A 72,089-nucleotide genomic window follows, 5' to 3' on the forward strand; every position below is an offset into this window, starting at 1 on the left:
GGTGTCAATGCTGCATAGGCGCATCCCTTAAGGAGTATGATTTACAAAGCCACCCCTTAGCTGTGCTTTCTTCTTATTGTTAAAAATAGCTTTGGCCTTTGGCTCTTGCTCCCGGGTCTCCAAGCTTAAATTCATATTGCCTTTCTTACTGTTCCTTATCCCGGGGGATGACCCAGCAGAATGTATGCACGTGGTTTGCAACACACACACACCCATCAGATTTATATGTCATACAAAGGAAGATGAGGAAGAAGAAGTGACTATTTAGATATGTGAGGATAGAAATGGGGGAATCAGAGGCTACTGCTGCCTTCCTTCAATATCAGATTATGTATTTTTTAAAGTATAGAGAGTGTTCTTTTCACCATAAAAGCCTGTGGCAGGATGTGTGATTTCCAAGATAGTACATAGCACCAGAAGAGCTCCAAATAATGTGCCCAGCTTCAATCTCAGCGTTGCTCATTAGAACAACAATGCAAACCAGCTGTCCCCTGGTGTTTGGAGAAAAAAGATCCAATTAACTGGCCATTTTCCACCTGGTTCCAGATTTAGCCTTCTCCTTATGAGCCTGTAAGAGCAACCAGTTTGCATGAATTTTAGTCATTAAATGCAAACCAGGGGGTGAGGGGACATAGTGAGGACCAGTATTCTCTGAACTGCATAGGGGGTATAAAGTGAGATGCCCTCTAGAGCTTGGACATCTGGAAAGGTAGCTATTTAGCAAGATATTGACCTTAAAACTGTTCCTTATTGTGAGTATGTTGATGCAAAGACCAGAAATACACTGTTTCTATAAATGTAAATACGAAGCATTTTGAGATGTATTTGTTTGGATTTTTCTCCTTAGTAATAGTGACATTTAAAGTGTGAATAGACAAACTCTAGTTAGGGCAAAGGGGTGGGAGGGGAAGGGATGGGGAGCGGGGGTAGGAAAGATGGTGGAATGAGATGGACATCATTACCCTAAGTACACGTATGACGACACAAATGGTGTGAATATACTTTGTATACAACCAGAGATATGAAAAACTGTGCTATATATGTGTAATATGAACTGCAATGCATTCTGCTGTCATATAACAAATTAAAATTAAAAAAAAATAAAGTGTGATTTTGGGGGGCTGGGACTTTAGCTCCTTGGCAGAGCACTTGCCTATCATGTGTGAGGCACTGGGTTCGGATCCTCAAAACTGCATAAAAATAAACAAATTAAATAAAGGCATACTGTTCATCTACAACTACAAAATAAAAAATTTTAAAAATTTATAAGTGTGAAAATAAAGGGGAAATACTGGGGAATAATATCAGCCACATTGTATTGTTATATTGTGTGCATGTATGAATATGTAACAATAGATCCCACCATATGTACAACTACACTGTACTAGTAAAAATATGGAAAAAAACCCCACACCATGTTAATTGATAAAAGATTAAAGTGTAAATCACTTAATTGTATTATAATTAATCATATGCCTATATTGGAATATTCAAATTTCACTGGAACTAGTAACTAAAGCTTTCCCTTTGTGAATTTGTCAAAAATATCACGATTAACTCAGAAACAAAAGCAATGACTAGAGCCCTTCAGACATCATTATTCCATCTTTTAGAGTCAAGCACATAATTGGTATCTAACCATTTAGGCCCTGAAATAAAACATCTTGTGATATGGCTCTTGGAGATGTTACAGGCCTATGCATTTCTGGAGTAATATCACATTCTCAGTAGAGCCATCAATAAAACAATAATTTCTCAGCACTGAAGACTGAAAAATCTGTTGTATTACACTTTCCAATCTCTTCAAAATCACATTTTAAAAATCCATTTTGTTGCAAGATGACCAATCTCATCTGATTTATAAGCTATGGCCTCAGAGGAAATATGGAAGGCTTGGAGTTGAAGCCAGGAAACAAATGTGCCTGTTGGAAACAGACACTTCATGCATTTCGAGTAGTTTCCAGGACATGCTTTGGAATGTGTCTGTTAGCAATTTTTAAGTCATACAGCAAATAATTATTTATTAGGCAGCCTGAGTGTGAAGTCTGTATTTCATTACATGTACCTACACTTTCTATATGGCTAATGACAGCATGCAAGTGGCTGATTATTTTCTAGAAATTTTCCTCCTTATCCTTCTAATTTTGAAAGAACTTTGTGAGTTTTCACTTCTTCGACTATCAGATGTCCTTAAAATAAGCAGATTTTTTTTCCGTGCTCTCTTCTCGCTCTAAGTAATGTTGCAATATATATCAGAAAAATTAAGATCCCTCTGTTGTAGTTTGCTGCAATCTGCAGTATACAAGAGCCAGAGCTCTTCATGTGGTATATTCAATAGAATTTCCTCAGATCACTTGGGGTGTATATATTTTAATTTTCTTAATTTTTCAAAGTTAGATATTTACTCCTACCCACAACCTAAAACAAATAAACAACTTATTTACCTTGGATTTCTATGACCTTGACTAAAAGAAGTAAACAAAGAAAATGAAACACTCCAAACTACAATCCAGTCTTTAATGTTTAACAATTATTCTTTTAGGAGAAGTTGTTTATTTGCCTTTGTGAATTGATTTTGAGTACATCAGATCAACATCTTAAATACTTTTTGGTAATTTTCAAGTCCTTTTTCCCCTCTGTCTTTATCATTTAACCCTCCTGATCTTGAAGATATGCTCATCATGTGACTCAATATTTTTCTGAAAGTTGTCCCTTTCATCCTTCTATCCTCTTCTTTGGTCCCAACTTGTATTAAGTCAACCCTTTTTGACTTAACCCAAGGTGAGCAGGCAGGTATTTAGCTGGAACTCCCCAAATAGATTCAAGATCCCCTGAGAATACAGTAGGTAAATGAAATTCATGGAAGAATCCCAACCAGGGCCTGGTGCTGGAGGCTTTGTTGGGGACTCTTGGTCATGTTTCCCTCCCAACACCTGGTCACTATGTACCCTGTTCTGTGTATAGATGATTTCTTTCCTCCACATAAATAGACTTACATCTTTTCCTGTGTTGGATGATGTCCTTCTGTCATTCCCTGAATCCTGTATCAATTGCATAAAAAATACACAAGGATATTGATCATTTTTGTATATGAGGTCAGTCAGTATCTGAGAGGGATCTCTCATGTATTGTAATGGGAGTATAAATTGGTACAACCTTTAGGAAAACTGGCAAAACCTACGAAGGCTGAAGATATGCATTTCTAGGAATCTGCATTTCTACACTTAGCTTTATACTGAATAAAAGCATGTATGTATGTCAACTAAATGACACATACTAGAATAGTTGTAGCAGTCTTGTACACTATGGCCCCAAACAAGAAACTATCCAAATGCCCATCAATAGGCGATCTGATAGACCAGAATACAACAACGAAAATGAACAAATTATAACAAAATCTCCAATGTGGATGACTGTCACATGCTTGAAATATAAGAACAGGCAAAACAAAGCCCTGTCTTCTTAAATTGGATGCCAGTTCATTTTTGAAAACTTATTGTGCTTTACTGTGACTTATGCATTTATTTATAGGTGAGGCTCTATTTCAGTATGAAGCTTAAAAAGGGTTGGTTCTATTGTGTTCTTGTAAAATTTTTCAGTTTGTTATTTTTAGATATATATGACAGTACAGTGCATTTTGGCATATTAGACATACAGGGAGGATAACTTATTCTAATTCTTGTGGTTGTATATGATGTGGAGTTTCACTTGTTTTGTATTATATTCTTCCTATTGAACTGAGGACTCCTAAAGATAGTTTGAGTTACAGGAGTAAAGTACAGAAAGTTACCATGTAGGAAAAGAGTTGTCTTGTTACACATTTCAAATTGGTACTCTGTTTGAAAAGGAATCATCAAGTTAGCAGGGGGTCTTTGAATGAACATTACACAGATAACAATGCTTGTACCAGTAATTGCAGAACTCTTGGATGAGCTGATTGAGAGTTTGCTTCCCTATTTTACTCTTAGTTGCTAGTTTTCTTTTCACATGGATCTGATAACCTTAAATAAGAAGCATTTCACTTTTACTATGTAAATCGCTCTTAAAAAATGATAGGTTAGCCACAGAATTAGTATTCTGGTAGAAAACTGCTGACTTTTCCTTGAAAATGAGACACTGGAGAATGAATAAACTTTTATGTTGTTGCCCTTTCACATTCTCAGGGAATGGAATATTTAGAAAATCTATGTAAAATTAGGAAATATCAGGTATGGAAGATGGCTTTTAAAAATGAATACAGTCACAGTTTTGTTTTTTTCCCTTGTGGTGCTGGGGATCAAAACCAGGGCCTGATGCATGCTGAGAAAATACTCTACCAATGAGGTACACCTCCGCCCTGTAGTGATTTTTTAAATTACACACATCCTTGGCTGTTTACCTGAATAAATTTCTTAAAACCTCTCCTGATCACCATTTCTATCAACTTTCACAATCTGATGAATCTGAACTCTGAACCACAGTCTTAGAGAGGATCTTTGTATTTAGACCAGTACTCAGTTCTTGGCAAAAAAGTCTCTGGTGGGCTCTAATCTGGTTCACCTCTGGCTACATTTCTGTCTAGATGATAAAGAATCTATGGGGCTAAGTCTCCCTATTCTGGAGCCTTTACTGCTCTTCTCAGTCCATTCTTCTGGATTGAGACTGTCACTGGGCTTCTAGACCCAAAGGTTAGTCTTAGTCATCTTTCCATTGCTGTGACAAAATATCTGAGATAATAAACTTATAAAGTGAAAAGGTTTATTTTTCACCCAGGGTTTCAGGGATTTCAGCCCATGGTTGCTTGGCCCATTGCCTTTGGACCTGTGTTGAGAAAGTTCATCATGATAGGCATATGTAGTGGAGGAAGCTGCTCATCTCCTGGCAGTCTGGAAGCAATGCAAGAGAGAAAGAAAGTGGTCACAATATTTACTTCCAGTAAACTGACTTCCTTCTATTAGGACCCACTTTTTTTTTTTTGGTCCTGGGGATTGGATCCAGGGGCACTTAACCACTGAGCCACATCCCCAACCCTTTTTTATTTTTAATTTTGAGACAGAGTCCAGCTAAGTTGCTGAGGCTGGCTTTGAATTTGCAATCTTCTTGCCTCAGCCTCCTGAGCTGCTGGGAACACAGGTGTCCACCACCATGCCCAGTTTAGGCCCCACCTCTTAAAGGTTCCACAGCCTCCCAACAACACTATGAGCTTGGGACCAAGATTCAACACATGGGTCTTAGGGAATATTCAAAATCCAAATTATAGCAGATGGTCAGGAGCGCGGGTTCTCGTGGACTGAGCTTGGATGTTTATACTGGAACATATATACTTGGATGTTTATTCATGGCCTCTTAAGGACAAAGTCTGAAGTGAGAAGAGAAGGGAGGAAGGCCTGATGATGGGCTGTCTTGAGGGCCAAGGCCTGGGCTGTCATTAAACCCCCACTTGCTATTGAAGAACTCGAAGAGACTGGAGAACTCTGGCCTTCAGAGGTGTTGTGAAGATTTGTTTGCTAAGGTAGGAGGATATTTAGGTTGGCTGGCTTGATTCTTGACATACACGTACTCTACAGATGTTATATGGACTTGCATTTGTACTGTTGTCCTGGACTCTCTGAGCACTAAGGATGAGCCTGCCTTGGACAGCAATGACTCATGAAGTAAAGGAGATACATTTTCAAAGTCCACTCTCAGTTGTGACTTTTCACAACAAATGTCTAATTTCTTTTAGTAACTCATAGGCACGGTAATGATTCTAAAATGTGTGCCGGTATTAATCTGGTCAATTGAGGTTCAATCTTTGACTGCAGAACTTAGTATAATTAACTGACTCACTATATGCATAACCAGCTTTGTTGACATAGTTGGAAAATGGTAAATGGAACTGTTCTGCTAGTTAGTTCTGACCAAACAGAACTACCTACTGGCAATAGATCTTCATTAGGATAAGATTAACTAAAAATATTCTGGTGGAGATTTTGGGGTCTTATAGGTATAGAATCATGTCAGCAAATAGGGGATAGAGTGAGTTCTTGTTTTCCTATTTATATCCCTTTAATTTCTTTCTTATTTTGACATCTCTTGATATCAAGGCTTCCCTGTCCTTTTCCAGGTTTTAGAGGGAATGCTTTCAATTTTTTTCCATTTAGGATGATGTTGGTCTTTTAGGATGATGAGTTTAACAGATATAGCTTTTACAATGTTGAGTATGTTCCTTCTATCCCTAGTTTTTCTATGTATTGAACATGAAGGTGTGCTATACTTTGTCAAATACTTTTTCTGTATCTATTGAGATGATCATGTGGTTCTTGCCTTCAAGTCTATTGATGTGATGAATTACATTTATTAATTTCTGTATGTTGAACCAACCTTGCATTCCTGGGATGAACCCCACTTGATCATGGTGCACTATCTTTTAAATATGTTGTTTTTATATGCGATTTGCCAGAATTTTATTAAGCATTTTTGCATCTATGTTCATCAGGGATATTGGTCTGAAGTTTTCTTTCCTTGATGTGTCTTTGTCTGGTTTTGGTATCAGGGTGACATTGGCCTCACAGAATGACTTTGGAAGGGTTCCCTCCTTTTCTATTTCATGGAATAATTTGAGGAGGATTAGTGTTAGTTCTTCTTTGAAAGTCTGATAGAACTTGTCTGAGAATCAATCTGGTCCTGGGCTTTTCTTTGTTGGTAGGGTTTTGAGGGTGTCTTCAATTTGATTGCTTGAAATTGATCTGTTTAAATTTTCTATGTCCTCCTGATTCAATTTGGGTTAGGTCATATGTGTCTAGAAATTTGTCAATGTCTTGAAGATTTTCTATTTTATTGAATATAAGTTTTCTTTTTTTTGGTACTGGGAATTAAACCCAGGGGTACTCAACCACTGAGCCATATCCCCACACCTTTTAAAAATATTTCACTTAGAGACAGGGTCTTGCTGAGTTGCTTAGGGCCTAGCTAAATTGCTGAGGCTGGCTTTGAACTCTTGATCCTCCTGCCTCAGCCTCCCAAGCTGTTGGGATTACAGGCCACCATGTCTGGCTGGAATATAAATTTTCAAAATAGATTCGTATTATCGTCTGTATTTCAGTAGTGCCCGTTGTGATATTTCCTTTTTCATCACAAATTTTGAGTTTTCTCTTTCTCCTCTTTAGCTTGGCTAACTAGAACCTTACTCACACCAAGACCTTTTTTCAATTTAGAGCTGGAAGGCTCTGTCATTCATTGATCTCACTTTATTTGTGTGGTCACGATTTAGCAATACATTGAGTACCTACTCTAGAGGTACTAGTCCTTGGAATCTAGTGTTGAATAGGACCTTGGGCCACAAAATACTCATGAAGGAGGCTGTCCAGGGAACAGCAGACTAACTGCTGTGATAAAGATGGACACACCAGGGCTGGGGGTTGTAGCTCAGTGGTAGAGTGCTTACCTAGCATGTATGAGACACTGGGTTTGATTCTTAGTACTGCATACAAATAAATAAAATAAAAGTCTGCTGACACCTAAAATAAATATTAAAAAAAGATGGCCACAGAAGGTCAGGAATATATTCACTGATTATGTGCTTGGTATGTCTCTGGAATGTTATGTTCTATATATAATTCACAAGACTGAGGGCACTGTACCAGAACTGTGTGAACAACTTGTGAGAGCATCAGTTTTAATTTAAAATCTACATACTGTTTCTGTACTTGGAAACCTCTCATTCTGCATCAATTAGACCTTGCATTTGAGTTTGTCTGTTTCACCAAAAGCACATAATGGGTAATTGTTTCCATTTATCTATCAATTTCACCTTGTGGTTAGGATATGTGAATGTTCAAAATAGAGTGGTTCAAAAGAACACTTTTAACTTGTTGATACTTAAGTTAATTTCTTACTCTGGAATAATATTATGCATATTCCTACCTTATACAAATGTACCTTGACCAGATAAGCAACTGGGTCTTGGATAAATTCAGAAGGCGTATGAAAAATCCATTATATTCCTCAAATTTAGAGCTCTTAGAATGTTATAACCATAACAATTAATAAAAACTCCCCCCTTTTAATTGTTCCCATTTTTTTCTGTAGAGAAGGAGTGAATAGGCACATTTTGCTTCTCATGAATTTGAAGGCTCTGAACTCTCACCAAGTAGTGATAGATTTCCAACGAGGATGTGTGTCCTCTGAATACAATAAGGACACAGGTCTTCTGAGTAGAGGACTACTGATGAGAAATGGGTGCATTCTGTATTTGAAAAGACTTAGAACTGTTTTGAGAATATTGAGTATACACATCCTGCAGTTCTAGAGGTAAGTAGGAAGCGGGATAGCAACATCAACACCCACCACCCTCCCAACTGCAAGAATTGATTGCAATACTTATTTGACTTGATTTAAAGTTTTCAGAGTGAAGACTAACAAAGTTTAATAATCATTAGTGCCTTGAGTGTTTTAGCACAATGTATGGATTCAGGGTGGGTGATTATCCAGTTTATTTGAAAAAGGAACTCTCTTGAGGAGAATACATATTGGAAATCATACTGGGTATATCAAACTGAATCCTGCCATTTTGCTTGTCATTTACAATTGATATCTCCCTATCCCATTAAAACCTCTTTTTGAAATAGTCACAGGTATGTCATCATTTGATCACTCTTTTATTATTGCACATGTAAACGGCTTGCAATTGAAAAACACTTTCTGTGGCTTTCTATGTATATTTGAATGAATCTTTTTTTTTTCCTTTTAAGATACCATTCTAAAGGATAAATTACTGGATCAAAAAATATAGTATTTTAAAGACATGATATCTGTTACTAAATAATCCTCAGTAATTATAACAATTATATTCCTACTAACAATGTACAGAGATATCTATTTTTGAAATCTACTTCTGCTTTGAGTGCTATCAGTAAGATTTTTTTCAGTATTTTGATAGGTAAAAAAAATATATTTTTAGTATTGATTTTATTTTTTTAAATACACAACAGCAGAATGCATTACAATTCTTATTACACATATAGAGCAGATTATCTTTGTATATAAAGTATAATATTTTGCCATGTGATTTTGTGTTTCCTCAGTTACTGATGAGACTGCATGATTTTTTTTTATATTTATTTATTCCTATGGTCTGTTTTGTGAGTTGCTTTTGGCCATGCTCTCTGTGCCCCTTGTTTTGGTTTCAAGATCGTTTTTTTAAAATCAGTTTTTGTGAGTCCTTAATATATTATATATTGCATGTATAGCATTTTCTTTTAAAAACCAATTCTATTGAGGTAAAATTTACATGCAGTGGACCATGTCCATTTTAGGTGTACAGGACAATGAATTGGACAGGTGTCCTTATATAACTGTCACCATCATGAAGATATGGATTTTGATCATGTTGAAACGTTCCCTCTAATTCCTTCACAGTATCGTTACAAATCAGTTTTGTTTGTGATAGAATCAGAAAGTATATTTGATTTCAATTTTGGTTTGTTGCTCAGCATAATGATCTCGTGACTCACTCATGTTGTAGAATTCAGTGATCTTTTCCGTTTCATTGCTGTATGACTATACCACAGAGTGTTTATCCATGCACTTTTTGAGTTGTTTCCACTTTTTGGTTATTGTGAATGAAGCTACTATGAATAAGTCTTTGTGTGGACTTATATTTACATTTCTTTAAGGTAAATACCTAGGAGAGAAATTATTGGGCCATATAGTAAGTGTATGTTTAGCTTTTCTAAGAAAATGCTAGACGTTTTCCCCAAAGTGTTTTACAATTTCATCAGCAATGGTTGAGGGTTTCAAATGTCACATCTTTGCCCACACTGGTTATATCCAGTCTTTTAAATTTCAGTTATTTCAGTAGTGTGTTGTTGTTTCTCATTCTGATTTTAATTTATTTACATTTCTCTGAAGACTATGGTGTTGTCTTTTCACTTGCTGATTGCCCTTTATGGCAATTTCTTTAGTCTTTAGCAATTATTGATTTAATTTAGTTATGATGTACTAAAAAAATTAAATTAGGTAATTTGTAAAAATGGTAACATTTATATAACTCCTTTTGTGGCGCAAATACTTTTAATACTTAAAGACTCTATGATATTACGAAAATATCTAGGCAATATATTTTTACATTTCACTTGGACATAATGTATAGAAAAGCACACATATTTAAGTATACAGCTTGAAAAATTTTTACTAACTGAGCTCATCCATATGGATGGAATCCAAATGGAATATCCCCAGTGCCTGGTATTTCGTTCTAGACATTAGTCATCACTTTTTCAAGGGTAATTACCATCTTGATTTTAACAGTATAAATTAATTTCATGTTTTAATACTTTATAGAGTCACCATACACACTTTCTAGTGTTTGGCTTCTTTCACTCAATATTTTGATTGTGTGACTCAACCATATTTTTGAGTGTTCATTCCCATTGCCATTTTGTATTGCAATGTAAGGACATACCACTGCTTATTAGTTCATTTTATTGCTGGTGGACATTAACCTATGATTAAAGATGCCCCTCACATATGTTACTATGTATTCTTTGGTGAACATTGTATGTGTGTTGTATGCTGTTGGGTGTACATCCAGCATTTGAATTTCTGGGTGATAGTTAATGTGTTTGCTCAACTTTATTGGATACTGCCAAACAGTTTTCCACAGACATTGTTTCCCCCTACAGAGGTCTGGTTAATCTCTGTTTTCAATGATCTCAAGGTATTTTCTGTTTAAATTTTTTGTCAGTGTTAACTCATTCCACACTTTTAGTTTCTTGTGTTTTCTCACTATAAATTTAATTAGCATTTCCTTCATGACTAATTATCCTGGGAATATTGTTATATCCTTTTAGGCCATGTGTATCTGTCTTTGGTGAAGTGGCTATTCACGTCTTATGCCCACTTTGTGTATTAAATTGTGTGTATTTTTATTGATTTGTAGAATTTCTCTCTCTCTTCTGGACAAGTGTTGTGTTACTTGTATACATTGTGAATAGTCAGTCTATTCTAGAGTCTATTTCTACTCTTAACAGTGCTTTTCCATGAATAGAGATTCTCAATTTTCATCTTTCTCATATATAATGTTTTTTAAATTTGTTTTAATTAGTTACACATGACAGTACAATGACCTTGACATATCATACATTTGAATCAGATGGAATATAACTTCTCATTTTTCTGAGTGTACAGGTTGCAGAATCATATAATCATACAATGTTTTCATTATATCTTCTTTATGTATTTCCTCCAAGGTTATTATAATCTAAGTTTTCTTCTGATAGCTTATTTTTATTTTTAACTTTCGTATTGAGAACTGCAATTTTTCTTTTCAAATTTTGAATTGATGTTTTGTTAAATACATAGAAGTAAGTAGAAATTGTTCCTTATTCTATGGAAAGAAAGTTTCTATTCTTTGAAAGGATTTTTTGCTAAATTGGTATTTTCTCTCCTTATGTGTTTGGCTGATTTCATTGGTAAAAACCATTTGTGTCTAGGTATTGTGTTTGTGCTCCTGAAAGTTTAAATAATGGATTTAGTTTTGTTAATGAATATCACAATGTTTAGATTTTTTTTTCTTTCTTCTTTGGACAACCTTGATAAATTGTAATTTTTGAGGAATTTTCCTGTCACCCAAGTTGTAAGATTTGTTGATCCCTAAGTTTTAAGTGCTGTCATATCTTCTTCATGTGTTTAGAATCTGTAGTGTTGCTTTTTTTTTTAGTCCTAATACTGGTATTTTTTATTTTTAAATTGCCTTTCTTGGTCATTCTTAGAGGTTTTCAATATTACTAATGTTTTAGATCACTAAGGTTTGATTGATTTCATTATTTTATTCTCTTACCTTTCTCATTTCTTCACTTCAGATTTCTTAGATTTAATTTGTTGTACAATTATATTTTTGATTTGTCTCTTTGCATAAACATTTACAATATATTTTATATATGAAACATATGAATATAAGTCTCTCTATATGATATCTCTATCTTCCTTCCTTCCTTTCTTCCTCTCCTCTCCTTTTCTTTCCAGTGAATTTTTTTTCAGAATCCAAGTATAAATGTGAGAGATGAACAAAATGCATTTAGTTTTGAGATGTCTAGCTCCTGGCAAAAAACCCTATGTGTAAATTTTCAGACCCAATCATAGGATAATTACAAAGACATCATGTGACACACCTCTTGGGGAAAGTCACCTTCTTCTTCTTCTTCTTTTTTTTTTTTTTTACATTTTTAAAATTTCATTCTAATTTGTTATATATGACAGCAGAATGAATTACAATTTTTTTAAGGGTACAATTTTTCATGTCTCTGGTTGTATACAAAGTAGAGTTGTACCACTCATATCTTCATACATGTATGTAGGGTAATGATGTCCATCTCATTCCACTGTCTTTCTTACCCCTATGTTCCCTCCCTTCCTCTCCTACCCCTTTGCCCTATCTAGTGTTTGTCTAATCCTCCAATGCCTCCCCCCCTGCAACCCCATCATAAATCAACATCCTTATATGAGAGGAAACACTTAGCATTTGTTTTTTTGGAATTGGCTAACTTCACTTAACATGATATTCTCCAACTCCATCCATTTGCCTGCAAATGTCATGATTTTATTCTCTTTTATTGCTGAATGATATTACATTGTGTGTGTATATATATACCATATTTTCTTTATCCATTCATCTACTGAAGGGCATCTAGGTTGGTTCCACAGTTTAGCTATTGTGAATTGTGCTGCTATGAACATTGATGTGGTTGTGTCCCTGTAGTATACTGTTTTTAAGTCCTTTGGATATAGACTGAGTAGTGGGAGAGCTGGGTCAAATGGTGGCTCCATTTCCAGTTTTCTAAGGAATCTCCATACTGCTTTCCATATTGGCTGCACCAATTTCAGTTCTACCAGAAAGCTGGCTTCTTTACCCTGGGCTAGGTGCAGAGTCAGTATACTGCAGTCTGTAGCAGGAGTTATGGTCAGCCGTGCTCTCATACAGAGCTGCATCCCCAGTCCAAATGCCTCCATTCAGAAGCCTCTTTATCTGAGACTATCAGCAGAGACTCTTACTAGAGGGGGTGAGTGGGAAGAGACCTATGACACATTTGCATCTCTCTGATTCAGTACTTAGCACTTTTCTACCCTACCATTCTCTGTCTGCCTTCCTATATTGCCCTCCTTCTGTTCTGCTGGAACTTTTTGTTTAGGGGTCCCTTGGTAGTGAAGTGATTTCTATGTCTGTGCTGATCCCTCTTGACCCTGGACTGGTGCTGTTCTCTTTGGGGAGACAATTAAATAGGGGGAGTCAACAGTTTTTTCTGTGGTTTAGCCTCGTGCTTTAGACTATGGCAAAATGTGCTAAAGCCTTGCTTGTTACTTTCATTTGAACCTGTTGTCTCAATCAGCTGCTTTGACACTTGACAGCTCAGCCCTTTCTATCTCAGGTCAACCCTTAACAGCTAGACCAATCATCTTGGAATTTTAAAGAATTTTTTATAGCAGACAATCTGAGATCCTATTTTTCCTGCTAAAAAGTAAGAAGCTGAATAAAACATAATTTGGTAGAGATTGACCATATTAATCTTGTTCCTTTGGTGCAAATAGCAAATTTCCCTCCAGAGGATTTTCCTTCCTCAAATCAAAATATCTCCAAACTTTTCTTTGTTTTTTTTTTTTTTTTTTTGTATGCAGGCAACGAATTAAGAATTTTCATTAACTTCTCTCTTTCCCTAAGGAATGGGAAAGTTAAAAAATTTTTTTTCCCCAGCTTATTGATTTAGAGTTTTGCTTTACATAGAAAAACATGCTGGTTTTCAAACTACTTAAGATTTAGGTAAAAGAATTTTGAAGCCAAACAGAGTTCTGAAGGATAGCAGACCCCAAGATGAGAAATATTTGTTCCTTGAGGGTACTAATCTCTTTCATATTGTTTGGGCATTTACACTTTGTAAAGTATTTGACTTTGAAAAGCATTTGACTTTGAAAAGCATCAAAAAATAGATTGACTGATGGATGGGCAGATGGGGTAGCAAAATAACAATGTAGAATTGAGTCAGTGAATATATGTGTGTTCACTGTAAATTTCTCTCATTGTCTCAGTGTATTCGAATTTTTTAAAAATAAAATATTGGGAGGAAGAGAATGTACTGAAGGAGAAGTTGAATGAATCTCAGACACAATAAGTAAAAGAAGCCATGTTTGTGTAGTTTAAGAGATGCATCTCTGGTATAGTTGGATCCTGAATGTCCCCCAGAGGCCTATGTGTTAAAAAAGGCTTGGTCCTCAGCCTCGGCATTAGTAGGTAGAGGGAGAAACTTTAGAAAGAGATGGGACCTAAATTGGACACGATGCTACAGGCCTGTAATCCTAGCTACTTGGGAGACAGAGGCAGGAGGATTGCAAATTTGAGGTCAGCCTAGACAACTTAGTGAAGCCCCGTCTCAAAAAACAAAAAGATGGGGTGTGGATCAGTGGCAGAGCACTTGCCTAGCATGTATTAGGCTCTAGTTTTAATCCCTAAATTCTGGAAAAGAGAGGAGGGGGTGAGGAGTGGGATTAGAGAGAGAGAGAGAGAGAGAGAGAGAGAGAGAGAGAGGTTTTAATGGGAGATTTCAGGTCTTTGGGGGACATGCCCTTGAAGAGGATGACAGGAAGCCAGTGTCTGTCTATTTCTCTTTCACACCTGGCAGCAAGGGAACAGTCTTTCTCTGGCATGTGATCCCTCTGCGATGTACTGTGTCATTCTGGGACCACAGCAATGCAGCCCAAGGTCAGGGATTGAGATCTCTAAAACTATGAGCCAAAATAACCTTTTTCTTTTTTTTTTTTAAGATTTATTTTTTAGTTGTAGTTGGACATACTACCTTTATTTTACTTATTTATTTTTATGTGGTGCTGAGGATTGAACCCAGGGCTTCGCACATGCTAGGCAAGTGCTCTTCCGCTGAGCCACAACCCCAGCCCCAACCTTTTTCTTTTTATAAATTGATCCTCTCACATGTTTGTTTCAGTACTGGAAAGCTGACTGACACAACCTCTGAGCTGGCTGGTAATGTCACGTGCGGTTTTCTGGCACACTTTGGTTTGTTTCTACCTTTGTTTTGCTGTCATCACAGATGTTCAGCATGGCGTATCTGTAGAAAGTGACCTGATTTGCCTATCAGTTAGGATGTGCATCGGATTGTTATAATTTTTAGATGAAAAATACTGGTGGAACTGGAGCTCCTCTGTCACCCACCTCTGCATTTCAACTTCACCGTTCAGAGCCTTGTCTTGATGAATGAGTTCATCATGTTGCCTCAGCCTGTTCCATCCAACCTCACCAGGGAGGAGCTGGGGAGGCATTAAGGTGACAGATGGAGAAAATAACAATACGGCTGATTGTTCCCTCTGCATATGGGCTCAAGGAAGAGTAGCACGACAGAATGAAAAGCCCTGATTGGAACTGTGATTGTGGCTGACACTGTGTTTATTTCTTCTTTCATCTTCTCGCTCCTCTTTTCCTGCATGGAGACTTTCTAAATGGGGGGGGGGGGTCACCTTCAACTTTGGACTTATCTTTTGTAGAACTGTTGTTTGAAAAAAAGTTTTCATGTCTCCAGAGGCTGCAGTTTGGCATCACCTTAGGAGAGCAGGAGGGAAGTCAAGTGAACCTGGAGGAGTCTTGCTCCTATGTGTGGGCAAGAGGCTCTTTGTTTTGTAGTTCAAGGAAATACCACATGAATTATACCAAGTTATCGAAAGAATACAGAAAAGTTGTATGACTACTTTTTCTTAGAAAATTATTAAAAGACTTGTTATAAAAGACCGCACAGATTTGAAGAGTACAGCTGCATGAATTTTTACATCTCTCTCTGTTTATCTACCTTCAGATCTATCTGTTCTTCAGGTATCAAGAAAGAGAATAATAAATAAACCAAGATGTAGAACATTTCCAGCACTGTAAAAGATTTTCTCATGCTCTTTCTCAATTAATATTTTCTCATCCTGAGGTTTCCACTATTCAGGTTTCTGTTTTCATAGATTATTTCACTCTTCTTGACCTTTCTATTAACAGAATCATAAAGTATGATTTGGCTTCTTTTCACTTACTGTGTTTGAAATTCATTCAACTTGTCCTTCAGTACTTTCTCTTCCTCCTAATATTTTATTAAAATTTTTTTGAATACACTGAGACAATGAGAGAATTGTACAGTGAGCACACACATACTCACTGACTCAATTCTACATTGTTATTTTTCTACCCCATCTGCCCATCAGTCAATCTATTTTTTGATGCATTTCAAAGTCAGTTTCAGGCATTAGTATACTTCATCCTAATTCATTTCAAGATGTATAGTTTTCCTTTAGTATATTCTTGAGTTCTGAAAAATTTAGTGGATGACTCTTAAGAAAGTTTGTGTATTTCTGAGAGATAAGGTAAAATAATTTAAACATGGGTGCTTGAATTTAGGATCCCCCCATTCTAAAATCTCATAGTTTGGGCTTCAGTGGTTTTGTCTACAGGGCTGGGAATTGAGGGAGAAAGTAGGTCTTGATTTGTAGCTTGTTTCTCTTTTGGGGGCTGGGAGACAGAGGCCCTGTAGATCCCTCAGAAAGCAAGTGGGAGGGTTTCAGAATTCAGGCAGGGAAGATATTCATCCACTCAGGAAAAAAAGAAATAAGATCTGAGTGGTACTTTCTGATTTTGGAAAAGAAAAAAAATAGGAAACTGTTTTTCATTTAACCCTTAAGTATGCTCTGGCTATGTGCTTTTTAATTATAGGAAGCTGCTGAAAATAGCAGTTGTTTAGACAAACCAGAGGAAATACGTGTAGAGAGAAATTCTGAGAATGGAGATATTTTTCTCAGATTTTTATCTTAAAGGTGGTAGGCAGGGACATGAAATACATCTCAGGGTAGGGAGAATATGTGATGTATTTCTTAAATGAAAGGAGGACTCACAGGGACATTAGAGACCATCTAGTCTCCATTCAAATCAGTGCTGTTTGGGGAACATTTAGAAAACCACTTGCAGGATTTTGATCTGATTGAATTCAGGTGGGCCCTGGACGTTGGTGTATGTGTTAGAAATTTTCCAGGTGATTCTGAAGAGCAGCTGATGCAGAATCTCCTGACGCTATTTAAGCTTTTGGTATCCACTTTTGGAGATGTAGGAAGACTGAAGCACAAAGTAAAAAAAAATGTGAGTCCCAAATTACCATCCAAAGAGGAAACTCTCCATGAGTATTCTGGGCCCAGAGGAATTCTTTCTATAAATGGCTTGTTTTTCTGATGTCAGCAAACAACCAATTTGGAAGTTCTTTTCCATATGAATTGAAACGATCATATATAGACTCTATGGGGGCGGATTGTACAGAATCCCATAATAGCTGAAGAGGTCCATGTTCTTACATTCATATGAGCTGCTCTCCGTGGTGGTGTTATATGCTGATCTTGAGGCAATAGATAAAGCAACACTCTGTGGAGAAGACAGTTGATATATATTGAGTGACTGCAAAAACTATGCAGTCAGTCACATTTGAGGGGACTTTGTTCAGTCTAGCTAGGTGATATTTAACAAACATGCTTCTAAATGTTTGCTTATAAGGTCCCAAATCAGTTGTAAGTACAGATTATGAACTGAGTTGTCTAGATTCATATTTATATGACAAAGATTTGAGTTGACTGCAGCTAATGGAAGTCAACCACGTAGGATCTCTCTAGTCCATTGTTCAATGAGTAGGAATGTGTGGAAACCACAATGATTGGTAATAAAAACAGGATGATTCTGAAGGGCTTCATTGCCATATGAGAATTATCCTTTTTTTCCCCCTGAAAGTCAAACTAAGGTAAATGAGTGGGTACCAGTTAGAGTGAAGCTAATTTTGACTCTTTAATAATTACAGCTAATATTTATTGACATTTGCTATATGCCAGTGCTGAACATTTTATGTAGTTTATTTCCTTAAATTCTAAAACAACTCCAAGGGATACTCTAATCTACTTTATAGATAAATAGGGAGATGGGCTTTGAGAGAAACTTAAGATCACACATTGAAGACCTGGTGCGATGGTGCACGCCGGTCATCCCAGTAGTTTGGGAGGCTGAGGCAGGAGGATCACGAGTTCAAAGCCAGCCTCAGCCAAAGTGAAGCAACTCAGTGAGACCCTGAGAAAAAGAAAACAGTGGAAGTTTGAGGGCCCCTGGGTTCAATCCCTGATTACCACTCCCCCACCCAAAAAAAGATCACACACTGAAACTGAAACCCACAGTCTGATTCCAGAACTTTCACTGCTGCTTCCCAAAGAAAAAACCTTCCACTGTTTTCTTGACTGCCTCTAGATTTTGTGTGTTCTCTGTTCTGTACCAGGTGGGAGGTTGTGCTACTGAAACTTTGGAGACCGTTTCTAACGGTAAGACCCAATGTTGCACCCGAATTAGAATCTGATAGGTCAAGTTGAGAGTGCCGCGTCTCCTGGAAAAGATTTATGTAGTCAGGAGACTTGGGTTCATTTCCTTCCCAGCTCTAGCACCTTCTGGTGGGCTTGCCTTGAGTAACTTCATACTTTTTAAGGTCTCTCTTCCCTCATTTATTAACTAGAGATAAAAATGTCTGCCTTTCTTCATTATTGTGGACATTAGAGATGATTCATATAAGGTGCCTACCACTTAATACATAGTTATCATCATTATTTCTTAACCTGATTTGGCACAGCATGCAGAGTGTGCCCAGGGATGACCCCATACGCCTGACTGTAGTGATTTGGTGGGAGATGAGTAAGGAAGAAAGAATTTGACTTTTAATTGGGCTTTTGACTGAACAGCCATGTGTGAAATTGCACTAGGTTTTCATATACCCAAATGAATATGAATGATTGTTTTGGATTGGGAAAACTGATTAAAATCAATTTAGTTTCTTTAAAACATGCTCTTTTTTTTTTTATCATAGGGAGAGTAGTATTCTACTTGTTATCTGAAACTGGAGGTTTTATTCTCTCATAAAAGGAAGATGTTTGTCTGAATATTTCATGCCTTAGAATTGCCCTTTGAGTCAGGAAGATTGTATATAAGTGCACATTATTTTTGGGCCACTTTAGAAAAAAAATGGAAACATAATATGTCCCTTTTGTTTACTTAGATTCTCAACATCTGATCACATATTTAAAATCTTCTGTGTTTCCTCTGTGTACCCAGAAAGACAGATAACTGCAGGTTCTTATATGTGAAGCTAAAAAGTTGACCTCAAAGAAGAGAAAAGAATAGTGGCTTCCGGGGCCTGGGAAGGGTGTCTGGGAGGGAGAGACAGAGACAAGATAGTTAATGGGTTACTGGGGTGTTGCTGGACAGGAGGAGTAGCTTGGAATGTTCTGTAGCACAGGGGGATAGCTATGGTTGACAAGAATCAATTGAATATTTCAAGATAGCTAGTAGAGAGGGTTTTAAATGTTCCCAGCACAAAGACATGATAAATGCTTGAGGTGATAGATATGCTAATTACCCAGATCTGCTCATTAAACCTCGTATACAGGTATTGAAATGTCACACTGTACCTCATAAATATGTACAATTGCTGTGTTAATTAAAAATAAAAATATATTAAAAAAATAAAATCTTCTGTACGTAGACAACAGCGAGGCTTCTGACTTCCTACTCGTAAATGAGGAGCTGCCCAATTATCCCAGGGAAAAGAGGTTACTTAAAGGATAATTAGTATAGTTTATACCACTGTATTTTTTAAAAATCTTTTATCATGAATTCTCAATAATAAGGTTAGGATAAATTAAATCATTTTCCTTGCATATTCTATTCCTATATAATTATGGAAAAGTTGCTGGCCCTTCTGCCTAAGGTAATATATTTCTTTTGAAGGAATTCTTTTTCCATTGAATATTCATGATTCTTGGGCAAAACATTATTTGAGAAGTTTTTAAATGAAAGGATAATTTTATCAAGTTTTCAAAAAGAAGATAAAATGTTCACTCATCATATTTTTTTTTTTAAAAAGAAACCAAATATTAGTTTAAACTTTTTGACAAAGTTAAAGCTTTAAAAAAGTAGGGGAAAATAGGATTGGGGAGGAGGAATCATAAGTTGAAGATAGAGCAGCAGATGACAGAGACATGAGGAAGAGAATGTTATCAAAGAGACCAAGGCACAGAAACAGAAGAAAGAAAGGGAAAAAATGAAGGGAGAGAACATGCTGGGCTTGGAGGTGGGTGGGTACACCACTTGGTCACTGCTGAGTTCTACCATGATTGAGCACTTCAGTCTGGGGGATTATTATCTTTACAGCTGGAATGATCAAATTGTACCCTAGGAGAGGGGACATGTTAAATATCTCTAGACCTGTCATTTAGGGCCTTAGTATCCACGTTAGCACTGATGAATTCATAAACCATTCAAAAGATAAAAAGTAAATTCAAATCCAGCCTGGTCCATACCCTGTTCATCCCTTCTCAATGGATGGCTCTATTGAAGTTGAGAATGGATGCAACTTGAATTAAGCTAGGACTTCCCTACCGTGGAGGAAGGAGCGAATAGAAGTGGATGGTCAACAAATAATCTACACTACAAATAACCTGTAGGTATAAAGGGCTGCGTATGACACCAAGAGGAAAAGACAAATGAATACTTCTATAACCCTAGGGAAAGAGGAAAGATCTTTTATACTTCTAAAACCCTAGGGAAAGAGACAAGTAAATACAATTAAAAATCAAGTACTGTTAAAAAGTCATGAATGTTATCCAAACAAAAAAACCAAATAAGCAAAAGTCATAATTTTCAAGTAGAAGTGTAAACTCTGAAAAGACCTTTCCTTTTGGGGCACAGGGTTTAAAGGAATAGGGTAGATATTTTTGCTTTTACTTATTTATGTCTTTTACTTATTTATGTCTTATTTATAGTTTTCTTTAAAATCAGTGCTTTATAGATATACACAAAGGTGAAATTCACTGTGGTAGATTCATATATGTACATAGGGTAGTTTAGTCAATTTCATTCCACCAGTCCTCCCATCCTGTTCCTGCTCCCTCACCTTCAATCCCCTTCCTCTACTCCACTCAACTCTCTTCTCTTTTTTATGGGATCTCCTCCCAATGTTTTCCCCTCTTATTTTGGTCTAGCTTCCACCAATGAGAGAAAAATTTGTCCCTTCACTTTCTACCTCTGGCTTATTTCACTTAGCATAATATTCTCCCATTTACCAGAAAATGCTATAATTTCATTCTTCTTTATGGCTTAGTAAAACTCCATTGTGTATATCTGTATATCATATTTGTCCATCTGTCCATCTGTTGACGGCAATCTAGGCTGGTTCCATAACTCAGATATTGTGAATCGCACTGCTGTAAACATTAATGTGGCTGTATTTTGTCTGTAGGGTCCTCCTCTGTGGCTTATACTCCCTGCTGGCCAATGGCCATCAGGGAGGGGGCTATGTGGAAGACCATAGTGGTGGCTTTGATGCTGTTTCCCTTGCCTTCCTTGATAAACCTGAATGAAAATTCAATCAGTTCTTAACTTCAAGTAACTTTCCCAAGTCAGAATGACTTGGGAGAAATTCATTTCTGGCTCATTTGCAACCTATCAAATGAGGACCCATCACCTAAACCCAGGCTGTCCTACATTGACAATCTTCTATTCCCTAACTCTTCCTCCCCTCTTTACTTTCTCTTTAACTTGTTTCTTGTAGGTAGCCTTGGTGCCTTTCTGTATTCTGAGGATGATCTGGAGACGATCCACATGGCCCCCTTCCATTCTCTCTGTGGGTTTGGTGGACCTCGCTGCCTCCATGGTTAAATGGATGCCAGACTTTTTGTTCTGCTCCGCTCTATTGGCCTTGAAGAGAATGATTCCACAAATGGGGACAGAGTGGTGGGGCGGAAGGAGAAAAACTGTAAGTGATGTTTACTCTGTTTGGCAGCTGGCTTTATCCCAGAGCCTGATATTGGTGCTTTTTTTTTTTTAATCAGAGAATTGAATTTTCTTCCACATTAATAATTTAAGATTATTAATATTTAAATAATAATGAAAATATTTCTAATATTTTTTTCTTGAATGAGTTGACTTGATTACACTAAGGCACCATTTACATGCTTTTCTTCTCAGGCTTATAAGAGACACTTAGATAGGCTCTTAATGAGGAATCACAGCCAGATTGTTTCTCTCCAATTCCTGGGCGTAACCCATGACTAGTGAGGGGAGAGGTAGGAATGGGAACTAGAAAGAATGACTTATGATCTAGTGACATAGGTTATTTCTAGGAAAGAGGTGGCATTTGGACTGTGATTAAAAATGAAATGTGTGGGGGTTGGGACTGTGACTCAGGGGTAGAGCGCTCGCCTAGCACGTGTGAGGCCCTGGGTTCGATCCTCAGCACTACATAAAAATAAAGGTATTGTGTGCAACTACAACTAAAAAAAATAATAATAAATGTTAAAAAAAAGAAATATGTGGTTGGCAAGACCAAGGGATGAGGATGGGGAGTTTGGGGGCTGAGAGAAGAGCTGGATATAAAACATGGATACATAAAAATATATATCCTGTGCAAAAAAATGTTATCTTTGAAAGACTGAAATTGTATTTTGACAATTTGATTGTGTCCTTAAACCTTTTCTTCTTTATCCTCATATAAAGTCCTTCTTTGTGAAAATATTTTTATCTAAATCTAAGAGGACAAGGATCCCCCCGGTCTTATTTTTAATTCTTGACTTGATTCAATCCAGGTAAGAGTGACAAATGAAATTGAGTTTAACTGCATTCATTTTTTTCAGGTTAAAAATAAAAGTAAGTGATGATCCCATGTGGTGAGTCAACACCTCAGAGCAGAGATGAGGATTGGTGGGCGATAGTACAGGCAATTTTTACTGAGGAGAATTATGGCTAATAAAGGATATTTGATTTTGGTTATGTCTTAATTCTTCATGTGCCAAATTAAAGTTCCAGGCTAAGAAATTAATTTCATATCCTGATGATTTCCCCAAAGTATCAATCATTATACGGTAATTCTCTTAAAGCCTAGCAATATAAAACGACAAGTCATCCAAATTCTACATATTAAAATCTGATTATATTTCTTTGCTGTTTTTTATTGCTTCTCATCTTTCTCTCTTGCCTGTCTAATACTTGACTGCTAAATGAAATGGAATGAGTGAATAGATACCTTGCCCCTACATTTCATGGAAAAATTAGCTTAAAATGCTTGTGAAAAACTTGTTCTGATCCTTGGGTATCTTTAGGGTCAGTTGGAGGTATGTTCTTGGGCCTGCCATTGGATGATAACAAAATATTTGAAAGAAATAGAAGGAGGCACTGCTGTTGCTTAGGTTTTGTTCTTTTTTAAACTTTTTATTGTAGTTGGACATAATGCCTTTATTTATTTGTTTGTTTATTTATTTATATGTGGTGCTGAGGCTTGAACCCAGGGCCTCACATGTGCTAGGCGAGCACTCTACCACTGAGCCACAACCCCAGCCCCCATGCTTTGTTCTTGAAGCATTTAGTTGGGGAAGGAATTGTCAAAGATGATGTGAAGCCTGCAGTGTACTGTGGTCAGAGAGTAGCCAGGATTGGCTTAATGTTTGCTGAGATCTGCAAAGAGACTTTTATCATGGTATGACAGGGACGTTTCTTATACCCTTGATCTTTTAGCTTAAATCTCGTAGAACTACATTTGTATCCTAGCTTCATATTAAAGGCCCAATTCCTCAAATAGTTGGAAGGGATGTTAAATACCATTTAAAGTCAAAATCGTGGGACAAACTTACTGAGTTAGAAGGAAATTCAGATTGCATTTTGAGGAATGATCTTAGAAGGAAAAAAGACAACAGAAGTCAGGGAATAAAATTATGAATATAAGTTACTCTTGGCATAAAACACAGCTCTTCTCCAGAGAGGCTTAAATTTGAGAAGGCAAAAAAAGAGCAGAAAGGAGACCTGAAGCTTGAAGAGGTTTAAAGAAATGAGAGCATCATGTTAAGTGAAATAAGCCAGTCTTAGGAAGTCAAGGATCATATGTTTTCTTTCAAATGTGGAAGCTAGAGAGAAAAAAGAAGGGAAAGAAAAGAGATCTCATGAAAAATAGAAGAGAGGCATTAGGGGAGAGGAAGGGGGGGACAGGGAGAGGGAAATGGGAAGGGCAAGGGGGAGGTACTGGGGAATATCAATGATAAAGCAAATTATGTGATGTGCCCATACAAATAAGCCACAAGGAATCTCATATTATGTATAACTATTATGCATCAATAAAAATTTAAAGTATCTCATCAAAGCTGGTAAGTGAAAAATTTCAATTTGGAACTTAGCCTTTGAGTTGTCAGGTTGGGTAGCTGTTACCCTAGTATGGATGCCACAGGAGTAAAGATTAGGCTTCAGAAATACTTCTGTTTCCTATTCATCTCCACTGCTCCTAAAATTCAAGAATGCTCAATCTTTTATTTTGAAAAAGATGATCGTTTCAGATGTGCCTCACTTAAAAATATTGGTTTGTTTCCCTCCACGAATGGCTATAAAACAAATTTCAGATCATAAAATTATTTTCACTATGATTGGTATAATCAATTAGAGGATGATAATCTTTGAGGGAATTTTTTTATATCAACATTAAATGAGCAACAAATCAAAAGCTCTATACATAAAAAAATTATCTGGCCTTTTGGAATTATATACTACATTAAACTAAAATAATATAAAATGTTGTTAACCTCCGATCTCAAAATGCAAATAAGCTGCCAGAAATTTTATTCTTTGGGGACTCTATTTCTGTGCAGAGAATGCACAAATGACCGTGCCTAGAAAGTCAGCCTTTAATGACAGTATGAAGGGATATTGCTGTAACAAATTGCTATCTTGGTGGCTTAAAACAATCCTCATTCATTTTCTCATACGTCTGTGGAGATGGGAAGGGCAAGGGGAGGTACTGGGGAATATCATTGATTAAGCAAATTATGTGATGTGCCTGTACAGATATGCCACAAGGAATCTCATATTATTTTTTTTTGCACTTACCATCTTTGATGAGATACTTTAAAATTCTTATCAATGCATAATAGTTATACATAATATGAGATGGGTCAGAACTGGAGATGGGCTACTGTACTCAGGGTCTCACAAGGCTGTGGTCAAGGTGACATTGCCCTGGGTTCTTAACTGAAGCTTCTGGGGAAGAACATGTTTCTAAGATCATTCAGGTTTTTGGCAGAACCCAGTTGCTTGCAGCTGTAGGTGTGAGGTCCTTGTTTCCTTGCTGGCTGTTGGCCAGAGGCTGGTTGCTGTTCTAGAGGACACCCATATTCCTTCTCACAGGGTATCCTGCATCTACAAAGCCTCCATAGTGCATCAAGTCCTTCTCACCCCAGACTCTCTTCAATTTCTTCTTCTGCCATCTTCTACATTAAAGGCTCATATGATTACATTTGGCTCACTGGGTTCATTTCTCTTTTGCCATATAAGACAACACAGTCACAGGAGTGATATCTTATTGAATTCATGGGTTCCACCTGTACTCAAATAGGAAATGAGGCAAGAATGAGGGTCATTGGAAGATGTTCTTATTGTTATGCCTACTTCAAAGGATAAATTTGAATCTCTGTACCTCAAATATTTTCCTTTAAAACCCAAAAGCATATGGTAAAAATCAAACACGTTTTAGTTTTTGCAGTGATTTTGTAGCTAAGACATGCTCAATAGAGCAGTACTTCAGAGAGTTTTAATGTTAAAATTTTTAGCCCAATTCAAAATTTACTTTAATATGTATTGGTTTTTGATTATGATCCCCTGTAGTATTATATTTTATAAAAATATGTATTTATATATAATATATATAAGGAACATAAATAACTACTGTCAATGCTTGGGGAAATAGTTGCAGTGTCTTTTTTCTATGTATATGCATGTATCATATATTTGATTTTTAGTTCTATTTGTCACACTATCTTTATTTTTCACTATCTGTGTAACTATTCCTTATATCACTAACATATTTCATAGGCGTATTATTCATGGTTACCTAATGAATGCTGTCTGTTAATCTGATGTTTATATGTTTAGCTTTATTGAGACATAACAGGCAAATAAAAATTTTATATATTCAAGGTACACAACATGATGATTTGATATACCTATACATTGTGTGATGGTTACCATAATCAAATTAATCAATGCACTGATCATTACACATAGCAAGCAATTATGTGTGTGTGTGTGAGAGAGAGAGAGAGAGAAAGAGAGAGAGAGGAAGAGAGAGAGAAGGTGGTATTCAGAAGGTTAAGATCTATCATTTTCACAAATTTCAAGGAAAAATATACAGTTTTTAAACTTAACCATGCTATGTATTAGATATCCAGACAGATTCATCTTATAATAACTGGAAATTTTTATCCTTTGTTCAGCATTTCCTTTCCTCTGAGCTCTCCCAGTGTTCTACTCTCTGCTTCTATGAGTTTGAGATTTTTTGGGGGTTTTATTTTCACATATAAGTGAGATAACACAGTATTTGTCTTTCTACCTGGCTTATTTCACTTAGCATAAAGTCCTCTAGCTTCATCACATTTTCCTAAATAGAAGAATTTCTTTTTGGTTGAATTTTTATGGTTGAATAATGTTCCACTATATATGGATGTAGATGTACACATCTATATCCATATATATGGATCTATCTATCTATCTATCTATCTATGTATATATTTGTGTGTGTATATACATACATACATATGTATGTATTTACTCTGGGTCTATCTACTTATATCACATTTTCTTTATCTTATTCCCATATCTTGGTTATTGTGAAAAATGCTACAGTGAACATGGGGTTCAGATATCTCTTCAAGATGCTGATTTCATTTCCTTTGAATATAAGCCCAGAGTGAGATTACTATATCATAGGGTAGCTCTAATTGTAATTTTTTTTGAGGAACCAATTTATATTCTCACCCATGATGTACAGGGATCTTCTTTTGTCCACATTCTCAGCCACACTTGCAATCTCTTGTCTTTTTGATAGTAGCCAGCATAGCAGGTGTGGGATAATGTCTCATTTTATGATTTGGATTTGCATTTCTCTGATGGCTGGTAATGTTGAGCACCTTTTTCATGTACCTATTGGCCATTTTTCATATGGAAAATCATATCTTCTTTGGAAAGATGTCTATTCAGGCCCTTTGTAATTTAAAATGGATTATCTGCTTATTGCTATAGAGTTGTATTGATTTCCTTATATATTTCAGATATTAACGCCTTATCATATAAATGGTTTGCAAATATTTTCTCTCATTCCATACATTCTTTCTTTTTTCCCCTTTTTTTCTTTCTTATTTTGATCATATCATTTGCTGTCCAGAAGATTTTTTGTTTAACATAGTCTTTCTTACTTATTTTTATTTTCATTGCTTTCTGATTTTAGTGTTCTGTCCAAAAAATCATTGGCAAGGTCAATGTTATGGAGTTTCCCTCTTTATTTTTTTTTCCTGGAGTTTCAGGTATTACATTTATGTCTCTAATCCATTTCAAGTTGACTTTTGTAGATTGTGTAAGACAAAAATCTAATTTTACTCTTTTTTAAAAAATATTTATTTTTTAGTTGTAGTTGGACACAATACCTTTATTTATTTATTTTTATGTGGTGCTGAGGATCGAACCCATGGCCTTGCATGTGCTAGACAAGTGCTCTACTGCTGAGCCACAATATCAGCCCCCCAATTTTATTCTTTTATATGTGGATATAGAGTTTTTTGAGTACCACTTATTGGAGAGATCATCCTTTCTCAATTATGTATTTTTTGTGCTCTTAATAAATATTATTTGGCCATGTGGTTTATTTTTGTGGTCTCTATTTTATCCCTCTGCTTTATGTGTCTCTTTTTATGCCAGTACCATACTGTTTTGATTACTGTAGCTTTATGATACAGTTTGAAATCAGTAATTGTGATTCCTCCAGCTTTGTTCTTTTTCAAGATTGCTTTGGATTTTTATGCTCTTTTGAGGTTACATATTGATTTTAAGATTGTTTTTTATTTTTGTGAAAAATGCCATTGGAATTTTGATAGGAATTGCACCAAATCTGTAGATTCCTTTGAATGATATGGACATTTTAATAATGTTAATTCTTCTAATTTATGAGCATGGGACAGCTTTTTATTCATTTATGTGATTTTTAATTTTCTTCATTAATGCATTATGGTTTTCAGTGTATAGAACTTTTACCTTCTGGTTAAATTTATTCCTCTTAAATTATTTTGATTCTATTAAAAACGAGACTGGTTTATTACTTTCTTTTTGGACACTTTGTTGTTAGTATCAAAATATGTAGATGATTTTAGTACGTTGATTTTATATCCTATGACTATTGAATTAATTTATTAATTTGAATAGTTTTTTGTTGGAATCTTTAGGTTTTGTATATTTATATTAGGTGTCACTGAAAACAGGGACAATTTAATTTCTTCTTTTCTCATTTGGATGGCTTTTATATATTTGCCTAATTGCTCTAGTTGGAATTTCCAGTACTATATTGAATAGAAGCAGTGGGAGTGGACACTTTTGTCCTTGATCTTAGAGAAGAAGCTTTCAACATTGACTATGTTAGCTGTGGATATATCATATATGATTTTTATTATGTTTAGGTACATTCCTTTTGTATCTAAATAGTTCAGAGTTTTTATTATGAAGATATGTTGAATCTCATCAAACATTTTTTCCTGTATTTGTTGAAATGATCTTATGTTTTTATCTTTCATTGTGTTAATGTGGTATGCTACATTTTAATGATATGTGTATTTTGAGCTGTATTTGTATCCTAAGGGTAAATTCCAGTTGTCATGGTTAATACATAGTTAATAAACTATAGTTAATAAGCTATATTAGCTCTTCATGTACTATTGTATTTGGTTTGGTAGTAGTTTTATTTTTTTTGGCATTGCTGCATCTATGTACATCAGGAATACTGAACTCATATCTTTTCTTATAGTGTTCTTATCTGTTTTGGTATTAATGTAACACTGTCATCAAAACATGAGATAAGTATTTTCTTCTTTTTAATTATTTGGAAGAATTTGAGAAGAATTAATATTAGTTATTTTAAAAGTACTTGGTAGAATTTACACAGAGTGCCATCAGCTCTGTTCCATTCTTCTTTTGGAGGATTTTGATTACTGACTGAATATTCTTACTCACTATTATTTGTCTTTACAGATTTTCTATTTATTCATGATTCAATCTTGGTAAGTAGTGTCTTTCTAGAAATTCATCTATTTCTTCTAGGTTATTCAATTTATTGGTGTATAATTGTTTAAAGTATTCTCTTATAATCCTTTGTATTTCGATGGCATTAGTAGTAACATCTCTTCTTTCATTTATATTTTTACTTAAGCCCCCCCTTTTAATCCAGCAAAAGGCTTGTCAATTGTTTAGTTGTTCAGAAAACCAATTGGAATTTATTGATCTTTTAAAAATTGTCTTTCTAGTCTGCATTTCACTTATTCCCACTCTATTCTTTGTTATTTCTCTCTTTTGCTAACATTTTTGTCTTTGATTCTAGAGAAGATCAAGGGCTCATACTTAGTTTGTTCTTTTTCCATTCCACTGAAGTATAAAGTTAGGTTATTTATTTGAAGTCTTCTTTCTGCATGTATGTGTTGAATACTGTGTACTTACCTCTTAGAATATCTTTTGCTATGTCCCATTAGTTTCAAAATGTTGAGTTTCCAGTTTTGTTTGTTCCTTTCTTCTTTTCTTGCTATCTTCCTTGTGATTTGTTGATTTTTCTTATAGTAGCATGCTTTGATTCCTTTCTCTTGTGTATTTACTAGAGGAGTTTTATAAAGTAACTATGGGGCTTACATGAAACATACATTAGTTATAACATTCAATTTTGAGCCAAAAGCAACTTGCACTGTATTAAAAAAAAAAACAAAAAAACTCATCACTCGAAAGAAACTAAAGAGATAAGAAAAGGAAAAGAGGAATTCAAACTATCACTATTTGCTGACAATATGATTCTATACTTAGAGAATCCAAAAAAATTCCACCAAAAAACTTCTAGAACTAATAATTGAATTTAACAAAGTATGAGGATATAAAATCAACACACAGAAATCAATGCATTTCTGTACATTAGTGACAAGTCCTGTGAAAGAGAAACTAGGATAACTATCCCATTTATAATAGCCTCAAAAAATGCTTGAGAATCAACTTAACAAAATAGGTGAAAGACTTCTATAATAAAAACTACAGAATGCTAAAGAAAGAAATTAAAGTAGACCTTAGAAGATAAAAAGATCTCCTTTGTTCTTGGATAGGCAGAATTAATAGTGATCATACTACCAAAAGCACTATACAATTTTAAGGAAATTCCTATTAAAACTCCAATGACATTCTTCATAGAACTAGAATAAGCAGTCATGAAATTCATCTGGAAAAATAAGAGACCCAGAATAGCCAAAGCAATCCTTAGCAAGAAGAGTGAAGCAGGAGGCATCACAGTACCAGACCTTAAACTATACCAGGGAGCAATAGTAATAAAAATGGCATGGTATTGGCACCAAAGTAGACTTGTAGACCAATAGTACAGAATAGAGGATGCAGAGACTAACCCACGTAAATATAGTTATCTCATACTAGACCAAGGCACCAAAAACATACATTGGAGAAAGGATAGCTTCTTCAACAAATGGTGCTGGGAGAACTGGAAATCAATATGCAGCAAAATGAAATTAAGCCCTTTCTGTCACCATGCACAAAACTCAACTCAAAGTGGATCAAGGACCTAGGAATCAGACTAGAGACCCTGTGCCTAATAGAAGAAAAAGCAGGCCTAAATCTTCATCATGTCAGATTAGTCCCTGACTTCCTTAATAAGACTCCTATAGCACAAGAAATAAAATCAAGGATCAATAAATGGAATGGATTCAAACTGACAAGCTTCTTCTCAGCAATAGAATCAGTGAGGTGAATAGAGAGCCTACAGAATGGGAGCAAATTTTTACCACACGCACATCAGATAGAGCATTAATCTCTAGGATACAAAAATCTTAACACCCCAAAATACCCAAATAACTCAATCAATAAATGGGCCAAGGAAATTAACAGACACTTCTGAGAAGATGGTATACAATCAATCAACAAATATATGAAAAAGTGTTCAACATCTCTAGCAATTAGAGAAATGCAAATCAAAACTACTGTAAGATTTCATCTCATTCCAGTCAGAATGGCAGCTATTATGCATACAAACAACAATAAGTGTTGGCGAGGATGTGGGGGAAAAGGCACACTCATATACTGCTGGTGGGATTGCAAATTGGTGCAGCCAATATGGAAAGCAGTATGGAGATTCCTTGGAAAACAGGGAATGAAACTACCATTTGACCCAGCCATTCCATTCTTTGGTTTATACCCAAAGGACTTAAAAACAGCATACTACAAGGATGCAGCCACATCAATGTTTATAGCAGCACAATTCACAATAGCTAAACTGTGGAACCAACCTAGATGCCCTTCAGTAGATGAATGGGTAAAGAAACTGTGGTATATATACACAATGGAATATTACTCAGCAATAAAAGAATAAAATCATGGCATTTGCAGGGAAATAGTTAGAGTTGGAGAAGATAATGCTAAGTGAAGTTAGACAATCCCCAAAACCCAAGTGCTGAATGTTTTCTCTGATATAAGTATGCTGATATATAATGGAGATAGTAGGAGAGCATGGGAGGAATGGAGGAACTTTAGATAGGGCAAAGGGGAAGGAGGGGAAGGAAGGGGGCACGAGGGTAGGAAAGATGGTGGAATGAGCTGGACATCATTACCGCAGGCACATGTATGAAGACACAAATGGTGTGACTCTACTTTGTGTATAACCAGAGAAATGAAAAATTGTGCTCCATATGTGTACTATAGATTGAAATACATTCTGCTATCATGTAACAAATCAGAATAAATAAAACAAAAACAAAAACTCAACACTCCTCCTCCCACATTTTATGCTATTGATATCACAGTTTACATATTTTTTAAAATAGTTTTTTAGTTGTGGTGGGACTCTGACCCTGTTGTACTTTGCCTGGCATCCAAGGCCTTCCTTTGATATCTTGGTGGAAGCCTCTATGACCCTCTAACTCCAGCATCCTGCAATCCTGCAGAACTAGCATGAAGGTCTGTAGCCCTCTCAAGCAGTAGCCAAGCCTCCAGGGACCATGGCTGCAGCAGCCTCTGAGTGCCTCAGTGGTTAAGTATGGTGAAACCACTTCCTAGGCTGCCCTGTGCAAACAGGGTGCCCAACTGCTCTTTTTTTAAAAAAAAAATTTAATCTTATTTTATTTGTTCTGATAGTTATACATGACAGTAGAATGCATTTTGACCATCGTACATAAATGGAGTGTAACTTCTCATTCTTCTGGTTGTACATGATGTAGAATCACACCAGTCATGTAATAATATATATACATAGGGTAATAATGTCTTATCCATTCTACTAACCTTCCTACCCCCACACCCCCTTCTCTCTATTCACTTCCCTCTGCCTAATCCAAAGTACATCTATTCTTTCCTAGCCCTGCCTCCACTGACCTTAGTATGAATTAGCATCTGCATATCAGAGAAAACATTTGGCCTTTGGTTTTTTTTGGGTCTGGCTTATTTTGCTTAGCATGATATTCTCTAGCTCTGTCCACTTACCAGCAAATGCCACAATTACATTCTTCTTTAAGACTGAGTAATAGTCCATTGTGTATATGTACCACATTTTCTTTACCCATTCATCTGTTGAAGAGCACCTAGGTTGGTTCTATAGTTTGGCTATTATGAATTGAGCTGCTATAAACATTGATGTGGCTGCATCACTGTCGTCTGCTGATTTTCAGTCTTTTGGGTATAAACCAAGGAATGGGATAGCTGGGTCAAATGGTGGTTCCATTCCAAGTTTTCTGAGGCATCTCCATACTGCTTTCCATAGTGGTTGCACCAAGTTGCAATTCCACCAGCAACGTATGAGTGTACCTTTACTCCCCCATCTTTGCCAACATTTATTGTTGCTTGTATTCTTGATAATTGCCATTCTGACTGTAGTGAGATGAGATCTTATAGTAGCTTTGATTTGCATTTCTCTAATTGCTAAAGATGATAAATATTTTTATTTTTATTTTTTTTATTTATTTATTTTTAATTTTTTATTGTTGGTTGTTCAAAACATTACAAATTTCTTGATATATCATATTTCACACTTTGATTCAAGTGGGTTATGAACTCCCATTTTTACCCCATATACAGATTGCAGAATTACATCAGTTACACATCCATTGATTTACATATTGCCATACTAGTGTCTGTTGTGTTCTGCTGCCTTCCCTATCCTCTACTATCCCCCCTCCCCTCCCCTCCCCTCCCCTCCCCTTCCCTCTTCTCTCTCTACCCCCTGATAAATATTTTTATATATTTATTGATCAATTGTACTTCATTTTCTGTGAAGTGTCTGTTCAGTTCCTTAGGCCATTTATTGATTGGCTTATTTGGATTTTTGGTATTAAGATTTTTGAGTTCTTTATATATCCTGGAGATTAGTACTCTATCTGAGGTGCGTATGGTAAAAATTTTCTTCCATTCTATAGGCTCTCTTTTTGTGCTCTTGATAGTTTCCTTTGCTGAGAAAAAGTTTTTTAGTTTGAATCCAACCCATTTATTGATTCTTGATTTTACTTCTTGTGCTTTGGGAGTCATGTTAAGGAAGTCAGGGACTAATCTGACATGATGAAGATTTAGGCCTGCTTTTTCTTCTGTTAGGCACGGGGTCTCTAGCCTGATTCCTAGGTCCTTGATCCACTTTGAGTTGAGTTTTGTGCATGGTGACAGATAGGGGCTTAATTTCATTTTGCTGCATATCGATTTCCAGTTCTCCCAGCACCATTTGTTGAAGAAGCTATCCTTTCTCCAATGTATGTTTTTGGTGCCTTGGTCTAGTATGAGATAACTATATTTACGTGGGTTAGTCTCTGCATCCTCTATTCTGTACTATTGGTCTACAAGTCTGCTTTGGTGCCAATACCATGCCATTTTTATTACTATTGCTTTAGTTTATTACTATTTACTTTAGTTTAAGGTCTGGTACTGTGATGCCTCCTGCTTCACTCTTCTTGCTAAGGATTGCTTTGTCTATTCTGGGTCTTTTATTTTTCCAGATGAATTCATGACTGCTTATTCTAGTTCTATGAAGAATATCATTGGGATTTAATAGGGATTGCCTTAAATCTGTATAGTGCTTTTGTTAGTATGATCATTATTATTTCTGCCTATCCAAGAACAAAGGAGATCTTTTTATCTTCTAAGGTCTTCTTTAATTTCTTTCTTTAGCATTCTATGGTTTTTATTGTAGAAGTCTTTCTCCTCTTTTGTTAAGTTGATTCCTAAGCATTTTTTGAAGCTATTGTAAATGGGATGGTTTTCCTAGTTTCTCTTTCACAGAACTTGTCACTAATATTTGATAGATGCATTTGATTTCTGAGTATTGATTTTATATCCTGATACTTTGCTAAATTCATTTATTAGTTCTAGAAATTTTTTCGTGGAATTTTTTGGATCCTCTAAATATAGAATTATGTTGTCAGCAAATAGTGATAGTTTGAGTTCTTCTTTTCCTATTTGTATCCTTTAATTTCTTTCATCTTTTTAATTGCTCTAGCTAGAGCTTCCAGGGCTATGTTGAATAGAAGTAATGAAAGAGAGCATCCCTGTTTTCATCTCTAAACTTTCCAGAATTCCTCCCACAAACTCCAAAACTTCTGAACAACACGGTCAGCTTAGTTATAGCAACAACCCCACTCTCTATACCAGTCTCTTTTGGACAGCGTTTTTGTTGGTGTAACCAAAAGACCTGAATAGAACATTTAGAGGAGGAAAATTTTATTTGGGGGTTTGTGGTTTCAGATGTCTTAGTCAATAAACTGCCAATTCCATTCCTTGGCTCCTGAGGTAAAGTAGAACATCATATATACATATACATACATACATATATATATATATATATATATATATATATATATATATATATATATATATATATAGAGAGAGAGAGAGAGAGAGAGAGAGAGAGAGAGAGAGTGTGTTCACTCACCAGATTCAAAATATATACCCTAAAGGCACACCCCAGGGACCCATCTTCTCCAGTCACACTCTACCAGCCTTCAGTTACCACTCAGTTAATCCCTAACAGGGCATTAATTCACTGATTGGGCTAAGCTCTTATAACCCAATCATTTCACTTCAACATCTCATGCATTGTCTCACACATGAGCTTTTTGGGGTCACGTAATATTAAAACTTTAACAGGTATAGTGCTCCTGTTTGTCATTTTCTTGATTCTTTGAATATATCATTATCTCTCATGGTCTGCAAGGTTTCTTTTGAGAAGTCCATTGGTAGTTTTATGGGGGATATCCTTGCATGTGATTAATCTCTTTTCTCATACGGCTCTCAAGATTCTCCCTTATACTTTTTTTAAAACTCTTTTTCATTCCTTTTTTCCCTTCATTTCTCTAATTAGTTAATTTCAAATGACCTGTCTTTGAGTTTACTGATTCCTCTGCATGATTGAGTCTGCTGCTGAAGCTCTCTCTCAATTGTATTTTTACTTCAGCTCCAGCATTTCTGTTTTGTTTCTTTTTAAATGGCTTTTGAAGGACATAACTCTCCTATGCTTATCTATAAATACATGACCAGGGTAACTTCACATCATGTTCTACCATGAGAATGGGATCAAAATTGTAATGGGTTGCACCCCATGTATGTATAATATGTCAAAATACACTCTTCTGTTATTTATATCTAAAAACAACAAAGTAAAAAAAATAAATGGCATTTATTAAATTTCCCATTTTATTCATTCATTGCTTTACCAATATTGTTCCAATTGTCATCTGTTTTATCTAGAATATCATTGACCTTCTTTAAGCCTTTAAATCTTTTGTCAGACAATTCATAGGCCTTCAATATTGGGGGGTTAGTTATTAGAGCTTTTTTGATTTCTTTTAGCGGTATTATGTTTTCCTGATTTTTTGTAATAAGTGAAGCTTTGTGTTGGTGTCTGTTCACTTAAAGGAGCAAACACCTCTTCTAGCTTCTAAGGGACATAACTCTCTTTTGGTCCAACCAAAGAAAGACCTTGTACTGTTGGGTATGCTGGGATTTCATCCAGGATCACAGGGTTTTGAACTGGGTCACATGGTTGTTGATGTGTCTGCAGTTGGGCCCAAGGTTGATGGGCTTGTTTCCAGAGATTTGAGTGACTGTGAGTCCTGTTTCATCCCTAGGCAGACTGCATGGCCTCAAGAGCCTTGGTTAGTAGGGACTCACGGTAGGGACTCAGATTAGGGTCTGCTTCAGGATTGACAGTTGAGTCTGCTGACAGTGAATGGGCCTATTATAGGTGCCCAGATAGGTGTGGCTGCTCCCTTTTGGATGTGAGGAAGGTTTCCAATGTGTTACTGGGTAGGTTTCTGCCTGGACCTGGGCTACTATTGAGAGGAGTGGAACTAAGTAACAGCCTGCTTCAGGGTCTACAGATGAGACCAAAGTCTGCAGTTCTGCTTCCAGAAGCAAAGATGAGCATTCTTCTGATGGGTTAGTAGGCAGGCAGGACTACTCCTGTACCACAATTAAGCAGGGTTGGAGCTAAATTATAGGACCATTTTATGATCTTCTATGTGGGAACTGAGGTTGTAAAGTCTGCCTCCCAGGACAGAAATGGGTATGACTATAATTGAATGTCAAGATGTACAGGATTGGCCTCAGATCACAGAGAAGTGGGGGCTGAAACTAAGTTACAGGGTCATTTCAGGGTCTGCTATGTAAGATTGGCAAGTCATGGCTGGGTATGACTCCCTGTGGGTCCCCCAAAGAACTCTCAGAACTGAGAGGGACTTGAGCCATGTCAAAGGGTCCATTGTGGAGACTGAGATCCTTAGGCTCATTATCCATGACACAAGTGAGTGTTCCTCCACCTCTGGGTTCTCCTTGGCAGATGGTTCTGGTGACAGGACCAAGACCAAGTGGAGCTGTAGTCAAATCCACAGGGAGATGAGGCTATTTCAAGGTCTGTTGCTTGTACCACAGTTGGCAACACTGCCACATGGTATGAGCTTGCCCTTTCAAAATAGCCCTTTCAGGTCTTGGGCTCTACCAGGAGTTTTCAAACTCCTGTCTGAGTTCTAAAACTCCCACATGGCACTTTTGTCCATGTGGTGTTGCTAAATTCTTTTGGGCATGAGAAGATATGAGCAGGGGACCTTTACTTCTGCCATTTTGCTGACATTCCTGTTGATCCTTTAATTGATCTAGAACAGTATTAAATTGACATAACATGGACTTTGCCCACTATTTTTAAAATTTCAAGTGCATACATTATTATTTCCATAACAGTGAATTTTTGTGCTATGGTTTAGTTGTGAAGTGTCCCCAAAATATTCATGTGTGAGACAAGCTTTAGAGGGGAAACAACTGGGTTATGAGAGTCTTAACCTAATCAGTGAGTTAACCCACTGATATGGAGGTAACTGTAGGCAGATAGGGTGTGGTTGGAGAAGGTAAGTCACTGAGGGCATACACTTTGGGGTATATATTTTGTCCGTGGTGAGGGGAGTATCTTTCTCTCTGCTTCCTGGGGCCATGTCCTGAGTCATTTTCCTGCACCACATTTTTCTGCTATAATGCTCTGCCTTGCCTTGGGTCCAGAGCAATGGAACTGGTAAACTATGGACCAAGACCTTTGAAACCATGAGTGCCAAATAAATTTTTCCTTCTATAAACTTGTTCTCATCAAGGTCTTTTGGTCACAGCAGTAGAAAGATGACTATAACATTCTGCATATTGAGTTTAGGTTGATACAACGGCTCTATCAATCACACATCTGCATCGAGTTAGGAAATTCTCAAATGAAGATTTAAACTTTTTTCTTTCAAGATTTTTATTTTTTTTCTTTAGAATGTTATGATTAAAACTTAATCTTTGATCCCTTGTTGAATGAAACAGATCCATCTAATAATAATAGCACACTGACACATGTGGTTTAAAGTAATCTCTATATCTACTGCAAACAGAAAAGAAATAAAGAATCTCTAGGAACAAAATTAGCTGCTCTTCATCAAGTTACATTGCCATTTCAAGCAAATTTATCTTTGTATTATGATTTTATTCTTCAGTATTTGAAATTTTGAGGCATTTCAGTTTCAGAATTGTGGAATTTCTATTATTAAATACTCATTACTTCTTATTTGTTGAATCTGAACCCTGAACAAGTGCTTTACTCCTTTTTGGTGGAAAAAAGACTTATTCTTTGTAATATTGATGGAATTTTATTTATTTAAAAAATTTCTTATGTTCCACATTTAATTTTGAAGATGCTTTAATGATATGATAAATATTATTGACTCTTCCATTGAATTTTTAAATGGTATTGTCCCAGATTGAGTGGTTTTTTTTTAATATTTATTTTTTAGTTGTAGTTGGACACAATACCTTTATTTCACTTACTTATTTTTATGTGGTGCTGAGGATCTAACGCAGGGTCTTGTACATGCAAGATGAGCGCTGTACCGCTCAACCACAACCCCAGCCCCCAGATTGGGTAGTTTAAACATGGTGAATACAGAAACTTTTGGTGAAATCACATTTATTTATTTATTTTTGTACTGATGATTGAACACTGGGGTGCTTAACCACTGAGCCACATCTCCAGCTCTTTTTATTTCTTATTTTGGGACAGGGTCTCACTAAGATGCTAAGGGTCTTGCTAAATTGCTGAGGCTGGTTTTTAGCCTCCTGAGTTGCTGGGATTATGTCCGTGTGCCCCCGTGCCCAGCATGGAATCACAATTTTAACTTGACTGCCTTCTCTTACTAATTCCACATTCCACAGGTACTGACTTCAAACTACTTAAATCAGTAGATTAAGAGAACAGTAGTGTAGCACTAACCTATAGTGACTGCACTCCCCAATATAGATTTAAATAAAAGGGAGAAAGCTATGTTTTGTATGTATATATATCATCCAGTTGCTTTTACCTTACATTGCTTTGCTCTATTAAGGTTCTGTTTTGTCCAGGTGGTTGTTTTGCAGCATATTTTGCTTTCAGAATCTATTGAAATATTTACATATGATGAATCTGAAACCAGCTCTCAATAAACAGCACCTGCAGAACTTAGATTTTTGTCTAGATTTGGAAGCCAGAACTGAGGACAGGTGATTTGGATCATTCTAAGGAACATGACTTTGTGGAAGTTCATTTCAGAAATCTGAAGTAAAACCTTGAATCAACCTAAATCGCTAGAATTCTTCATTTATAATGTGTGTTGCCATTTTATTATGGTCACAATTGTTTTTAAATTTAGTATGTCAGGTTACCCGTCTTTTTGGTGATGAAGAAATTTTATAAGCATTATAAGCATTTGTAGAACTTATTGGTCAGTTAACTTGGGGCTTAAAGTTCCTCTGTTTTAAGAACCAGAAGGGTCACTCTGTCTCTTCTAGTTTCATCCTCTACCCAAGGTGTTCTGGTAAATGCTTAACAACCAGCTCACCAAAAATAATTCAATAAATAAAAGTCTGAATTTTCAGGTTTTTCAATTTTTAGTTTCATGATTTCCATGTAGATAAATTCTTCATAGCCTTCTTCAAGGTATGAAAACTTTAACTGCTTGATTTAAACATTCCTGAAAATTTAATAATTGACTTTCATGAACTGGTGCTGTGATTGGAATAATGGAGTACCCTCCAAAATTCATGTTAAAGCTTAATTTCCAATTCAGCTGTATTAAGAATTTTGCTTTTGGGGAGGCAATTAAGTCATGAGTGTTCCAGCTTCATATAGGATTAGCACTCTTTTTTTTGGGGGGGGAGGAGGGGGCTACTGGGGATTGAGCACAGGGCCAGTTATCACTGAGCTATATCCCCCAAACTTTTAAATTTTTATTTTGGAACCAGCTCTCACTGAGTTGCTCAGGGGTTCCCTGAATTGCTGAGGCTGGCCTCAAGTTTGTAATCCTCCTGCCTTGGCCTTTCTAGTCTGTGGGATTCCAGGCATGCACCACCACTCATAAGTAGGATTAGCACTCTTATGGAAGGGCTTAAGATTTTGAAGGTGTGCTCTCTTGCTCTTACCCACCCCTTCTTCATGTGAGGATATGACATTCTTTCCCTCTGCAGGATGCAGCCACCTTGCTGTGTTAGCTTTTGGTCACTGTGACCAAAATACCCAATGAGAACAATTTATAGGATGAAAAAAGTTTCTTTTGAGCTCACTGTTTCAGAGCTTCAGATAATGGTTGGGCACAGCACGGTGGTGAAAGAGTGTGGCAGAGAAAAATAGCTTGGACATGATGACCAGGAAACAGCGGCAGGGAGGAAGGAAGAGCCAGAGGGTCAAGATACAATCCCCAAGGGGACACCCTAGCACCCCACCTTCTTCTGCCAGTCCCCATATACCCACAGTCACGACCTGGCTCAGTAGTTCTTTCAGATTTTTAATCCATCTGATTACATCACTGATTACATCACAGCTCTCATAACCTAATCATCTCTCCTCTGAACATTCATGCATTGTCTCATATGAGTTTTGGGGGACACCTGCTATCCAAATCATAACACCATCTTGGAAATGGAGACCAGCCCCTCACAAGACATGAAATGTTAGTGCTTTGCTCTTGAACTTTCCAGTTTTCAGAACTATGAGAAATACATTTATATTATTTATAATTTACCCTGTCTGTAGTATTTTGTTCCAGTAGCACAAACAGACTTACGTAGCTGGTATAAGCCTGCTTTACCATACTACTGTCTGAATCGTGATAAATTATCATCTATCTCATACATCTGCAATTTAAGAATTTCCATCTTTATGTTGTTGCTGCATTATGTTCATGGAAAAGCTGAAGTTTTTAGAAAGTTCTCACTCTTTTAATTTTCACAAGACAAACTTGTCAATAGTAACTACTTGCCAATAGTTTCGAATGGCTCCTCTGCATTGAGAACAAGGAATCCTATTTTCCCAAGGAGAAAGTAAAATTCATTATCTGTTTCTCTCTTTTTCAAAAAGAAGCAAATGCACACATATGTGTGTGAGAGAGAAAAGGAGAGATATTTTTATATAAAGATAACATTTATTGTAATACTATTCTTTCTCTTTATAGAATTTATGCAACTTTGTAAGTGTAGACGCTTTGCATTCTGGTGCACAGTAGGTTCTCAATACAGAGCTGGAGGAATGAAAGGTTGCTTGTTTAACCTGAAGACAGAGAATCACTTAAGCTTTTGTAGAAGTTGCACCAACTCTCTGAGGCTGTTTTACTTAGAGGCTTTAAGTTAGTGAAGCAGAATAAGAGAGAGGACATAATGGGATGATGGTATTGTCAACTCTTATCTGTCTTGCTATTTCCCACTGTTCTTGTAATATGTAGATCTCTAAGAGTTTTGGGACTTCAGTCCTCAACTGTGAATAAGCAGGCCATAATCTGCAAAGGAGCTCGAGGGTTACAAGTATTGAGCCTTTTAGGGTTAGGCCAACTAGTTAGGTCAACTAGTTGAGAGAGAATGAATTCTACCCAGTAGTCTAGGAACAAAGTTTCCATGATCTTTGCTTTAACAACATGTCAATTATTTACTAATATTTGTATAATTGTAAATTCATTCACCTGGACAAATAATTGTATTGCAATGATCTCTCCAAGAAAATAAGGAATCTTAGTGATCATAAAAGCTGTGGCTAACCTTTAAAAATGTGGATGTGGACCATTGAGTATATTCACATGGGAAGATAAAACATTAATCTCGGGGGTACAGAAAACTCAGATATTTGCTGAAGTGGCACTTTCATTGTGATTGTTTTCTTTTGACAAATTAATATGTAAATAAAGTGGATTTGGGATGCATTTTGTGTAATTTGGGGAAACTTGAAGTTACATTGGTATGAAAATTCTAGAAATTATTTTTCTTATTTCTGGCAATGATAGCATACACTATCAGAATTGCATGAGGGTAGACATGGTTAATTTCTCTATTTTTTCAGGCAGTTTTATTGAGCCATCAACTCAAACCAAAGGCAAAGGTATACTAGTTAAATCCGAGGGCTTAATTAGGTAATAAAGATTAGAAACAATAAAGTTTGAACAGAAACCAAAGCATAAGAGATTAAAGTTATCAATCTGTGTGTAATATTCTTAGAATTAGATAAGTGTCTCATATGTAAACACAAAAAATGGATGTTCACTTGTAATATTTTTATTGAGGTATAGTTGACATGCAATAAAGTACACACATTTAAAGTGTAAAGTGTGGTCTAACCGATTTCCTGCCTTCCTCCTTACTCTGTGTCTTAAGACACTTAATCATTGAAGTGTGAATATTCATGAATTTTGGGGAACACATTCAGTCTGTAACAATTTAGTAATATGGTGATTTTATTTTATTTTTTTAATTTTATTTTTTTTATTGGTTGTTCAAAACATTACAAAGCTCTTGACATATCATATTTCATACATTAGATTCAAGTGGGTTATGAACTCCCATTTTTTCCCCAATTACAGATTGCAGAATCACATCGGTTACACCTCCACATTTTTACATAATGCCATATTAGTAACTGTTGTATTCTGCTACCTTTCATATCCTCTACTATCCCCCCTCCCCTCCCCTCCCATCTTCTCTCTCTACCCCATCTACTACAATTCATTTCTCTCCTTGTTTTTTTTCCCCCATTCCCCTCACAACCACTTATATGTAATTTTGTGTAACAATGAGGGTCTCCTTCCATTTCCATGCAATTTCCCTTTTCTCTCCCTTTCCCTCCCACCTCATGTCTCTGATAAATGTTAGTCTTTTCCTCCTGCTCTTCCTCCCTGCTCTGTTCTTAGTTGCTCTCTTTATATCAAAAAAGACATATGGCATTTGTTTTTTAGGGATTGGCTAGCTTCACTTAGCATAATCTGCTCTAATGCCATCCATTTCCCTGCAAATTCCATGATTTTGTCATTTTTTAGTGCTGCGTAATACTCCATTGTGTATAAATGCCACATTTTTTTTTTTTATCCATTCATCTATTGAAGGGCATTTGGGTTGGTTCCACAGTCTAGCTATTGTGAATTGTGCTGCTATGAACATCGATGTAGCAGTGTCCCTGTAGCATGCTCTTTTTAGGTCTTTAGGGAATAGACTGAGAAGGGGAATAGCTGGGTCAAATGGTGGCTCCATTCCCAGCTTTCCAAGAAATCTCCATACTGCTTTCCAAATTGGCTGCACCAATCTGCAGTCCCACCAGCAATGTACAAGTGTACCCTTTTCCCCACATCCTCGCCAGCACTTGTTGTTGTTTGACTTCATAATGGCTGCCAATCTTACTGGAGTGAGATGGTATCTTAGGGTGGTTTTGATTTGCATTTCTCTGACAGCTAGAGATGGTGAGCATTTTTTCATGTACTTGTTGATTGACTGTATGTCCTCCTCTGAGAAGTGTCAGTTCAGATCCTTGGCCCATTTGTTGATTGGGTTGTTTGTTCTCTTATTGTCTAATTTTTTGAGTTCTTTGTATACTCTGGATATTAGGGCTCTATCTGAAGTGTGAGGAGTAAAGATTTGTTCTCAGGGTGTAGGCTCCCTATTTACCTCTCTTATTGTTTCTTTTGCTGAGAAAAAACTTTTTAGTTTGAGTAAGTCCCATTTGTTGATTCTAGTTATTAACTTTTGTGCTATGGGTGTCCTACTGAGGAATTTGGAGCCCGACCCCACCGAATGTAGATCGTAGCCAACTTTTTCTTCTATCAGACGCTGTGTCTCTGATTTGATATCAAGCTCCTTGATCCATTTTGAATTAACTTTTGTGCATGGTGAGAGAAAGGGATTCAGTTTCATTTTGTTGCATATGGATTTCCAGTTTTCCCAGCACCATTTGTTGAAGATGCTATCCTTCCTCCATTGCATGCTTTTAGCCCCTTTATCAAATATAAGATAGTTGTAGTTTTGTGGATTGGTTTCTGTGTCCTCTATTCTGTACCATTGGTCCACCCGCCTGTTTTGGTACCAGTACCATGCTGTTTTTGTTACTATTGCTCTGTAGTATAGTTTGAAGTCTGGTATCGCTATACCGCCTGATTCAGACTTCCTGCTTAGCATTGTTTTTGCTATTCTGGGTCTTCTATTTTTCCATATGAATTTCATAATTGCTTTATCTATTTCTACAAGAAATGCCCTTGGGATTTTGATTGGCATTGCATTGAACCTATAGAGAACTTTGGGTAATATCGCCATTTTGATGATGTTAGTTCTTCCTATCCATGAACAGGGTATGTTTTTCCATCTTCTAAGGTCTTCTTCTATTTCTCTCTTTAGGGTTCTGTAGTTTTGATTGTATAAATCTTTCACCTTTTTTGTTAGGTTGATTCCCAAGTATTTTATTTTTTTTTTGAGGATATTGTGAATGGGGTGGTTGTCGTCATTTCCATTTCAGAAGATTTGTCACTGATATACAGGAATGCCTTTGATTTATGTGTGTTGATTTTGTATCCTGCCACTTTGCTGAATTAATTTATTAACTCTAGTAGTTTCTTTGTAGACCCTTTTGGGTCTGTTAGATATAATATCATATCATCTGCAAATAGTGATAATTTAAGTTCTTCTTTTCCTATTTTTATGCCTTTAATTTCTTTCATCTGTCGAATTGCTCTGGCCAGTGTTTCAAGAACTATAATGAATAGAAGTGGTGATAGAGGGCATTCCTGTCTTGTTCTAGATTTTAGAGGGAATGCCTTCAGTTTTTCTCCATTCAGAATAATGCTAGCCTGAGGCTTAGCATATATAGCTTTTACGATGTTGAGGTAAGATCCTGTTATCCCTAGTTTTTCTAGTATTTTGAACATAAAGGGATGTTGTACTTTGTCGAATGCTTTTTCTGCATCTATCTATCAAGATGATCATGTGGTTCTTATCTTTAAGTCTATTGATATGGTGAATAACATTTATTGATTTCCGTATATTGAACCAGCCTTGCATCCAAGGGATGAATCCTACTTGATCATGGTGCACTATTTTTTTGATATGCTTTTGTATTTGATTCACCAGGATTTTATTGAGGATTTTTGCATCTATGTTCATTAGAGATATTGGTCTGTAGTTTTCTTTCTTTGAAGTGTCTTTGTCTGGTTTCGGGATCAGGGTGATGTTGGCCTCATAGAATGAATTTGGAAGATCTCCTTCTTTTTCTATTTCTTGAAATAACTTGAAAAGTATTGGTATTAATTCTTCTTTGAAAGTTTTTTTAAAAATTTTTTATTGTTGGTTGTTCAAAACATTACAAATTTCTTGATATATCATATTTCACACTTTGATTCAAGTGGGTTATGAACTCCCATTTTTACCCCATATACAGATTGCAGAATCACATCAGTTACACATCCATTGATTTACATATTGCCATACTAGTGTCTGTTGTGTTCTGCTGCCTTTCCTATCCTCTACTATCCCCCCTCCCCTCCCCTCCCCTCCCCTCTTCTCTCTCTACCCCCTCTACTGTCATTCATTTCTCCCCCTTGTATTATTTTTCCCTTTCCCCTCACTTCCTCTTGTATGTACTTTTGTATAACCCTGAGGGTCTCTTTCCATTTCCATGCAATTTCCCTTCTCTCTCCCTTTCCCTCCCACCTCTCATCCCTGTTAAATGTTAATCTTCTTCTCCTGCTCTTCGTCCCTACTCTGATCTTAGTTACTCTCCTTATATCAAAGAAGACATTTGGCATTTGTTTTTTAGGGATTGGCTAGCTTCACTTAGCATAATCTGCTCTAATGCCATCCATTTCCCTGCAAATTCTATGATTTTGTCATTTTTTAATGCAGAGTAATACTCCATTGTGTATAAATGCCACATTTTTTTTATCCATTCGTCTATTGAAGGGCATCTGGGTTGGTTCCACAGTCTTGCTATTGTGAATTGTGCTGCTATGAACATCGATGTAGCAGTGTCCCTGTAGCATGCTCTTTTTAGGTCTTTAGGGAATAGACTGAGAAGGGGAATAGCTGGGTCAAATGGTGGCTCCATTCCCAGCTTTCCAAGAAATCTCCATACTGCTTTCCAAATTGGCTGCACCAATCTGCAGTCCCACCAGCAATGTACAAGTGTACCCTTTTCCCCACATCCTCGCCAGCACTTGTTGTTGTTTGACTTCATAATGGCTGCCAATCTTACTGGAGTGAGATGGTATCTTAGGGTGGTTTTGATTTGCATTTCTCTGACAGCTAGAGATGGTGAGCATTTTTTCATGTACTTGTTGATTGACTGTATGTCCTCCTCTGAGAAGTGTCAGTTCAGATCCTTGGCCCATTTGTTGATTGGGTTGTTTGTTCTCTTATTGTCTAATTTTTTGAGTTCTTTGTATACTCTGGATATTAGGGCTCTATCTGAAGTGTGAGGAGTAAAGATTTGTTCTCAGGGTGTAGGCTCCCTATTTACCTCTCTTATTGTTTCTTTTGCTGAGAAAAAACTTTTTAGTTTGAGTAAGTCCCATTTGTTGATTCTAGTTATTAACTTTTGTGCTATGGGTGTCCTACTGAGGAATTTGGAGCCCGACCCCACCGAATGTAGATCGTAGCCAACTTTTTCTTCTATCAGACGCTGTGTCTCTGATTTGATATCAAGCTCCTTGATCCATTTTGAATTAACTTTTGTGCATGGTGAGAGAAAGGGATTCAGTTTCATTTTGTTGCATATGGATTTCCAGTTTTCCCAGCACCATTTGTTGAAGATGCTATCCTTCCTCCATTGCATGCTTTTAGCCCCTTTATCAAATATAAGATAGTTGTAGTTTTGTGGATTGGTTTCTGTGTCCTCTATTCTGTACCATTGGTCCACCCGCCTGTTTTGGTACCAGTACCATGCTGTTTTTGTTACTATTGCTCTGTAGTATAGTTTGAAGTCTGGTATCGCTATACCGCCTGATTCAGACTTCCTGCTTAGCATTGTTTTTGCTATTCTGGTTCTTTTATTTTTCCATATGAATTTCATGATTGCTTTCTCTATTTCTACAAGAAATGCCGTTGGGATTTTGATTGGCATTGCATTAAACTTATAGAGAACTTTTGGTAATATTGCCATTTTGATGATGTTAGTTCTGCCTATCCATGAACAGGGTATATTTTTCCATCTTCTAAGATCTTCTTCCATCTCTCTCTTTAGGGTTCTGTAGTTTTCATTGTATAAGTCTTTTACCTCTTTTGTTAGGTTGATTTCCAAGTATTTTATTTTTTTTGAAGATATTGTGAATGGAGTGGTTGTCCTCATTTCCATTTCAGAGGATTTGTCGCTGATATACTGGAATGCCTTTGATTTATGCGTGTTGATTTTATATCCTGCCACTTTGCTGAATTCATTTATTAGCTCTAATAGTTTCTTTGTAGAGCCTTTTGGGTCTGCTAGGTATAGAATCATATCATCTGCAAATAGTGATAATTTAAGTTCTTCTTTTCCTATTTTTATGCCTTTAATTTCTTTCATCTGTCTAATTGCTCTGGCCAGTGTTTCGAGAACTATGTTGAACAGAAGTGGAGAGAGAGGGCATCCCTGTCTTGTTCCAGATTTTAGAGGGAATGCCTTCGATTTTTCTCCATTCAGAATGATGCTAGCCTGAGGCTTAGCATAGATTGCTTTTACAATATTGAGGTATGTTCCTGTTATCCCTAGTTTTTCTAGAGTTTTGAACATAAAGGGATGCTGTACTTTGTCGAATGCTTTTTCCGCATCTATCGAGATGATCATATTGTTCTTATTTTTAAGTCTATTGATGTGGTGAATAACATTTATTGGTTTCCGTATATTGAACCAGCCTTGCATCCCAGGGATGAATCCTACTTGATCATGGTGCACAATTTTTTTGAAATGTTTTTGTATCCGATTAGCCAGAATTTTATTGTGGATTTTTGCATCTAGGTTCATTAGAGATATTGGTCTGTAGTTTTCTTTCTTTGAAGTGTCTTTGTCTGGTTTAGGTATCAGGGTGATGTTGGCCTCATAGAATGAATTTGGAAGTTCTCCCTCTTTTTCTATTTCCTGAAGTAGCTTGAAAAGTATTGGTATTAGTTCTTCTTTAAAGGTTTTGTAAAATTCTGCTGTATACCCATCCGGTCCTGGGCTTTTCTTAGTTGGTAGTCTTTTGATGGTTTCTTCTATTTCCTCAGTTGATATTGGTCTGTTTAGGTTGTCTATATCCTCCTGACTCAATCTGGGCAGATCATATGACTTAAGAAATTTATCTATGCCTTCACTATCTTCTAATTTATTGGAGTATAAGGATTCAAAATAGTTTTTGATTATCTTCTGTATTTCTGAAGTGTCTGTTGTGATATTGCCTTTTTCATCCCGTATGCTAGTAATTTGAGTTCTCTCTCTTCTTCTCTTCGCTAGCATGGCTAAGGGTCTGTCAATTTTGTTTATTTTTTCAAAGAACCAACTTTTAGTTTTGTCAATTTTTTCAATTGTTTCTTTTGTTTCGATTTCATTAATTTCAGCTCTGATTTTAATTATTTCTTGCCTTCTACTTCTTTTGCTCTTCTTTTTCAAGGATTTTGAGATGAAGTATGAGATCATTTATTTGTTGGTTTTTTTCTTTTTTTAAGGAATGAACTCCAAGCAATTAATTTTCCTCTTAGAACTGCTTTCAATGTGTCCCATAGATTCTGATATGTTGTGTCTGTGTTTTCATTTATCTCTAAGAATTTTTTAATTTCCTCCTTGATGTCTTCTATAACCCATTGTTCATTCAGTAACCTATTGTTCATTCTCCAAGTGATGTATGCTTTTTCCTTCCTTCTTTTATTGTTGATTTTCAGTTTCATTCCATTATGATCAGATAAGATGCATGGTATTATCTCTACTCCTTTATATTGTCTAAGAGTTGCCCTGTGATATAATATATGATCTATTTTTGAGAAGGATCCATGTGCTGCTGAGAAAAAAGTATAACTGCTTGATGTTGGGTGGTATACTCTCTATCTGTAAATTAAGTCTAGGTTATTAATTGTGTTATTGAGTTCTATAGTTTCCTTATTCAACTTTTGTTTGGAAGATCTGTCCAGTGGCGAGAGAGGTGTGTTGAAGTCTCCCATGATTATGGTATGGTGGTCTATTAGACTCTTGAACTTGAGAAGAGTTTGTTTGACGAACATAGCTGCACCGTTGTTTGGGGCATAAATATTTATGATTGTTATGTCTTGTTGGTGTATGGTTCCCTTAAGCAGTATGTAGTGTCCCTCTTTATCCCTTTTGATTAACTTTGGCTTGAAATCTATTTTATTTGATATGAGTATGGACACTCCTGCTTGTTTCCGAAGTCCATATGAGTGATATGATTTTTCCCAACCTTTCACCTTCAGCCTATGTATGTCTTTTCCTATCAAATGCATCTCCTGTAGGCAGCATATTGTTGGGTCTTGTTTTGTGATCCATTCTACTAGCCTGTGTCTCTTAATTGGTGAGTTTAAGCCATTAACATTTAGGGTTATTATTGAGATATGGGTTGTTCTTCCAGCCATATTTGTTTATTTCTGTTACTAAACATGGTTTGTTTTCCTCTTTGATTATTTTCCCCCCTTTTACTGTCCTACCTCCCACTGTTGGTTTTCATTGTTATTTTCCATTTCCTCTTCCTGTAATGTTTTGGCGAGGATGTTTTGAAGAGATGGTTTTCTAGCTGCGAATTCTTTAAACTTTTGTTTATCGTGGAAGGTTTTAATTTCATCTTCCATCCTGAAGCTTAATTTCGCTGGATACACAATTCTTGGTTGGAACCCATTTTCTTTCAGTGTTTGAAATATGTTATTCCAGGATCTTCTAGCTTTCAGAGTCTGTGTTGAAAGATCAGCTGTTATCCTGATTTGCTTACCCCTAAATGTAATCTGCTTCCTTTCTCTTGTAGCTTTTAAAATTCTCTCCTTATTCTGTATGTTGGGCATCTTCATTATAATGTGTCTAGGTGTGGATCTCTTATGATTTTGCACATTCGGCGTCCTGTAGGCTTCTAGGATTTGGGATTCTGTCTCATTCTTCAAGTCTGGGAAGTTTTCTCGTATTATTTCATTGAATAGACTGCTCATTCCTTTGGTTTGGAGCTCTGTATCTTCCTGTATCCCAATGACTCTTAAGTTTGGTCTCTTAATGTTATCCCATATTTCTTGGATGTTCTGCTCATGGTTTCTTAACAGTCTTGCTGAGCTGTCTATGTTCTTTTCCAGTTGAAATACTTTGTCTTCATTGTCTGATGTTCTATCTTCTAAGTGTTCTACTGTGCTGGTAGTATTCTCCATTGAGATTTTAAGTTGGTTTATTGCTTCCTGCATTTCTAGGATTTCTGTTTGTTTGTTTTTTATAACCTCTATCTCCCTGTATAGTTGATCCTTTGCTTCCTGGATTTGTTTGCGTAATTCATTGTCGAAGTGATCTTTCATTGTCTGATTTTGCTGTCTAATGTCTTCCTTGATACTCCAGATCATCTGAAGCATGTATATCCTGAATTCTTTATCTGACATTCCATTTGCTGCAGCTGTTACCTCTTCTAAAGTTGAGTTGACCTGCATTGCTTGTGGTCCTTTCTTTCCTTGTCTTTTCATATTGCTTGCGTTTCTTTCTGCATGGTGAAACTGTTGTGTTTTTGAAATGTTTTTTTCCCCTATATATTTATATTGCTCTTGTATAGTTGAAAAGTCTCCCTTGCAGGGTCGGGCGGCGGTCTGCCTACCTTGCAGGCGCGGGCGGCGGCTCTGCTCTGCCCTTACTCCAGTTGGGGTGTCGTGACTACCACGCCGGCAGGTCACTGGGCCTGTTCTGGGCGCGGGCAGCGCCTCTACTCTGCCCCTACTCCAATTGGGGTGACGAGTGTACCACGCCGGCAGGCCACCGGGCCTGATCCTCCAGTCGGTTGCAGGTCTGCCTACACTGCAGGCGCGGGCGGCGGCTCTGCTCTGCCCCCCCTCCAATTGGTGTGACTTGTCTACCACACCCGCGGTCCGCTGGGCCTGTCCCGGGCGCGGGCGAAGGCTCTGTTCTGTTCCTACTCCAATTGGGGTGACGTGCCTACCACCCCGGCCGGCCGCTGGGCCTGTTCCACCGGTCGGTTGCAGGTCTCCCTACCTTGTGGGCACGGGCGGCGGCTCTGCTCTGCCCCTACTCCAAATGGGGTGACTTGTCTGTCGCACTGGCAGGCCACTGGGCCTGTCCCGCTGGTCGGTCGCAGGTCTGCCCACCTTTCGGGCACGGGTGGCGGCTCTGCTCTGCCCCTACTCCAATTGGGGTGTCGTGACTACCACGCTGGCAGGTCGCTGGGCCTGTTCCTGGCACGGGCGGCGACTCTGCTCTGCCCCTACTCCAATTGGGGTGACGTGTGTACCACGCCGGCAGGCTCCTGGGCCTGATCCGCCGGTCTGTCGCAGGTCTGCCTACCTTGCAGGCGCGGGCGGCGGCTCTGCCCTGCCCCTCCTACCACGCCTGCAGACCGCTGGGCCTGATCTGCAGGTTGGTCGCAGGTCTGCTCACCCTGCGGGCACGGGTGGCGGTTCTGCTCCGCCCCCACTCCAATTGGGGTCATGTTACTACCACACTGGCGGGGCCTGATCCGGGCGCGGGCGAAGGCTCTGCTCTGCCCCTACTCCAGTTGGGGTGACGTGGGTACCACGCTGGCAGGCCGCTGGGCCTGACCCGCCAGTCTGTCGCAGGTCTGCTTACCTTGCAGGCGCGGGCGGTGGCTCTGCCCTGCCCCTCCTACCACGCCCGTGTACCACTGGGTCGCGGATCTGCCTACCTTGCAGGCGGGGGTGGCGGCTCCGCTCCGCCCCCTCTCCAATTGGGGTCACGCAACCACCACGCCGGCGAGCCGCTGGGCCTGCTCCGGGCGCGGGCGGCGGCCCGGCTCCTCCCCTCTTGCTCGACAACAAATCGAGAGAGACTCGGGTGTCTGTGCCTCACCCTCCCTACCAGGAGACCAACTGTTTCTGTCACCGCTGGTATTGATGACGTTCTCTCCTCCGCCGCTTTCTGATGACATCAGATCTCTGCTATGTTGGTATCCTATGCAAATGGCAGCATTTCGTTCCCTTTGCCGGGTAAACAAAGCAACGGGTGAGTCCTGACCGGCCCTCAGCAGGACCCGGACCGAGAAGCAGTTTCCACGGGCTCCTTAGCCCTGGGCCAGAGCAGTTCTGGGAGCCGGAACTTGGCCGCTCCGTGCTTGGTGTATGCTCTGATAAGAGCAGGCTCCAAGAAGCAGTTTCCGCGGGCTCCTTAGCCCTGGGCCAGAGCAGTTCCGGGAGCCGGAACTCGGCCGCTCCATGCTCGGTGTATGCTCTGATAAGAGCAGGCTCCAAGAAGCAGTTTCCGTGGGTTATTTAGCACTGAGCCTGAGTAATCTGTCTGCAAGCCGTAGGCGAATGGCAGCCTGAAATTACCTGTTCTATGGCTGAATGAGCTGCGGTCAGTCGAAAACAGGGATGGTGACGTCAGCTCTCCAAGATGGTGGCCGCTGGCCTCCTCTGTGGTCTGACCGGTGTGGAGAACCGAAATGGACCGCTTCCTTCCCCCGTCTCGAACCCAGAATTCAGCACTGAGTACGGTGCTTGCACGGCTGGCAGAAACTGCAGCGCTGTATCCCTGCGCCGCTATCTCTTCGTTTCCCAGCGCGCGCTGCAGACTCTAGCCGCGGGGCGATTTGCTGAATAAGCAGTGTTACCCTCCTTGCGACAAATCTCTCGCGTTTGAGTCCCCGTAGCCGATCCTCGTGCGATGGAAATCCTTCCTCCAGGTTCTGGAGCACCCCACTATTGCTGGAAATTCCTAACAAGATAGCCTTTAGCCGTCCTGACTCGTCATACTCCCACATCGTGACGCTGCACACGGGGGCAATGCACTCCCCTCGCCGCCATCTTCTCATCTCCTTCTTTGAAGGTTTTGTAAAACTCCACTGTATACCCATCTGGTCCAGGGCTTTTCTTGTTTGGTAGTCTTTTGATGGCTTCTTCTATTTCCTCCTTTGTTATTGGTCTGTTTAAATTGTGTGTATCTTCCTGACTCAATCTGGGCAAATCATATGACATAAGAAATTTATCGATATTTTCACTATCTTCTATTTTATTGGAATATAGCGTTTCAAAATAATTTCTAATTATCTTCTGTATTTCTGTAGTGTCCGTTGTGATATTCCCTTTTTCATCCTATATGTTAGTAATTTGAGTTCTCTCTCTTTTTCTCTTCGTTAGCATGGCTAAGGGTCTGTCGATCTTATTTATTTTTTCAAAGAACCAACTTTTATTTTTATCAATTTTTTCAATGTTTTTTTTTTTTGTTTCACTTTCATTGATTTCCGCTCTGATTTTACTTATTTCTTGGCTTCTACTACATTTGCTGTTGTTTTGCTCTTCCTTTTCTAGGGTTTTGAGATGAAGTGTGAGTTCATTTATTTGTTGGTTTTTTCTTTTTTTGAGGAATGAACTCCAGGAAATGAATTTCCCTCTTAAAACTTCTTTCATTGTGTCCCATAGATTCTGATATGTTGTGTCTGTATTTTCATTTATCTCTAAGAATTTTTTGATTTCCTCCTTTATGTCTTCTGTAACCCATTGATCATTCAGTAACATATTTTTCATTTTCCAGGTGATGTAGGATTTTTCCTTCCTTCTTTTATCATTGATTTCCAGTTTCATTCCATTATGATCAGATAAGATGCTTGGTATTATCTCCATCCCTTTATATTTGCTTAAGAGTTGCCCTATGCATAATATATGATCTATCTTTGAGAAGGATCCATGTGCTGCTGAGAAGAACGTGTATCCACTTGATGATGGTTGATATATTCTATATATGTTGGTTAAGTCTAGGTTATTGATTGCATTTTTGAGTTCTATTTTCTTTATTCAGCTTTTGTCTGGTGGATGTGTCTAATGGAGAGAGCAGTGTGTTGAAGTCACCGATAATTATTGTGTTGTGGTCTATTTGACTCTTGAACTTGAGGAGAGTTTGTTTTATGAACGTTGCAGCACCATTGTTTGGTGCATACATATTGATAATTGTTATGTCTTGTTGGTGGATGGTTCCTTTTAACAGTATATAGTGTCCTTCTTTATCCCTTTTGATTAACTTAGGTTTGAAGTTGATTTTATTCGATATGAGTATGGCCACTCCTGCTTGCTTCCGAGGACCATGTGAGTGGTATGATTTTTCCCAGTCTTTCACTTTCAACCTGTGTATGTCTTTTCCTATTATATGAGTCTCCTGAAGGCAGCATATTGTTGGATCTGTTTTTTTAATTCATGTTACTAGCCTATGTCTCTTGATTGGTGAATTTAAGCCATTAACATTTAAGGTTACTATTGAAATATGGTTTGTGCTTCCAGTCATGTTTATTTATTTATTTATTTTAGTTTGGCTTGTTTTTCCCTTTTTGGTTATATTTTTTGTTCTTCTGTTTACTGTGTTTCCTCCCAATATTAGTTTTGGGTGCTGTTTTTCAACTCCTCTTCTTGTAGTGTTTTGCTCAGAATGCCTTGCAGAGCTGGTTTTCTGGCTGCGAATTCTTTTAACTTTTGTTTATCGTGAGATATTTTAATTTCATTGTCAAATCTGAAGCTTAATTTTGCTGGATACAGTATTCTTGGTTGGAATCCATTATTTTTCAGCGTTTGAAATACGTTGTTCCAGGATCTTCTTGCTTTCAATCTGTGATGAAAAATCAGCCGTTAACCTAATTGGTTTACCCCTGAATGTAATCTGCCTTCTTTCTCTCGTAGCTTTTAATATTCTCTCCTTGTTCTGTATGTTGGATATCTTCATAATTATGTGTCTTGGAGTTGGTCTATTTCTGTTTTGTATGTTTGGGGTCCTTAGGCTTCCAGGATTTGGCAATCCATTACATCTTTCATATCTGGGAAGTTTTCTAGGATTATTTCATTCAATAGGTTGTTCATTCCTTTGGTTTGAACCTCTATGCCTTCTTCTATCCTGATGACTCTCAAGTTTGGTTTTTTTTATAACATCCCATATCTCTTGGATAGATTGCTGGTGATTTTTTAGCATCCTTTTTGTGTTGACTATATTCTTTTCAAGTTGATACACTTTGTCTTCATTATCTGATGTTCTGACTTCTATTTGATCTAGTCTATTTGTAATATTCTCGTTTGAGTTTTTAATTTGGTTTATGGTTTCCTGCATTTCTAGGATTACTGTTTGATTTTTTTAAATCTCTATCTCCTGGTATAGCTTGTTCTTTGCCATTTGAATTTGCCTATTTAATTCGTTTTCAAAATATACTTTCATCATTTGGACTTGCTGTCTAAAGTCTTCTCTAAGATTCCGTTCCATCTGAGTTAGGTATGCCTTGAGTTCTTTCTCTGACCATTTTTCTGAAGCCTCTAGGTTCTCCTGTGAATTTAAGTTGTCCTGCATTATTTGTAATACTTTTTTCCCTTGTTTTTTCATGGTGCTCATGTTGCTTTCCAACTCTGTTTGACTGTTGTGTTTCTGTTTTCTTCTTTAAATTTGTTTTGGTTTTTATAGTTCCAATATCTCTCCTTTGTGTTGGGAGACAATATTTAGAGATGTTGGATTTAATTGTGAATTAAGGTAAATTCATTTGTTTCATTAGAGGCCTACAGAATTTGATGGCATGTATAGAATTGAGGTTTGAACTTAGGATTTTATGTTGAGGATGGGCGCTTTGATGGTATGGAGATTAGTATATGTTAGCTTCTTTGGGGGGTTGCTCAAATGGAGGCGGATATTAATAAGAGAATAGACAGGAGTACTTGGGGGTAGTTAAGGGCTTAGGCGGACTATGGACCGATTCGTAGAATTCATCTATTTGCATTTAGAAAGTTGTACGTAATCTGGGTGGTCATGCTTAAGAGGAAAGATGGGGAAAATGTAAGGAAGCAAACCAAGAAAGAGAGAAGGAGAGAGGAAAGAAAGAGAAAACAATGGAATAGAAAAGGAACTGATAATAAAAAAATAATAAAATGCAGTAAAATAGAAATTACATTTAAAAATAATAGTATAACTGTAGAAAAGAAAAAAAATAAAATTAAAAAAATAATAATGATAAAAAAATAAAGGGACACTGTTAGGCTTCTATTTTCTTCACTTCCAGTAGGCAGTGTTGAGCCTTCTAGGCCAAGATTTTGCCCTCCGGCTGTAGGAAACAGTCCGTGTGAGGCCGCTCCCTCCTCCCCCCACTGGTGTCTCTCAAAACCTGTTAGCTTAGATTAATTCCTGGTTTCTAGTCCCCTGGCTTCTCCCGTCAGCCAGGCCTTTCCCAGTGTGATACCTCTTGGCAGTTCAAACTGCACTCTGTGCCTGCAGTTTCCAGGACATGGGGCCGCGGCTTTTGGGAACCGGCACCTTATTGTTTTGACTCCTTCCGCTAGCCCCTCCTCCTAGAGCTGGTGAAACGGGTTTTGTTTCCACCGCTGATGGGAGGGAGGAGTTGGGGGTCAGGTGCCCTTGCCTTTCCCCCACGCATCTACTCACTCTCACTCTGTTAATCCCGCCCCCGGGAAGCCGGGGAGAGATTTTATGTGATTTCCCTGCTGTATGGGAGATAGACTAACTGTCACAGACCTGTTGTTCTATAGCTGAATGAGCTGCGATCAGTCGGAAACTGGCGATGGTGACATCAGCTCTCCAAGATGGTGGCCGCTGGCTTCCTCGGTGGTCTGACCGGTGTGGAGAACCGAACTGGACTGCTTCCTTCCCCCGTCTCAAACCCAGAATTCAGCACTGAGCACAGTGAGGGCACAGCCTGCAGGAGCCCGCAGAATCTGCAGCGCCGTATCTTTGCGTTGCTAGCTCGTCACGCGCCGCAGTCTCTAGCAGCGGGGCGAGTTGCTGAATAAGCAGTTTGACCCTCCTTGAGGACAAATCGCTCGCGGTTGTGCCCCAGTAACTGATCCTTGGGCGATGGAAATCCTTCCTCTAGGTTTTGGAGCACCCTAATTTTGCTGGTAATTCCTAACAAGATAGCTTTTAGCCGTTCTAACTCGACATTCACCCGCACAGTGACGCTGTACATGGGGGTGATGCACTCCATTCGCTGCCATCTTTCTTCCTAAATAATATGGTGATTTTAAAAGGTTAAACTAATTTTGCATTTTGGAGATAATTACTACTGGGTCATGATATTTTATCCTTCTTTTTATATATTGTTTGGTTCAATTTGTTCAAATTTTAAAGATATTTTGAAACTGTCCTTACAGAATGAGTTGGAAAGTATTCCCTAGGCATCAGATTTCTAGAAGATTTTGGGTAGAATTGGTAACATTTCTTCCTTCAGTGCTAGTTAGAATTCACCAGGGAAGTCATCTGCACTAGGGGCTTTCTTTGTGGGAAGACTTTTAATTAAAAATCCAATTGCTATTCAGGTTAGCATTTTCTTTTTCTTTATGAGTGATATTTAGTCATTTATATGTTTCAAAGAATACTTCTCAAACTATTTTATGAAGTATAAAAAAAGAAGAAACACTTCCTAACACATTCTATGAGGCCAATATCACCCTGATTCCAAAAGCAGACAAAGACACATCAAAGAAAGAAAACTTCAGACCAATATCTCTAACTAATGTAAATGCAAAAAAATTAAAGAAGACCTTAGAAGAAGGAAAGATCTACCTTGTTCTTGGATAGGCAGAATTAATATTGCCAAAATGACCATAATACCAAAAGCAATCCCAGTCAAAATCCCGATGATATTCCTCATAGAAATAGAAAAAGCAATCATATCTATTTTGTATGATATTATAATAGCACTTGTAGATATCTTTGTTTTGGAGTGGGGTTACTGTGGATCAAACTCAGGGGCACTTAACCACTGAGCCACATCCCCACCCCTATTTTGTATTTTATTTAGAGATAGGGTCTCTCCGAGTTGCTTAGTGCCTTGCTTTTGCTGAGGCTGGCTTTGAACTCATGATCATCCTGCCTTAGCTTCCCAAGCTGCTGGGATTACAGGCATGCACCACTGTGCCTGGCTCTAGGTGTCTTTTGATCATGTTAACATGATATATCTTTTTCTGATAGTTTAAAGTATTTGTGTCTTTATGTTTAATGTGAATTTCATATAGGTTGTGTATTGATAAATCTTGCTTAAAAATTCTGATAATCTCTGTCTTTAAATCTAGTGTTTAGATCATTTATGTTTATTTGATTATCCACATGATAATCATAATATATTTATTAACTGTTATGTGGTTAGGTTTAGATCTACCATCTTGTAATTTGGGTCTACCAATTTGTTCCTCTTTTCTTTTTTCTCTCTTTTTATGGTTTTATTGGTTCTTTGTTCTTTTTCTTCTTCTTCTTTTTTATTTCTTTGTGAGTATTTGCAAAAGTTTCCGTTTTCCCTCCTTTGCTGGATTATTAGGTGTAACTTGTTATTTTAATGATTTCTTTAGAGTTTACAGTATATATTATTAACTTAGCAGTGATATTATTTCACATAGATATATAATAGATGTTCCTTTCTAAAAGAACATTCCTCTCTTAGTCCTCAACTGAGAACTGTCCATGCATGTGAGGAAACTAACTTAGAGAAAACCACATGGAAGGATAAGAACAAAGAATGTCTGGAGCTCACACAGAGCCAGGAATAATTTCTGTTTCAACTAGCTAAAATAGAAAACTTAATTATTTAGAGGGCTCTGGGTAGGTTTTTGCGTCAAATAGTGGAGAAATGGCAAATGCTGCCTTACCAAGTGAGGAAAGTTAATATCACCAATAATGTCTTGTGTCTATCTTGTACCCCTTCAAGTGATATTATTTTACATAGATATATAACAAAGAAAATTTCAACAAAATACTTTCATTACTTCCCTCCTGGCCTTTGTGCTTTGGTTATCATACAGTTAACTTCTGACATTATAGATCCCACGATACATTATATTGTCAACATTGCTTCAAGAAGTAAATTATCTTTTTAAAGACATTAATATAATTAGAAAAAAACTTTACCATTTTATGTAGTTAATACTTCAAGTGCTTTCTTTCTTGTATATCCAAGTTCCACATATATTATTTTCCTTCTGCTTCAAGATCTTCCTTTAACATTTTTGTAATGAAGGCCTGCTGGCAACTGACTCCTTCTTGCATGTATGAAAATGTTTTTTCTTTTCCTTTTTTTAAAAAATAAAATATTATTTTGGAATAATTTTAGAATGACAGAAGAATTTGAAGGAAAATACAGAGATGTCCCAAGTACCCCTCTCCCATTTCTCCAGATTGTTATTTTTATATTACTGTGGTTCATTTGTCAATAAGATAAAACTGACATTGGCATATTACTAATAACTGTACTCTGGACTTGATTTGAATTTCATCAGTTTTTTTTTTTATTAATGTCCCTTCCTGTGACATGATATAATACAGGGTATCATACTGAATTTGTCATGTCTCTGTCGTCTCTTCTCATCTGTGCCAATTTTATGACCTTGACAGTTTTGAGAGGTATCGAGTGTTTTGTAGGATCCCCTACAATTGGGTTTTGCATATTTTTTTTCTCATTATTGCACTGGAATTGCAGGGTTTTGGAGATACTACCGCAAAAGTAAAATTATCTTCTCACTAGATTCTATGAGGGGGTACAAGATAGACACAATACATTACTGGTGATATTAACTTTCCTCACTTGGTTTAAGCAGCATTTGCCATTTCTCCACTATTTGAGGCAAAATCCTCAAAATCCTATTCTACTCAGAGTCCTCTAAATAATTAGGTTTTCTATTTTAGCTTGGAACAGGATTTATTTCTGGCTCTGTGTGAGCTCCAGACACTCTTTGTTCTTATCCTTCCATGTGGTCTTCTCTAAGTTAGTTTGCTCACATGCATGGACAGTTCTCAGCTGAAGACTAGGAGAGGAATGCTCTTTAAAAAGGAACATCTAGAGATCTCTAGAGTTGTGTTCCTGTGCATTTCTTTCCTTCTCAACACTGTGTCCTGCAAACTCTAACCACCTTACTTCCCCAGAACACTAGCTCCATCTTCTCAAGTCTGAATGTCTGCTAGACTCTGCCTTGGTTTCTCCTTTTAAAAAAGTACTCTTTCTAAGCAGTAATCTGGGCAATCCTAAAAATCCCTCATTTTTTTTTAATCTTGCAGGAATCATTTTCCTTATCACTTGAAAATCATTGTTTCATTTATTTGTCTGTTTTCTTAATTTTTTTTTTTGAGAGAAGGAAAACTTGTTTCCTCCATTGTGACCAGAATGAAACCTAATAGTCACTTTTGATCTCATTTGTTCCTATCCATAATGTCTTTTCCACCCTTGTTCTCTTGAAGAAGTTACAGCCTGGAACCTTCAAGAAGTACCAAGACAGCAGAATAACACCTCATCATTTCTGCCTTCTGATATTCACACTTTTGAGCAGTTCTCTCCTACATTTTACTCGATTTGGTTGGTGTTAATAATAGCATATGACAGAAGGAATGGTAATGTCACTTCTGAGATGAAGTTAAAAAAGACCACAGCTTCCTTCTTGGGTGTTTTCTTGCTTTCTTACCTCCACCTTCCAGATATGGGGAGAAGCCATGTTGGAGCAGCTCTATGGAGGGGACCCCCATTGTGAAGAATTGAAGCCTCCTGCTCACAGCCACATGAAATTGAAAGCACGTTCTCCAGGCACAGTCAAACCTTTCAATGATTGCTTCCCTGAAAGTCAGCCCAATTATAACTTCATGAGAGACCCTGAGCCTACTCCCAGATTCATGATCCTGAGAAACTCTGTGAGATAACTACTGTTTCATGTTTCAAGCTGTTAAATTTTGGGGCAATTAGTTACACAGCAATAGGCAACTAACACATTGATTGGACAGATTCTGATGACGTACACAGGATGTTGGATGTTCACTGTGCCTACAGGATGACATCTAGTCTCTCACACGTGATACCCAGAATTCTTTAGTATCTGCCTCTTATCACTTCAGCCTCTTATTTTTACTACACTAGATCATCAGAGCTCTGCTTTATTCTTCACAACTTGCTGGTATTATTCAAATAAATTATGCAATTCTTTTCTTCCCTCAATTGTTATTCTTTCATTTATTTGCTGAATTCCTGATTATCCTTTAAGACTCGGATCAACATTACCTCATTCTTGACCTCCCAGGGTATTTTGTCTCTTTCCCCACCGCTTAAGATTCTTATTTCAAGCCACATAGCCCTACAGTTTTCTTAACATTCTTGGTAATTCAAGACTAATTATTTCAAAGTTTACTTCTTTCATAAAATTTATCTCACAGCCAATGTAGAATTAGACCCTCATTGCCTTGGATACTCATCACTCTCTATATGTTCTACCAGAATATGTATATCGTATTTTTATATTTGCTTACAGATTTTTGCTTATTTTATTATTTTCTTCATTTATTAAATTTCAATTTTTATAAATGCATTCAAGATTTCTCACATTTTGGCCATGGTTCTTGTCTTACAGTAAGGGTCAAATAAATGTTGGTTAAATACATTTAGTGTTCTTAGCTTTGTTATATGTCCTTTAGTCTAAATGTTTGTTGCATAAGACCATAGTTTTGCTTTTTTAAAAACATAAAATTTTTTCCTTTAAAATTTGTTATTAATTTACAATTTTATTGCATGATTGTCAGTGTGTCTAATCTGTATATTTTACTCCTTTAAAAGTAAAGGAGTTTGGGGCTGGGGTTGTGGCTCAGTGGTAGAGCGCTTGCCTAGCATGCGTGAGGCACTGGGTTCAATTCTTAGCACTACATACAAATAAGTAAAATAAAGGTCCATCAACAACGAAAAAAATATTTTTTAAAAAGTAAAGGAGTTGACTTTTAAAGGAGTTTTTACTAGATAGGGGTAAACCATGTAGTAAATATTTTAGGCTTTGTGAGCCATATTGTTAGTCACTGTTACAACCATTCCCCTCTTCCATTGTAGCCATAGATCATATCTAAATGAATGGGTGTGTTTTTGTTCCAATAAAACTTTATTTATAAAATGAAAAAAATATTGAGTTTTTCTCTGTAACTAGCACTGGAATTAAAAAAAGAACAATTTTCAAATACTATTTATTTTTATAAGTGTTATAGAGACATTTGAAAGGACACTGTATTCTTTGCTCATAGGAAATACAATATGAACGTGTTTAAAAATAAGTAATTTTCATCATGTATACATTTATTATAATTTCATAGACTGAGAGAAATACCTCTTCCTCTATACTTATGATACTTTCAATACCTCTTTGTAATTATATTAGGCTTTTTTTGGATATGTTTTAATGCTGTGTTGCTTAATGTGTAATACTTCACATCTTATTTTTTTCATCAAAATAAAATTACCATTTGCGTACTATTTGTGTAGTGACTAATTTTTTTGGAATGGGATCATACTTTTACATTTACATGATTATTGATTGTATGTAGGCAAATTGCTGCCTAAATTAGGTGATAGTGAAAAGTTGCCTGAACTTGGAAATAAGATTGGCTCATGAAAGTTAAGTTTAAAAATAATCATAACTATTCAAAACAATATAATAAAATGTCAACTTATAGAGAGAATGGCTTTCTAGATAGAACATCCTTACTTTTATGTTCTTAATTTTGATTCATGTTTTATTATTCCGGAACACACCACAAATCAGTTTGTGAAATAGTTACATGATGCAATCATTTGCTGAAAAAAAAAAGACGTTTTACTTTCATAATGCTTCTTCCTGTGTATTTCTGTGTTTGCAGAACATTAGCTACTTGACTTTACAGCTGAAATGTTAGAAAATAATTGATGATTCATTTGTAAATAGAATTGAGGGATCTCTAAAATTATAATGAATGTACTAGAAAAGTTTTGTGATAGGCACATAATTGATTTATCACTTTTAGTATATCTTACTATCATATAGGACAAGGACATTTACACTAGACTTAACAATTGGGTTGAGGTTTGATTTAGTTGATTTTGTACATCTCGAAAGTTCTGAACTCAGAAATAAATGCTCATCAAAGTTCAATAGTAGCACCTTATATCACTTTATACCTGTTCCTTAGAGGAGTCTGAGACTTAAAATGCTTTTGATTTAAAAATGAATAGAATAGCCTCTTTTTTTCTCATTGTCAATACTCCAAGAATAGAAAATGATGAAATCTCTATATTTCTCTGCCATTGACCCATAATTTTTATGAGTACTTTATCTCAAGTTAAAAAAAAACAACATAACCAGAGTAAATAGTCATCTCTGTCCACAGTGTTCTCTTACTGCTCCAAAAATACTTACATGAAATCTGGTGATTTTTTAGTCTTTCTCTGTAGATGGTTGTTTTGAAAAAGGATTTAAGAGGTAGAAGTTGATTTAAAGAAGGAATATGTACATAGAGTAGCAAGATGGTAGCTAGTAATCAGATTTAATCACCTCAACTCTTAAATATAGTCAAGATTCTCAGAAATAGAGACAAAACCATAAGTGAATAATTAGTGAACATGAATTTCATCTGTCAAAGTCTCCATGATATGTATTTGACTCCACTAAGTCCCTATAGTTTCACTTAGTGTCCGTTTCTACTTTAGACAAAGTACTGGCAAACATTTTAAAAGTTGATAAAACTAGAGTCTAAAGAATTAAGAGAAGATGATGGCTAGCTTGACAGCAAGGAAAGAGATAGAAACTTATAAAATTAGATACATAAATTAAAGACACAGGTTTGAGCTCTTCAGTGTAGGTCAGTGTCTTTTGAGAGTTGTCATGTTATTTCACAATAAACATCATTTACGTATTCATATAGATTATTTTATGGTATAATATTTCATAAGGATTAGCCCAAAACATAGAGAAAGCACAGCAGGAAAAGGTTTAAGCAAAGCGTTAGCATAAACCCGGGCAATTCACCTTTGTGGGTTACTGCATTTTGTCATGATAGACAAATGAGTTGCCACACAGGTGGATTCACCATTGTGACTTTTTGTATGCTGTGAGCTCTTTGTTTAAAAGCTGTTGCTTCTAGATGATTTGGAAATTGCCTAGTTCTATTATGCTGTGGAATGGAAACTTTCCCATTGGCTTCACCCTTTTAGAGCCAGGTCAGGTGGAAACAAACAAGAGTTTGGTGACTTTATAAATAGAGATGAGTCAACAGAGTCCATTAACAGCAGAACTGTCCTAAATTTTTGCTCGGGACTCACACTAAATCACAGTTTAGAGTTTGTACACATGGACTAATGTCAGGGCTAAAATAAAAAGAGTAAAACCATATATGTTTATAATTGTAGCTATAGGAGAGACAGAGAATTCGTTTTTTATATCTGTAATTTGATTTGAAAATATATTTCATGGTGACTCATTGTCTTCTTTGTTGATTGAACATTTTTAAAATTTAAGCTATTCAAACATCTGAGTATTTGGATCCATGAATATTTAATTTTGTATGTGGAAAATTTGGAGAATAAAATCTTGTTAAAATTTGTTATCAGGATAGGGGATATTGTTTGTGAGAATGAAAAGCATTGGGTGCCATTACAATACATTTTGTTAATAAAATTATTTTTTATGCCTTATTTCAGTTTGTTATAGAAGGTAAGAAAGTAATAATTTTAGGTCCTGTAACACAGAGACACATAGACACGCACACACACAAACACACACACACTTTAAGATGAAAACCTACCATTCTTTTGGATTGCATTGTGTTTGATTGGCATGTTTCTCTCAGCAATTAATTTAGCATTCTGCTCTTAGTAAGAATTCAACAAAGATTTGTGTATCATTTGACATTTTTTTTTTAATAACAAAACCATTTGTTCAAAAGGATAGGTAAATATTTGAGTAGATGCAAGTGTTATTTTAAACCATGAAAGGTAGGGTATTACATTCTCACAAACACTTTTACAGATATTTGTTGAAATCCAAGGAACTATAAGAGTTAATACTCAGTGTGAACATTTTTCCCAACCAATAATATTCATTGCATTTTCCTGTGTATCTCACAGTTGCTCTGAGCTCAGCCTGCCTACTAATTGAGTTCCTTATTTAAATGGTGAAATGGTTTCTTAATAACTTCTTTAATTATTTAGCTATTTAACAGAGCTTGATCTTTTTGTCTAGAAGACAGTGATGTTACAACTGTAAGCACATGATCCTAAGTGCTGGCATTATTTCTACTTAATGATAATAACCCAGATCTCTAGTAATGTTTTCATATTGGTATTTCACTTGCTTTTTTTGTTTGTTTGTTTGTGTTTTTTGCTTTTGTGTTGCCTTGGTACAAAATTCAGAGCCTCAACATATTGACGTAGGCTATCTTTAACCACTAAAAGCACAGCTTAGCCCCAGACTCATTTATTTTGAATTAGGCAAGTTTGGCACCATCCCTGCATAGATGAATGGCTTTTGACTAAATTGTGCTCTGTTCTCCTCAATCGGAAACAGCTTTTTCTCCCCCACTGAACAAACACTGTCACTTTTATCACCGACATTTAATGGGTCCTCTTGATGCTACCCCTGTGATTACATATTCATTTACTACATGCACCGTGACAAATAGGTTTCATGTCTGGTTTCCTTGTGATCATTTCCAGATAACAATCTGCAGCCAGCTTGTTTCTGAACCCTGACCTTGTGATATTGCTTGTTTGGTGTTGTCTTGTTTGTTAATTTGTTCCTTGATTACACAGCTCTTAAGCCTAATACATTTCCATCACACACTGTAGCAAATTTCTATTATCTTTAGAACCCAAAGCCACATCAATACCTTGGAAATACTATAACAAGCCTCTTCATCAGGATGGGGGAAGGGAAAATGTTGACTGAATTCTTAGATTTTATGTCCCAGAGACTTGGCAAGGGGGATGATATGCCCACTGAATCTGTTCACAGCCAAGTATTTTTTAGAATCTTGGAATTTCCTTTTTTGGAATACTTCATTGTGTGGACCCATTGGAAAGCTGATAAAACAGATTGCCTCTAAGAGAGTCAATATAAAAATAGTTTTCAAGAATGCCTGCCACCATCTGTGTTGTCTTACCTAGCAATCGTATCTGCATCTCAGATTGAATTTCAAATTAATATGCTTATAAATATTAATCGAAAGGAAGAAATTAGATAAAGTGTAAAAGTGTGCATGAATATGATAAATATAGATATACATATACATTTTAACACATACACAGTTTTGGCTGAGAATTTCTTTTGAATTGGCAGATAAATTTCATTTGCTGGTTCCTTTTGAAATATGTATTCATCAAAGTACATATAAGAGTTTAAAAATATTCTCTCTTATTATAGCAGTTTTTAAAGTCAAAGGTTAATGACAGAGACACACGTCAAACACAGCATCCTTGATGACTCACAAAAGCACTTAGAAATACATTTACTTCTGGGTGACGTATGAATGTGCACAGGACATACAGCTACCATTTATCAGGACGTATAGAGGGAGAAGAGAAAGAGAAATTATTTATAAGGCAGAGGTCAAAAAGTCAGGCTGCTATGGTATGAGGGTAAAAACTTTACTTGTCCAAAATAATATCTGAAGGAAAACAAATAAGTAAACATGCTTATATTTGGTCCAAGTTGCTGTTCTAGTAAAAACTAGTCATAGTTTCCTTTTAAAATGTACCCCTTCTTTTAAAAAAGAAATCAGTAGAAATGCAATCCCAGAAGTTCCCATCATCTTGATTTATTGACATTGAAGCTCCATGCCTGGAGAAAATCTGAGAACCTTGTTACATAGTCCTTATTATGAGTTTTCCCATGTGTTTTTCTAATTAAAATGGTTTTCTGTAGCCTAATATTTGCAGGAGAGATATATTTGGAAATGAAGTGTGATAATCTCTTGGTTCTTCATTCACATAGTTTCATTTCCTACACTGTATAAAGTGCTTTTAATTGGACAACCTAGGAAAGATGATCCTGGCGGGACAGTGACACTAGAACATACACAATCTCCTTCAATTGTCTAGAAAGAAATAACTGAACCACATTAAAAGTTGCTCCCCTGCTTTGTCTTTCAACTTACTATTGTAGGTTTATTTTATTTTTTTAAAACTTGATACCTTCTATTTTTTTCTTTTAATGTGGTCCTGGGGATTGAACCCAGGGCTTTGGGCATGCAAGGCAAGCACTCTACCAACTGAGCTATACCCCCAGCCCTATTGTAGGTTTACTGCATAGCTAGATTAGGCAGTTAGATCTAGCTTGGTATGTAGGAATGAACAGATTTCTATTGGGTATTGACTCACTCATGCCAAGAAGGACTATTCATGGAAAAGAAATCTCTACTTGCATAGAATCCTTTAAAGGAGGGCAACACCCTTGGCTCCACTATTAGAGTTAAAATCTAAGAGGCAACACAAGAAACGGATACCTATTAGTAGGTAAATTCTCATCAAGTCACCTCTTAAGAACCCGTTTAGAGAGAAGAGATATACAAAGAAATGAAAACCTCGGTTCTTAAAGCAAAGCAATTAAGGGGCCACAGTGGGGTATTATGGTTTGAATAGGAAAAGGCTCCATCAAGCTCATGTGCTGCAGACTTGGTCCTCAATGTGGCAATGTCCAGAGGTGGAAATTTTAGGCAGTGAATGGATTATGAGGGCTCTAAACTCATCTTTGGATCAATCCATTTGATGGATTAATAATTTGAATGTACTATTGGAGGATGTGGAAACTGTACACAGGTGGAGCATGATTGGAGGAAGTAGGTCACTGGAGGCATGCCCTTGGGGACCGTATGTTGTCCCTGAATGCTTTCTCTCTGTTGTTTTTTTTCCTTCCCTGGATCCAGGAGCTGACTAGCTTTCCTCCACAATATCCTTCTTCTGTTTTATTTTGCTTCACTTCAGGCTCAAAGCAATGGAGCTAGTTAACCATGGATTCACACCTCTGAAACTCTGAGCCCAAACTAATCTTAAATCTTTTCTCCTCTAAGTTATTTTTCTCAGGTATTTGTCACAGTGACCAAAAGCTGACTAATATATGGGAAAATGCCACAAGGGAGCCTAAGATATATTGAGAGAATTCCCATTACTAAGCTTATTCATATTCAAATATAGCAATTTCTAATATGTATTCTCTGCTTAGAAAATTAAAAGAAAAAAGTCTAAGTAGGTTGATGTGAGCGTGAGAGAGAGAGAGAGAGAGAGAGAGAGAGAGAGAGAGAGATGATGATGATGATGATGACGATGAGGAGATGATCCCAGAATGATGTTATCTCTGTAAACAAATTAAAAAAATACTTCTTCAGAGCAAGGGACACCTCCTGTAAGCATAGGACATACGACCTAACAGGTGGGGAACCTAGAATATAGTCTCTGAGCCTGCACCCTAGTTTGTGCATCTGGAGCCTGCTGCAAACAACTAGAGATAGCCATGTGACACCAGTGATAGGAGGCCCCTCATCTCCCACGTGTGTGTTCAGTGATCAGAAGAACCTAGAAGAATGCACCTGAGGTCGAAGCTGGAGTACTTACCAGAGCTCAGCCTGATCTGCCTTAAAGGTATCTTTTCCAACCACTGTATTCTGCTTGAACTGTCTCACACCTGATCTCTACCTTGCTGTCTATGATCACATTGGGGAAGCAATCTCCAGCCTACCTACACACATTTTTCAGAAATGCAAATGCTTGGGTTCTGAACTTGAACTCCTGAATGAGGATTCCTGATGATAGGCCTGGACTTTGGGTCTTTTAAAATCTCCCCATGTAAATAGAGTGTATTGTAAGGTTAGAAATTACTATTTTTTTAAAAAAAATATTTTAAATTAATTTTTAATTAAAAATTTTTAATGTTTAAAAATTCCTGTAGGCATAGATGAAAAAAATATTTAATGATATCCAATGATAATATTTTGGTTCCTGAAAGCAATAAAAGCATTAATATTTTGAAATAATGCCTATAAAAGGTAGTTTTTATTTAAAACTATTAAAATCTGTTCTTAACTTGTGTCCAGTTTCACTAAAATAACTGGCGATTGAACCATGAAAAGAAAAATGTACAATATGACTTTAATATAAGTATTTTATAAGGAGTTGTACGTTTAGTACTTATAGAGTAACAATTTCATATTTTGATTAACTCAAGATGCCTCAGGTTAAACTCATTAAATAATAGCAGTTTTGAAAATGACTAATTGCCGTAAAATAGGCATTTCACTTTATGAATGTGATGTGCATACAAGCCCCTTTACCTAAAGGATGTTGTTATGTGAAAGAATATGACATGTGTCCAGAGGAAAACTTCCTAATGGATTTTTTAAAAACTCGTTTTATTCTTACTGCTAGTTAAATGTCTTCAGGAAAAAAAAAAAGTGTTTCAAAGTACATTTAATAAGACCTGAAATTTTCTTTCTTTCTTTCTTTGGTACTGGAGATTGAACCCAGGGGTGCTCAGCCACTGAGCCACATCCTCAGCCCCCCCTTTTAAACATATTTTATTTAGAGACAGAGTTTTGCTAAGTTGCTTAGGGCCTCACTAAGGTGCTGAGGCTAGCTTTCAACCTGGCTATCCTCCTGCCTCAGCCTCTCACGCTGCTGTGATTACAGGCATGCACCACTGCTTCCGGCTGAAATTTCATTTTTTTAAGATAATTATATCCATTATCTATGCTAAATTTAAATATTACACAAATATAAAACATTTATGAGGTGGTATTTGACACAGGGTAAAGAGATAAAATGGGCTGAGGATAACTAGCTTAATAATTTTAGGTACAATAAAAACAATTTTAAAATATGTCTAATGATGAGTGCATTGCTCATGGAGGTCCACATGTCACATGGATATTTTTTTTTCTTTGGAATGCTGTATGATCACAGATCTGGAGTTTGTCTGCAAGTCTTCTGGTTCCTCCTGCCAAAAAGATGTGGATGGGAAGGGGAACAAAGACAGAAGTCAATTGAAGAACCATTGTCCATGAAATAATGTTGGGAGTGAGGAGGGCTCAGGCTACAGGGTCTACTGGGCAGCTTAGTTGTGATTGAGGCAGCCATGGACACGGGGTTATTTTCTTTGTTTTTTAAATATGTTTTAATTAATATATTATACATGGTAGTGGAATTCTTCTTGACATAGTCACACATGTGTGGAAAATAATTGGCTCCATTTAAATCCCTAGTACTTTTACTTTTCCTCTCCTCCTACCTGCCCCTATTCTGCTGCATTTACTTTTCCTCTACTTAAATCCCCAGCCCTTTTTATATTTTATCTTGAGACAAGGTCTCATTAAGTTGCTTAGGGCCTCATTAAATTGCTAAGGCTGGCTTTGAACTCGTGATCCTCCTGCCTGAGTCTCCCAAGTCACTGAGATTACAGGCATGTACCACTGTGTCTGGCTATTTATTATTTTTTAAATTAGTGCTTTATAGATATACATGGAGGTGGAATTCACTGTGGTATATTCATGTTTGGTTAATTTCATTCCACTGTCTCTCCCTTTTCTGGTTCATCCTCCCTCCCCCTCAACCCCCTTCCTCTACTCCACTGATCTTTCCCTCTATTTTTGTGGGATCCTCCATTTGTTTCTCCTTATTTTGGTCTAGCTTCTACATATCAAAGAAAACAGTCCGTCCTTAACTTTCTGTGTCTGAATTATTTTACTTAGTGGGATGTTCTCTAGTCCCATCCATTTACCAGCAAATGCCATAATTTCATTTTTTTTTTGATACCTGTGATTGAACTCAGGGGTCTTGACCACAGAGCCACATACCCACCTCTATTATGTATTTTATTTAGAGATAGGGTGTCACTGAGTTGCTTAGTGCCATGCTTTTTTCTGAGGCTGGCTTTGAACTCGCAATCCTCCTGCCTCAGCCTCCTGAGCTGCTGGGATTACAGGTGTGCGCCACTGCACCTGGCCCATAATTTCATTCTTCATGGAGGAGTAAAACTCTATTGTGTATGCATAACACATTTTCTTTAGCTGTTCATCAGTTAACAGGCTTTGAGACTGGTTCTATAACTTGGTTATTGTGAATTGCACTACTGTAAACATTGACATGGTTGTACCACTATAGTAGGCTGATTTTAGATCTTTTGGATAAATACTGAGGAGTGAGGTGGTTCCATTCCTAGATTTTTGAGCAATTTCCATATAAGTTTTCAGAGTAAATGTACTAATTTGCAGTTCCACTACCAATGTATGAGTGTTGAGTGTACCTTTTCCCCTAGCATTTATTATTATTTGAATTCTGAAACCTCCTCCTCCCCACTGGGGATAAGAAAAGTGGGGTGGAGCAGTCCAGAGAGCTAATTACTCCCTGGGAATGGTATACCTGACCCAGGATTTAACACAGCCTCTATGGGAACTCAGGCAAACCCTGGAATACTGGAGAGGGCACCTCAGACTCACAGCTGCAAGGCAGTGAGATCTCAGACACAGGTGGGACAACTGTGGGTAGCAGAGGGGAATGGTGCCCACCATTCATAACCCTGGGTAGTAAGAGTTCAGATATAGGTGGCCCCACCCAGGGTTTCTACCTAGTGCCCAAGCTGGGGACTCTAATATCTACCTGGGCTGGAGAAAGATACAAGGATCAATGAACAGATGACTAAGTTAGAATTTATAGATGGGGCTTCTGTGAATGGCAGAGTAAGGCAGCATGATAGGAATTGATGCAACACCCTTCTTGAATGGTGGCATCTGAAGGTGGGGAGAAGTCCTCCAGTGGAACAGGTGGAGGTGGGAAGCAATAGCAACTCAGAGTTCCTCAGTGGAGCAAGGAACAGACAATAATAATGCTCACGGAGCAACATCCTATATTTTGCCCAGACCAATGGACTGAGGCAATGAATGTTCTGTACTGGGAGGTTTGTCTTAGAAGAACAAAGGGTAGAGTCTTCATAACCAGAGAACAGAGATGTCCTGTCCTGAGGAACTGGAGAGGCAGGCAGGAATTGAGGCAGGGATGACATGTTTGTATATCTGGCTTGTGGCTCACAGCTGAAGGCTGCTCTTTACAGCCTGGTATTATTGGCCACTTAACCCCAGGCTGCTCAGTGCCTTCCCGAGGGCATTTCTCTGATTGCAGGTGGCCAGATGAGGCTTTTGCAATTTGTGTCCTTCAGACTTTCATAGACATGCCATATATTTTTTTAAAGAGGGGATGGAAAGAATTTCCCCAACCCACCCCCCTTTTTTTTTCTAGTAACAGATACTTCCAGAGGCTCATAAGGAACATGAACCTAA

Source organism: Marmota flaviventris, chromosome 16, assembly GCF_047511675.1.
Source record: "Marmota flaviventris isolate mMarFla1 chromosome 16, mMarFla1.hap1, whole genome shotgun sequence".
In the NCBI taxonomy this organism is placed as follows: domain Eukaryota; kingdom Metazoa; phylum Chordata; class Mammalia; order Rodentia; family Sciuridae; genus Marmota; species Marmota flaviventris.